This window comes from Carassius carassius, chromosome 38, assembly GCF_963082965.1.
Source record: "Carassius carassius chromosome 38, fCarCar2.1, whole genome shotgun sequence".
In the NCBI taxonomy this organism is placed as follows: domain Eukaryota; kingdom Metazoa; phylum Chordata; class Actinopteri; order Cypriniformes; family Cyprinidae; genus Carassius; species Carassius carassius.
Window position 1 is genome coordinate 2,505,324 of NC_081792.1, and position 60,948 is coordinate 2,566,271.

Below are 60,948 nucleotides of genomic sequence, written 5' to 3' on the forward strand. Positions count from 1 at the left end.
TCTGGTATCAAATCAAACTCCTATTAATTTGTTAGGAAGAGATGCATTATGTAAATTAGGACTACAAATTTGGTGTTCTCCAGAAGGAATATATATTGATGCAATAGGAACAGAAACACAAATGATGGTTGCAGAGCCAAAAGCAAATGTTTATTGGATAGGACAGATAGAACAAGATGTGAGACAGACAGTCAATAAATGGGGAAAGTTTATTGAAGCACAGATACCTGAAGCACAGCTATCAAAGTCTGAATTTCATTGCACAATGATGTATGATCAAGAAAGGTATGAAAATATAGAACAGAAATGGCAAAAAGAAACAAAAGGACAGCGGATTGAGATAGTCTCCCAGTACATCATCATAGGTAAACAGGGAGCAGCTTTAAACATACCAGAAGATGAATTTGTCAAAAAATGTTTCAATGTAAATAACTCTGTCCCTCATATTGCAGTATATGTAGGAAAAAGTTGGGAAGCAAAAGATTTAGGACCAATGATGAAAAGGGCAGAACAAAGCAAATGGGAATCAACAGAAAACCCATTAATTTTTCATTCAGCTGACAAAAATTACATCAAAATGTTGTGTGCAACCAGTTTGATGGGAATTCCACAGGAAGTAGTTATCAGCCAAAAGAAAGAGACACAGATGACTGCAGCATCTGAGTTAATAAACACAACTGAGACTGAATTATTTAAGGAAATGGAGTGTCAGGTACCAACTGAACTATGGTCTCAGCATGACACAGATATTGGATTAATAAAATCAGCAAATCCAGTAAGAGTTCAACTTAAGCCAAATGCACGTCTACCTAGAAAAGCACAATATCCTTTACGGGCAGATGCTGAAGCAGGAATAAAAGACACAATTGAAGGCTTAGTGAAGGCAGGAGTATTGATAGAAACTACTAGTTACTGTAACACTCCAATTATGCCTGTAATCAAATCAGACAAAAACAGATGGCGACTTGTTCATGATTTACGAACAATAAATGAAATAACGGAAGATATGCCCAAACCCGCACACTTTACTGACAAATGTCCCTCCTGATGCCAAATACTTTACTGTAATTGATCTTTGCTCTGCCTACTTCAGTGTACCGCTTGCAGAAGAGAGTAGATATCTATTTGCATTTTCATTTTCAAATAAACAATATACATATTCTAGAATTCCCCAGGGATATAAACATTCACCACATATATTCAACAAGATTCTTAAGGCTGATTTAGAAGACCTCGTAATAGACGGTACACTATTACAATACATGGATGATTTAATTATCTGTTCTACCACACTAGAAAAATGTCACAAAGATTCAATTAAGGTGTTGACAAAATTAGCACAAGGAGGACACAAGGTGTCTAAAAACAAATTGCAATATTGCCAGCCTCAAGTGGAATACTTGGGAAGATTAATTGCATTTGGCACACGAGCTATAGCTCCAGCTCAGTTAGAAGGTATAAGTAAAACACCGTTACCTCAGACAGTAGGACAAATGATGACTTTTTTAGGAATGACTGGCTTTAGTGCAGACTGGATAGAAGACTATGCAGTAAAGACAGGGCCTTTGAGAGAAATGATGAAACAAGCAGGATTACAACATTTAAGCAATCCATTAAAATGGAACACAGATGCCTTACTAGCATTTGAAGCAATAAAAAAAGAATTACAACAGGCCCCTGCCCTGGGAATGGCAGAATATGATAAAATGTTTCATCTATATGTGGCAAATAGAGTTGATGGTTATGCATCAGCTGTATTGATGCAAGAGACCTGTAGTGGAAGGAAAAAACAGCCTATAGCGTACTACAGCACAAAGTTAGACAATGTAGCCCAGGGATATCCACCATGTTACCAACAAGGTTTAGCTGCAGTGTATTATGCTTATGAAAAAGCATCCACAATAACTATGGGGTACCCAGTGACTATATATACCCATCACAAAGTTGTGGAATTAATAGAAAAAGGGAAATTTGTTCTGACACAAGCTCGAATTCTAGCCTACTCCTCATTACTCACATATCCAGATGTTACCATTAAAAGATGCCAGACAGTTAATACAGCTGAATTAATTCCTTTGGCTTTTGAAGGAGAACCTCATGAGTGTGTGAAAGAGTCCTTGGCATTTACTAGATTACGACCAGATCTTGAATCAACACCTATTTCTGAAGCAGAAGTTACTTACTTCGTAGATGTTTCTAGCTTTAGGGATCATGAAAGGAAATCATACAGGATATTCAGTAGTGAAGAAAAACAAAAAAGAATATGAATCTGTAATATCACAACATTGTGTACAGCCATGCTCTGCTCAATTAGCAGAATTAAAAGCTCTCACAATTGCATGTCAGTTAGCAAAAGGACAAACTGCTAACATTTTTACAGATTCAGCGTATGCTCATGGTGTATGTCATCTATTTGGAGCAGTGTGGAAACAAAGAGGTTTCAAAAAGAGTGATGGGACTCCCATCCAACATAGTGAACAAATAGGGCAATTCATTTCTGCTATGATGCTACCAAAACGACTAGCAATAATCAAATGTCAAGCACACAAGAAGGGAAATGACTATGTCATTAAAGGAAACAATGCAGCAGATTTAGAAGCTAAAAAAGCTTCAGGATGTCAGGTAGCAGTATTAGCACCTGTTGTGCTTATCGAACCTCTTCCTCAATTGGATGACATTATTCGAATTCAACAACAAGCAGGTCCTTATGAACAATCAATGTGGCATCAAAGGGGAGCTAAAAAAGACTCACAGGACATCTGGCGTACACATGAAGGACACATTGTTGCACCTACTTCATTGTTGAATATTCTTATTACAGATGCACATGGTTTTGACCATTGTGCAAGGGGAGAAGTGGTAAGAAAAATTAAACAGCAAGGATATTGGTCTCCTTATTTATATGCAATGGTGGATGAATTTTTGTCCACATGTGAAGTATGTGCTAAATACAATGTAAGAAAAGGCATAGTGACACCAATAGGTCATATTCCAACACCTGAAGGCCCCTTTAAACATCTTGTATGCGATTAAGTGGATATGATAAAGCGTGTACAAGGCAAAAGATACATGCTGGTTATCATAGACAGGTTTAGCAGATGGGTGGAGGTAGTACCATCCGCAGATCTAGGAGCAGGAACGGTAATAAAATTTCTAACAAGAGAGGTAATTCCTAGATTTGGAATTCCATCAGAAATAAGTTCAGATAATGGGTCAGCATTCATACAAAAAACTGTGAAACAAGTATTGCAACAATTAAGAATAAAACAGAGACTAGGATGCGTTTATAGACCTCAATCACAAGGGTCAGTGGAGAGGGTTAATGGAGTTATCAAGGCCAAAATAAACAAAATATTTGAAAGTACTAAACTTCATTCTAATGAGTTATCGCATGCAAACTAACAGGAACACGCATTTAACACCGCATGAAATGCTTACGGGTCGACCCATGCCTGTGCCATATTGTAGAGGTCCCTTTAAAGGACCACCTCTAGAACAATTACAAATGGAACTTCGTTCTTATATGAAGAAATTAACTGCCATACATAAAGCTATCTATTTACAGGAAAAAATAAAAGAGCCCAGAGAGGAATCGGAGACTGCCTGTCCAGTTGTTCCAGGGGATCAAGTTTATCTGAGGGTATTCCGGAGAAAATGGAATGAGCCCAGGAGAGAAGGACCCTACACAGTGGTGAGAGCTACTCCAACAGCAGTCCAAGTGGAAGGAAGCACAACCTGGTATCATCTAAACCACTGTACTAGAGTTCCCACAGGAAAGGCAGAAAGAAAGGAAAACAGTCAACCAGACAATGCAGGAGAGAGCAATGAGGAAAAATCAGAGACACATGATGAAGTGCAAACTGACGAGAGCTCCCCAAAAGGTACACAAGGAGCTTCTTTCCTCCTGTCAGACAAACTGGAGAGGACAGAGAATAAGTCTGACAACATGTCTGAAGTCCATCCTATGCCTAATGCATCTCATAATGCAGACTCAAACTCTACCGATAGAAAGCAACCTGACTTCCCTTCCATTGACTTTACAACCTTTGAACAAAAGTGACAATGTAATCAACTTTTATAATCTTGTGATATTCCATTAGTGATGTAATGTATGTATTTTATGCCTTTTATACATAACTGTGATAACCACAGGCAAATGCTGAACCAATTGCACGCTCACGCTTATAACATTGTGTACTATTACAGAAGGAAATAGGGAGACTGGATCTTTTACTCCCTCCTCGTCAAAAAAGGAGAGAGATGTTTGGTCCAGTAATCCCTCAGAGTGGAATTTCATAATCTAGTCACTGGTGATAATACAATGTGACTTATTTAGTCACTAGGTAGTGTAACTAATATGACTGGATTATGAAGTAGCATTCTGGATAAGAAAAATGTGAGACTTATTAAGTCTCAAAGGGGAGAATATGTGGAAGATTTTTATTAGAAAGATTTTAATTAAACAAGTATATAATCAATGTGAATCTAGCCATTTTTGTTGCTAGTTATTACTCCATTATAATCTTATAGGTAATAGAAAGCTACGTGCTGGAATGTACAAAACTGAGGAAGTTTTGTCCCATAATACTGTATATTAATGAATAGAGAAAATGCATAGAGAAAATGTTGGATTTTGGTTAATTTCACCACAAGTGGTGCATGTTCACCAAAATGTCACAAATTTTAAGGCAATAAAATAGAAAGTTGCCTACGTGCTGGAATGTACAAAACTGATGACAAACATATGGTCAGACATACATACAGGGCCTTTGTTTAGAATAAATCAAGCAGGGGGCCTCTCCTCTCTAGGGAGGTATTAAAATTGTAATCATAAGGAAAAGTTTGACTATGTGGAACCGCCCCATTTAATGTATATAAGGAGATACCAAATAACATTCGGGAGATCTCCTTGCATGGACTCTTGGCTTTATTTTCTGTAAAATAAAATCTTTTCTTCTGAGAGAAAAATCCCTGACTGAGTGTGATTCTTCGGAGAACTGGCAGACGACACCACACAGTTTATTTCCCCTTTAATCGCCGAGCTTGTCGGAGTGCTTGTGTGATGAATGGCAATACCGAAGCATGTTACGCGACTCCCCATAGACATCGGAACCTCAATCTATCAGGGTCCTGTAGCTCTACTGCTGTCCAAAAAGTCACTTCTGGTGCAGGAAGATGTGCATGCTTTTTGAGGAGAGAAGCAAAAAAGATCAAGCTTTCCCATCACGGGAGTCGACCCCTGGCTGCATGGGAGAAATCCAGGAATCCTAACTGCTAGACCATATGGGAACTGGCCAGCTTTAACTGGGCACAAGCTTGTGGGCCACTTTCATTAAATCTGGCCAGTGTGGTTTACAGAAATAAATGGTGATGAATTCAAGGGTCATGTTTGTTGACTCACCCCGGGGGTTCAGTTTTTTTGGGCAGATTCCTGTGATTGCTGAATTGATACCTTGAACTGGTAATTAAGCTCTTGTCCAGGTGAAAATACTTGTGTCATGCATCTGAAAACACACATTGCAACCGTTATCTAGATGAAAATCTGCCTATCATCGGTCTGTCAAGGTACAAAATTGACATATTGTGAGGTTAATAATGAAAGTGAGACCAATTTTTTATCCGCAAAGTTGCTGATTATTCGCTCATTCAGTTTAATGCAGATTACAATTTATTCTCAATGTCCAGGTGGCAATTAGTGATAAGGCTTCAAAATGGCAAGCCCGTGACATCAAAACAACATGGCATTACACCCTTCAAAGTAATGAAGCAGTTAAAGAGTAGTGATGAAATTGTTCATTCGAAAATCAACTGGCTGCCAGCCTGCAGTTTATTTCCCCGATAATCGCCGAGCTTGTCGGAGTGCTTGTGAGACGAATGGCAATACCGAAGCATGTCCGTGTCTTCACTAGACATCGGAAAGGGTGTGCAGAATATGTCTTTTTTGTAAAAAAAGAAGAATGCCTGAAGATTTGCCTTTTCTTCTGGATTTTGGAGAAGAGAAAAAAAAACACAACAACAAAATAAGCCGGTGAAAAACAAGCACAGAGCAAGCCAGCCAGGAGTCCAACCTAGAATCTTCTGATCCGTAGTCAGACGCGTTATCCATTGCGCCACTGGCCCACCAATAGTAAAGACCCCTGATTGCTACAGAGTTGTTGGTTTTAGATGTGACAGTGGCAAGCATTGCTGTCTGCTTATTCTCACCTTGTTTTCAGGAGGTAAGCCCACCAGCCCACCTTCCCACCAGCCCACCACCCCCTCCCTGATGGTCTAGTGGTTAGAATTCGGCGCTCTCACCGCCGCGGCTCGGGTTCGATTCCCGGTCAGGGAAAGCTCTTTTGGCTTCCAATTGTGGACTGCGAATTCTAGCTCTGCTAACAGCTGCGAGAAAGCCAGCTCCAAACCAAAAAAATGGTGAGCACTTGAAAAAAGACCTCCTTCGAGCCGGAGTCGAACCAGCAACCTAAGGATTGCCAAAACTCCAACCTACAGTCCTCCGCTTTACCAGCTGAGCTATCAAAGGGGCAAAGTGTGAGACAGAACCTTGACATATCACGGTTTTGTAGCTCTACTGCTGGCCAAAAAGTCACTTCTGGTGCAGGAAGATGTGCTGGATTTTTGAGGAGGGAATCAAAAAGGAGCATGCGTTCCCATACCGGGAGTCAAACCTGGGCCGCCTGGGTGAAAACCAGGAATCCTAAGCGCTAGACCATATGGGATTTGGAAACCTTAAACTGGCCATTGGCTTCTGGTGCACTTTCCATACATGTGGTCAGTGTGGGCGCAGGATCTTGTAGTGGCCTGTTGCTTTAGGTCTGCGACTGTAACAATGTGATAATAATTTGGCAAAACAAGAATTATCCAAAAGGACGGTTTTCTGAATTATATAGTGTTGTATGCATTCAAGGGATCTGTTTTTTTTAACTCACCCCGGGAGTTCAGTTTATTTGGGCAGATTCCTGTGATTGCTGAATTGATACCTCGAACTGGTAATTAAGCTCTTTTCCAGGTGAAAATACTTGTGTCATCCATTTGAAAACACACACGGCAACTGTTATCTAGAGGAAAAACTGCCTATTGTCACTCTGTCAAGGTACAAAAATGACATTGTGAGGGTAACAATGAAAGTGAGACCAATTTTTTATCGGCAAAGTTGCTGATTATTCGCTCCTTCAGTTTAACTCAGTTTACAATTTATTCTAAATGTCCAGGGGGCAATTAGTGATAAGGCTTCAAAATGGCAAGCCCATGACATCAAAACCACATGGCATTATACCCTTCAAAGTAATGAAGCAGTTACAGAGTAGCGATGAAATTGTTCATTCGAAAATCAACTGGCTGCCAGCCTGCAGTTTATTTCCCCTATAATCGCCGAGCTTGTCGGAGTGCTTGTGAGACGAATGGCAATACCGAAGCATGTCTGTGACTTCCCTAGAAATCGTAAAGGGTGTGCAGAATATTTGGAAAAAAAGAAGAATGCCTGAAGATTTGCCTTTTCTTCTGGATTTTGGAGAAGAGAAAAAAACACAACAACAAAATAAGCCGGAGAAAAACAAGCACAGAGCGAGCCAGCCAGGAGTTGAACCTAGAATCTTCTGATCCGTAGTCAGACGCGTTATCCATTGCGCCACTGGCCCACCAATAGTAAAGACCCCTGATTGCTACAGAGTTGTTGGTTTTAGATGTGAAAGTGGCAAGCATTGCTGTCTGCTTATTCTCACCTTGTTTTCAGGAGGTAAGCCCACCAGCCCATCAGCCCACCAGCCCACCAGCCCCTCCCTGGTGGTCTAGGAGTTAGGATTCGGTGCTCTCACTGCCGCCGCCCGGGTTCGATTCCCGGTCAGGGAAAGCTCTTTTGGCTTCCAATTGTGGACTGCGAATTCAAGCTCTGCTAACAGCTGCGAGAAAGCCAGCTCCAAACCAAAAAAATGGTGAGCACTTGAAAAAAAGACCTCCTTCGAGCCGAAGTCAAACCAGCAACCTAAGGATTGCCAACACTCCAACCTACAGTCCTCCGCTCTACCAGCTGAGCTATCAAAGGGGCAAAGTGTTAGACAGAACCTCGACATATCACGGTCTTTTAGCTTTACTGCTGGCCAAAAAGTCACTTCTGGTTCAGGAAGATGTGCTGGATTTTTGAGGAGGGAATCAAAATGGAGCATGCGTTCCCATACCGGGAGTCAAACCTGGGCCGCCTGGGTGAAAACCAGGAATCCTAAGCGCTAGACCATATGGGATTTGGAAACCTTAAACTGGCCATTGGCTTCTGGCGCACTTTCCATACATGTGGTCAGTGTGGGCGCAGGATCTTGTAGTGGCCTGTTGCTTTAGGTCTGCGACTGTAACAATGTGATAATAATTTGGCAAAACAAGAATTATACAAAAGGACGGTTTTCTGAATTATATAGTGTTGTATGCATTCAAGGGATCTGTTTTTTTTACTCACCCCGGGGGTTCAGTTTTTTTGGGCAGATTCCTGTGATTGCTGAATTGATACCTTGAACTGGTAATTAAGCTCTTGTCCAGGTGAAAATACTTGTGTCATGCATCTGAAAACACACATTGCAACCGTTATCTAGATGAAAATCTGCCTATCATCGGTCTGTCAAGGTACAAAATTGACATATTGTGAGGTTAATAATGAAAGTGAGACCAATTTTTTATCCGCAAAGTTGCTGATTATTCGCTCATTCAGTTTAATGCAGATTACAATTTATTCTCAATGTCCAGGTGGCAATTAGTGATAAGGCTTCAAAATGGCAAGCCCGTGACATCAAAACAACATGGCATTACACCCTTCAAAGTAATGAAGCAGTTAAAGAGTAGCGATGAAATTGTTCATTCGAAAATCAACTGGCTGCCAGCCTGCAGTTTATTTCCCCGATAATCGCCGAGCTTGTCGGAGTGCTTGTGAGACGAATGGCAATACCGAAGCATGTCCGTGTCTTCCCTAGACATCGGAAAGGGTGTGCAGAATATGTCTTTTTTGTAAAAAAAGAAGAATGCCTGAAGATTTGCCTTTTCTTATGGATTTTGGAGAAGAGAAAAAAAAAACACAACAACAAAATAAGCCGGTGAAAAACAAGCACAGAGCAAGCCAGCCAGGAGTCCAACCTAGAATCTTCTGATCCGTAGTCAGACGCGTTATCCATTGCGCCACTGGCCCACCAATAGTAAAGACCCCTGATTGCTACAGAGTTGTTGGTTTTAGATGTGACAGTGGCAAGCATTGCTGTCTGCTTATTCTCACCTTGTTTTCAGGAGGTAAGCCCACCAGCCCACCAGCCCACCTTCCCACCAGCCCACCACCCCCTCCCTGATGGTCTAGTGGTTAGAATTCGGCGCTCTCACCGCCGCGGCTCGGGTTCGATTCCCGGTCAGGGAAAGCTCTTTTGACTTCCAATTGTGGACTGCGAATTCTAGCTCTGCTAACAGCTGCGAGAAAGCCAGCTCCAAACCAAAAAAATGGTGAGCACTTGAAAAAAGACCTCCTTCGAGCCGGAGTCGAACCAGCAACCTAAGGATTGCCAAAACTCCAACCTACAGTCCTCCGCTCTACCAGCTGAGCTATCAAAGGGGCAAAGTGTGAGACAGAACCTTGACATATCACGGTTTTGTAGCTCTACTGCTGGCCAAAAAGTCACTTCTGGTGCAGGAAGATGTGCTGGATTTTTGAGGAGGGAATCAAAAAGGAGCATGCGTTCCCATACCGGGAGTCAAACCTGGGCCGCCTGGGTGAAAACCAGGAATCCTAAGCGCTAGACCATATGGGATTTGGAAACCTTAAACTGGCCATTGGCTTCTGGTGCACTTTCCATACATGTGGTCAGTGTGGGCGCAGGATCTTGTAGTGGCCTGTTGCTTTAGGTCTGCGACTGTAACAATGTGATAATAATTTGGCAAAACAAGAATTATCCAAAAGGACGGTTTTCTGAATTATATAGTGTTGTATGCATTCAAGGGATCTGTTTTTTTTTAACTCACCCCGGGAGTTCAGTTTATTTGGGCAGATTCCTGTGATTGCTGAATTGATACCTCGAACTGGTAATTAAGCTCTTTTCCAGGTGAAAATACTTGTGTCATCCATTTGAAAACACACACGGCAACTGTTATCTAGAGGAAAAACTGCCTATTGTCACTCTGTCAAGGTACAAAAATGACATTGTGAGGGTAACAATGAAAGTGAGACCAATTTTTTATCAGCAAAGTTGCTGATTATTCGCTCCTTCAGTTTAACTCAGTTTACAATATATTCTAAATGTCCAGGGGGCAATTAGTGATAAGGCTTCAAAATGGCAAGCCCATGACATCAAAACCACATGGCATTATACCCTTCAAAGTAATGAAGCAGTTACAGAGTAGCGATGAAATTGTTCATTCGAAAATCAACTGGCTGCCAGCCTGCAGTTTATTTCCCCTATAATCGCCGAGCTTGTCGGAGTGCTTGTGAGATGAATGGCAATACCGAAGCATGTCTGTGACTTCCCTAGACATCGTAAAGGGTGTGCAGAATATTTGGAAAAAAAGAAGAATGCCTGAAGATTTGCCTTTTCTTCTGGATTTTGGAGAAGAGAAAAAAACACAACAACAAAATAAGCCGGAGAAAAACAAGCACAGAGCGAGCCAGCCAGGAGTTGAACCTAGAATCTTCTGATCCGTAGTCAGACGCGTTATCCATTGCGCCACTGGCCCACCAATAGTAAAGACCCCTGATTGCTACAGAGTTGTTGGTTTTAGATGTGAAAGTGGCAAGCATTGCTGTCTGCTTATTCTCACCTTGTTTTCAGGAGGTAAGCCCACCAGCCCATCAGCCCACCAGCCCACCAGCCCCTCCCTGGTGGTCTAGGGGTTAGGATTCGGTGCTCTCACTGCCGCCGCCTGGGTTCGATTCCCGTTCAGGGAAAGCTCTTTTGGCTTCCAATTGTGGACTGCGAATTCAAGCTCTGCTAACAGCTGCGAGAAAGCCAGCTCCAAACCAAAAAAATGGTGAGCACTTGAAAAAAAGACCTCCTTCGAGCCGAAGTCAAACCAGCAACCTAAGGATTGCCAACACTCCAACCTACAGTCCTCCGCTCTACCAGCTGAGCTATCAAAGGGGCAAAGTGTTAGACAGAACCTCGACATATCATGGTCTTGTAGCTCTACTGCTGGCCAAAAAGTCACTTCTGGTTCAGGAAGATGTGCTGGATTTTTGAGGAGGGAATCAAAATGGAGCATGCGTTCCCATACCGGGAGTCAAACCTGGGCCGCCTGGGTGAAAACCAGGAATCCTAAGCGCTAGACCATATGGGATTTGGAAACCTTAAACTGGCCATTGGCTTCTGGCGCACTTTCCATACATGTGGTCAGTGTGGGCGCAGGATCTTGTAGTGGCCTGTTGCTTTAGGTCTGCGACTGTAACAATGTGATAATAATTTGGCAAAACAAGAATTATACAAAAGGACGGTTTTCTGAATTATATAGTGTTGTATGCATTCAAGGGATCTGTTTTTTTTACTCACCCCGGGGGTTCAGTTTTTTTGGGCAGATTCCTGTGATTGCTGAATTGATACCTTGAACTGGTAATTAAGCTCTTGTCCAGGTGAAAATACTTGTGTCATGCATCTGAAAACACACATTGCAACCGTTATCTAGATGAAAATCTGCCTATCATCGGTCTGTCAAGGTACAAAATTGACATATTGTGAGGTTAATAATGAAAGTGAGACCAATTTTTTATCCGCAAAGTTGCTGATTATTCGCTCAATCAGTTTAATGCAGATTACAATTTATTCTCAATGTCCAGGTGGCAATTAGTGATAAGGCTTCAAAATGGCAAGCCCATGACATCAAAACAACATGGCATTACACCCTTCAAAGTAATGAAGCAGTTAAAGAGTAGCGATGAAATTGTTCATTCGAAAATCAACTGGCTGCCAGCCTGCAGTTTATTTCCCCGATAATCGCCGAGCTTGTCGGAGTGCTTGTGAGACGAATGGCAATACCGAAGCATGTCCGTGTCTTCCCTAGACATCGGAAAGGGTGTGCAGAATATGTCTTTTTTGTAAAAAAAGAAGAATGCCTGAAGATTTGCCTTTTCTTCTGGATTTTGGAGAAGAGAAAAAAAAACACAACAACAAAATAAGCCGGTGAAAAACAAGCACAGAGCAAGCCAGCCAGGAGTCCAACCTAGAATCTTCTGATCCGTAGTCAGACGCGTTATCCATTGCGCCACTGGCCCACCAATAGTAAAGACCCCTGATTGCTACAGAGTTGTTGGTTTTAGATGTGACAGTGGCAAGCATTGCTGTCTGCTTATTCTCACCTTGTTTTCAGGAGGTAAGCCCACCAGCCCACCAGCCCACCACCCCCTCCCTGATGGTCTAGTGGTTAGAATTCGGCGCTCTCACCGCCGCAGCTCGGGTTCGATTCCCGGTCAGGGAAAGCTCTTTTGGCTTCCAATTGTGGACTGCGAATTCTAGCTCTGCTAACAGCTGCGAGAAAGCCAGCTCCAAACCAAAAAAATGGTGAGCACTTGAAAAAAGACCTCCTTCGAGCCGGAGTCGAACCAGCAACCTAAGGATTGCCAAAACTCCAACCTACAGTCCTCCGCTTTACCAGCTGAGCTATCAAAGGGGCAAAGTGTTAGACAGAACCTTGACATATCACGGTTTTGTAGCTCTACTGCTGGCCAAAAAGTCACTTCTGGTGCAGGAAGATGTGCTGGATTTTTGAGGAGGGAATCAAAAAGGAGCATGCGTTCCCATACCGGGAGTCAAACCTGGGCCGCCTGGGTGAAAACCAGGAATCCTAAGCGCTAGACCATATGGGATTTGGAAACCTTAAACTGGCCATTGGCTTCTGGTGCACTTTCCATACATGTGGTCAGTGTGGGCGCAGGATCTTGTAGTGGCCTGTTGCTTTAGGTCTGCGACTGTAACAATGTGATAATAGTTTGGCAAAACAAGAATTATCCAAAAGGACGGTTTTCTGAATTATATAGTGTTGTATGCATTCAAGGGATCTGTTTTTTTTAACTCACCCCGGGAGTTCAGTTTATTTGGGCAGATTCCTGTGATTGCTGAATTGATACCTCGAACTGGTAATTAAGCTCTTTTCCAGGTGAAAATACTTGTGTCATCCATTTGAAAACACACACGGCAACTGTTATCTAGAGGAAAAACTGCCTATTGTCACTCTGTCAAGGTACAAAAATGACATTGTGAGGGTAACAATGAAAGTGAGACCAATTTTTTATCGGCAAAGTTGCTGATTATTCGCTCCTTCAGTTTAACTCAGTTTACAATATATTCTAAATGTCCAGGGGGCAATTAGTGATAAGGCTTCAAAATGGCAAGCCCATGACATCAAAACCACATGGCATTATACCCTTCAAAGTAATGAAGCAGTTACAGAGTAGCGATGAAATTGTTCATTCGAAAATCAACTGGCTGCCAGCCTGCAGTTTATTTCCCCTATAATCGCCGAGCTTGTCGGAGTGCTTTTGAGACGAATGGCAATACCAAAGCATGTCTGTGACTTCCCTAGACATCGTAAAGGGTGTGCAGAATATTTGGAAAAAAAGAAGAATGCCTGAAGATTTGCCTTTTCTTCTGGATTTTGGAGAAGAGAAAAAAACACAACAACAAAATAAGCCGGAGAAAAACAAGCACAGAGCGAGCCAGGCAGGAGTTGAACCTAGAATCTTCTGATCCGTAGTCAGACGCGTTATCCATTGCGCCACTGGCCCACCAATAGTAAAGACCCCTGATTGCTACAGACTTGTTGGTTTTAGATGTGAAAGTGGCAAGCATTGCTGTCTGCTTATTCTCACCTTGTTTTCAGGAGGTAAGCCCACCAGCCCATCAGCCCACCAGCCCACCAGCCCCTCCCTGGTGGTCTAGGGGTTAGGATTCGGTGCTCTCACTGCCGCCGCCTGGGTTCGATTCCCGGTCAGGGAAAGCTCTTTTGGCTTCCAATTGTGGACTGCGAATTCAAGCTCTGCTAACAGCTGCGAGAAAGCCAGCTCCAAACCAAAAAAATGGTGAGCACTTGAAAAAAAGACCTCCTTCGAGCCGAAGTCAAACCAGCAACCTAAGGATTGCCAACACTCCAACCTACAGTCCTCCGCTCTACCAGCTGAGCTATCAAAGGGGCAAAGTGTTAGACAGAACCTCGACATATCACGGTCTTGTAGCTCTACTGCTGGCCAAAAAGTCACTTCTGGTTCAGGAAGATGTGCTGGATTTTTGAGGAGGGAATCAAAATGGAGCATGCGTTCCCATACCGGGAGTCAAACCTGGGCCGCCTGGGTGAAAACCAGGAATCCTAAGCGCTAGACCATATGGGATTTGGAAACCTTAAACTGGCCATTGGCTTCTGGCGCACTTTCCATACATGTGGTCAGTGTGGGCGCAGGATCTTGTAGTGGCCTGTTGCTTTAGGTCTGCGACTGTAACAATGTGATAATAATTTGGCAAAACAAGAATTATACAAAAGGACGGTTTTCTGAATTATATAGTGTTGTATGCATTCAAGGGATCTGTTTTTTTTTACTCACCCCGGGAGTTCAGTTTATTTGGGCAGATTCCTGTGATTGCTGAATTGATACCTTGAACTGGTAATTAAGCTCTTGTCCAGGTGAAAATACTTGTGACATGCATCTGAAAACACACATTGCAACCGTTATCTAGATGAAAATCTGCCTATCATCGGTCTGTCAAAGTACAAAATTGACATATTGTGAGGTTAATAATGAAAGTGAGACCAATTTTTAATCCGCAAAGTTGCTGATTATTCGCTCGTTCAGTTTAATGCAGATTACAATTTATTCTCAATGTCCAGGTGGCAATTAGTGGTAAGGCTTCAAAATGGCAAGCCTGTGACATCAAAACAACATGGCATTACACCCTTCAAAGTAATGAAGCAGTTACAGAGTAGCAATGAAATTGTTCATTCGAAAATCAACTGGCTGCCAGCCTGCAGTTTATTTCCCCTTAAATCGCCAAGCTTGTCGGAGTGCTTGTGAGACGAATGGCAATACAGAAGCATGTCCGTGTCTTCCCTAGACAGTGGCAAAAAAAGACCTCCTTCGAGCCAGAGTCGAACCAGCGACCTAAGGATTGCCAACACTCCCACCTACAGTCCTCCGCTCTACCAGCTGAGCTATCAAAGGGGCAAAGTGTTAGACAGAACCTCGACATATCACGGTCTTGTAGCTCTACTGCTGGCTAAAAAGTAACTTCTGGTGCAGGAAGATGTGCTGGATTTTTGAGGAGGGAATCAAAAAGGAGCATGCGTTCCCATACCGGGAGTCAAACCTGGGCCGCCTGGGTGAAAACCAGGAATCCTAAGCGCTAGACCATATGGGATTTGGAAACCTTAAACTGGCCATTGGCTTCTGGCGCACTTTCCATACATGTGGTCAGTGTGGGCGCGGGATCTTGTAGTGGCCTGTTGCTTTAGGTCTGCGACTGTAACAATGTGATAATAATTTGGCAAAACAAGAATTATCCAAAAGGACGGTTTTCTGAATTATATAGTGTTGTATGCATTCAAGGGATCTGTTTTTTTTACTCATCCCGGGAGTTCAGTTTATTTGGGCAGATTCCTGTGATTGCTGAATTGATAACTTGAACTGGTAATTAAGCTCTTGTCCAGGTGAAATACTTGTGTCATGTATCATCGGTCTGTCAAAGTACAAAATTGACATATTGTGAGGTTAATAATGAAAGTGAGACCAATTTTTAATCTGCAAAATTGCTGATTATTCGCTCATTCAGTTTAATGCAGATTACAATTTATTCTCAATGTCCAGGTGGCAATTAGTGATAAGGCTTCAAAATGGCAAGCCCGTGACATCAAAACAACATGGCATTACACCCTTCAAAGTAATGAAGCAGTTACAGAGTAGCGATGAAATTGTTCAGTTTATTTCCCCTTTAATCGCCGAGCTTGTCGGAGTGCTTGTGAGACAATACCGAAGCATGCCCATGTCTTCCCTAGACATCGGAAAGGGTGTGCAGAATATGTATTTTTTGGAAAAAAAGAAGAATGCCTGAAGATTTGCCTTTTCTTCTGGATTTTGGAGAAGAGAAAAAAAACACAACAAAATAAGCCGGAGAAAAAAAAGCACAGAGTGAGCCAGCCAGGAGTCAAACCTAAAATCTTCTGATCCGTAGTCAGACGCGTTATCCATTGCGCCACTGGCCCACCGATAGTAAAAACCCCTGATTGCTACAGAGTTGTTGGTTTTAGATGTGACAGTGGCAAGCATTGCTGTCTGCTTATTCTCACCTTGTTATCAGGAGGTAAGTGTCACGGAGTGAATTTGTAAGGGCGGAACTAAAAGGACGGAGATTGGTTCCGCCCGGACCATAATTCCTCAAACACCGGTTACTTCCGGGAACTCCGGGGAAGGAAATTAGGGTTTCATTGATCGCAGGTGGCTAGATGAACGGGGCCATCGCGGATTGGGCAGTGTGGAGAGAGGGAGGAGTATAAAGAGGGCCTCAGAAACTGCAGAGAGATGTTGTTTTTATTCCATCCGATACGGCGAGTGAGTTGGAGTGTTTGGGCAAGGGCAGCGGAAAGAAGGCGGAGGAATATTGTTGGCTGGGCGAAGACAGAGACAAGGGTTTGGCAGAAACAGAAACCGGGCTGAGTATATTGGGATGTCTATCTAACTGTGAAATGCTCTATGGACATGTGTAACGAAATCTGAGTGGTTGAGAACAGGAAGACTCACCGGAAATATCGCTGAAGGAGGCCCTTTTTGGACAGGTCGCGTGGCAGCAGGAGAAGTATCCAGGAGCTGGAAAGAAGAGGGAAAAGAGACCTCGTGTTAGTAACGGTGTGAGTACTCCAAACCATCGTACAGCAGCATAATTATCTGGAGTGAACTATCTGTGAGCCTTTTTGTGAGTTTTTGGCATAGTAAGTGAGCGGCCCCACCGTGGAGGAGGATTGTGGGTGAGCCGGGACCAGGAGTGAAAAAGACGTTGGGGTGTCGTGGCGGCGACGTTCAAATCTGAATATTCTTTGCATCAGTGTTCTCACGATTTCCAGGATGAGTCTTTGGTCAGACGGGGGGTTTGACCCTAAATTCACCAAGAGTGTGTGGAGTGCAGTGGGTGAGCCTTTGTCCTTTGCTGTGAGTGTATACACTTGAAAATTGCAGTGTTGTGCTCTATTTGTGTCGTCAAAAACCACCCATTCAGGCCCGACGAAATCCTGTGGAGGAAGTAAGTACTGAGGCGGGCGAAGAAAACAACATCTCTAATTAGATGCCGTCGATGACATCCTGACGCTTCTACCCCACGTAACGGAGGTGGGAAACAAATTCAAGTAAGAACAGTGTGGATATAGTGGGAAGTATTAATGGTGAGGAGTTTGCTGCTGGAGGAGGAAATCAGCTGTGTGTGTATTACCTGCTGTGGAGTTCTTCAAAGGTTCGCCCCTGTCTAGAAGACTCACCCTGTTGGTTGGCAGAAAGGAGAGGGAAGCGTCCGACCCACCCAGTGTAGCACACCCTGGTTGAAACAACTTACCTGTGTGTGACATCAGCGGAGGCCGTGTTCGGCCCAACGCAGCAGCAGCTTTCGACCCGCATCTCTATCAGCAGTTGGTAAACCGCAGAAAAGGAACGCCTGACGTCCATTTCCCCAAAAGGTGTGAGTAACATCCCTTTCTGCTTCCCTGTATATTCACCGTAAGCTCTTGCCTAAAGCTAAAGCCAGCATATTGTGTTGTACACTCGCCTGTATGCCCAGAGTGAAGTCCCAGTTACCTTTGATGTACTTACCTTATGCCCAAAGCTAAAGCCAGCATATTGTGTTGTACACCCGCCTGTATGCCCCAGTGAAGCCCTAGTTACCTTTGATGTACTTCCCTTATGCCCAAAGCTAAAGCCAGCATATTGTGTTGTACATTCGCCTGTATGCCCAGAGTGAAGTCCCAGCTACCTTTGATGTACTTACCTTATGCCCAAAGCTAAAGCCAGCATATCGTGTTGTACGTTCGCCTGTATGCCCAAGTGAAGCCTCAGTTGTCTTACCTACAGACTTACCTGTGCCCCGAGCGAAGAGCCAGTGGCCCCTCTGTCCACCGTCCATGTCCAGTCCTGTCATACTGACTTGTATGTTCTTGTGCAGATCTAGCAGGTCCCTTTGAAGTGTCTACCTGCACGTCGACCCGTTACTCAGGATACAGAAACCGCAAACGCCTCCCGTACACTTACCAGTACGGTCTCAGTCGGGTCCCGACAGCCATTGTGCAGCTCCACCAGCATCCGGACGACTGGGAGTCCAACCCGCTGGGCCGCCTTGGAGTTCGCCACGGGAAGCAGCAGGTATCCACCGTGCATGCAAACTCTAAATACTTACCACTTGTATCTGATACGTCCAGGAAAAGGAGAGGGCCCCGGGCAGCTGTCCTGCAAGCTAGAATAAAGGGGCACTTGTGAATAAGCTGATTGTCGTCACATAGCCAGAAGGAAAGAGGAGTGAAGGACTTACCGAGATCTCCCGTTACGGAGTCTAAGAGACTCGAGACTGATACTCCCCCCAATTGGAGAGTTGGATTTTAGCCTCCCTCCCCCCTCCCTTCCCTATACCTTTTTTAGTAATTTAATAAAGCTGTTTTAATAGTTACTGTCTCTCGTGTGTCTGGTCATTGGGGTGTTCTTGGGACCTTCTCGAGGTGGAAACTAGGGAGGGGCGTGACTCACGACATCTGTGGTCCGCTCCAACCTGTGACATATGCCCTGATAATTGCCGAGCTTATCCGAGAGCTTGTGTGATGAATGGCAATACCGAAGCATGTTACATGACTCCCCATAGACATCGGAACCTCAACCTATCAGGGTTCTGTAGCTCTACTGCTGTCCAAAAAGTCACTTCTGGTGAAGGAAGATGTGCTGGCTTTTTGAGGAGGGAAGCAAAAAAGTTCAAGCTTTCCCATACCGTGAGTCGACCCCTGGCCGCATGGGAGAAAACCAGGAATCCTAACTGCTAGACCATATGGGAACTGGCCAGCTTTAACTGGGCACAAGCTTGTGGGTGTGGTGTCGTCTGCCAGTTCTCTGAAGAATCACACTCAGTCAGGGATTTTTCTCTCAGAAGAAAATACTTTATTTCACAGAAAATAAAGCCGAGAGTCCTTGCAAGGAGATCTCCCGAATGTTATTTGGTATCACCCTTATATACACTAAATGGGGCGGTTCCACATAGTCAAACTTTTCCTTATGATTACAATTTTAATACCTCCCTAGAGAGGAGAGGCCCCCTGCTTGATTTATTCTAAACAAAGGCCCTGTATGTATGTCTGACCATATGTTTCTCCTCAGTTTTGTACATTCCAGCACGTAGCTTTCTATTACCTATAAGATTATAATGGAGTAAGAACTAGCAACTAAAATGGCTAGATTCACATTGATTATATACTTGTTTAATTAAAATCTTACTAATAAAAATCTTCCCCATATTATCCCCTTTGAGACTTAATAAGTCTCACATTTTTCTTATCCAGAGTGCTACTTCATAATCCAGTCATATTAGTTACACTACCTAGTGACTAAATAAGTCACATTGTATTATCACCAGTGACTAGATTATGAAATTCCACTCTAAGGGATTACTGGACCAAACATCTCTCTCCTTTTTTGACGAGGAAGGAGTAAAAGATCCAGTCTCCCTATTTCCTTCTGTAATAGTACACGATGTTATAAGCGTGAGTGTGCAATTGGTTCAGCATTTGCCTGTGGTTATCACAGTTATGTATAAAAGGCATAAAATACATTACATCAATAATTGAATTCCACAAGATTATAAAAGTTGATCATCAGCTCAGATACCTTATGTATCGTAGAGAGCCTCCCTGGGCCGAAGTTAAACTGGCACTTATATCCAGGGTTTGGTTCTCCTTTAGACATCTTCATCATTCTCGTTAGAGTCAATAGAACTATCGTCAAAAGTATGCTCATTTAAGTTCAGTTTGTTTAGCCATCCTTCATAATATTCCTCCAGACTCCTTTCAGTGATCCTTTGTTGATCATTCGGGACTTTTATCACTTCCATTTGCTTAACAGTAGCATTGACTATTAATGATCTTAATAAAGGTAATACACAGCAAAATAATAATCCTCCTATTAATATCGCAACTCCTAAAAAACATCCCTAGTTTAATAAACCACGCTCCCCATGCTCCAAATTTCACATCAATCCAATCCCAAATGTGTTGGTCTCTTCCGGCATTTGCTGTAACTTCATTTCTTAATTTTTTAATTTTTGTCATAACTTCACTGAAAGCTCCTCCAGGGGCAGTGTTATTTGGGATAAATGTACAACATTGATCTCCAAACATAACACAAACTCCTCACTTGTCTGCCAAGAGCCAATTAAGAGCCTGTCTGTTTTGCCATGTCATTCTACTTGTTGCATGCACTTGGTCGCCTAATAAGGTTAACGCCTCTTCAGTATAATTAATGAATCTTTGTTGATTATAATAAATATAATTAATCCACTCTGTATTTTTGTTTGGTGTGATCCACACCAGGATTAACTCAAAACCTCCTTTTATTTCATTTCTTGCCTTAAATTTATTAGGAATTCCTCTTGGCTGTCCAATTGAGTCTAAATATACATTGGGATCTGCCTCATATCCTCTTTTAGTTCTATTGTCTTCCTTGTTCGTGCTCTGTTCTGTTCCCCATTGTGCCATGCTAACTTCTTGAAGTAATCGTACTCTTACACATATACCTTTCCATCCAACTGGTAAAGAAGGCAATAATATTTCACTTCCGCAGATCCAAAAGAAATCTGCTATTACTAATGATTGGTCTTCATAAATCTCTATTGGGGGTAAGGCTATAGTTTGATTTTCACATTTTTCAGGTGCTATCTTACTTCCTTTTGTTGTTCCGAATGCTAAAAGTTCTGGAGCTCTAGCAGGAACTCCTGATTTCCAAGAATTTTTTTTATCTATATACCAAATAATAGCGCATCTTCCCTTGAATTTACCCACATCTTGGGTTCCTTTTGGTTTATGGAAACACTCATATTCTTGTTTATAATCTATGCTATACCATTTTGGAATCTCTACTTTTTGTTTTTCAATTTTTATATTTTGACCGATATCTGAATACTGACACCAGGATCCCCAGAGTGGTCTGAAGAAATATCTTTTAATTTAGGATTTCCTAAAAATCCTAGGCATTCAGCAATACAATATGGCCTGGTAAAATCTGTTAAATGACAAAAGTTTCTCCCAAATTGGGCACAGTTTCGGTAATCATATGGATTTGGTATGGCTATTACTTTGTTTAATGGAGATTTGGAGCACAGCAAGCAATTTTCTTTTCCTGTTTCTTTAGCTGTAAAGGCTGCCCATTTATACCATTCATTATTTTGGGCTGTATCCCATAATGCATCAATTTGACTAATGTCTTCATCACCTTGTACCTCATAATCAATGTCTCTACGAATTTTGATTATCATTGGTTCTGTTGAGTTGATTACATTGTCACTTTTGTTCAAAGGTTGAAAAGTCAATGGAAGGGAAGTCAGGTTGCTTTCTATCGGTAGAGTTTGAGTCTGCATTATGAGATGCATTAGGCATAGGATGGTCTTCAGACATGTTGTCAGACTTATTCTCTGTCCTCTCCAGTTTGTCTGACAGGAGGAAAGAAGCTCCTTGTGTATCTTTTGGGGAGCTCTCGTCAGTTTGCACTTCATCATGTGTCTCTGATTTTTCCTCATTGCTCTCTCCCGCATTGTCTGGTTGACTGTTTTCCTTTCTTTCTGCCTTTCCTGTGGGAACTCTAGTACAGTGGTTTAGATGATACCAGGTTGTGCTTCCTTCCACTTGGACTGCTGTTGGAGTAGCTCTCACCACTGTGTAGGGTCCTTCTCTCCTGGGCTCATTCCATTTTCTCCGGAATACCCTCAGATAAACTTGGTCCCCTGGAACAACTGGACAGGCAGTCTCCGATTCCTCTCTGGGCTCTTTTCTTTTTTCCTGTAAATAGATAGCTTTATGTATGGCAGTTAATTTCTTCATATAAGAACGAAGTTCCATTTGTAACTGTTCTAGAGGCGGTCCTTTATAGGGACCTCTACAATATGGCACAGGCATGGGTCGACCCGTAAGCATTTCATGCGGTGTTAAATGCGTGTTCCTGTTAGTTTGCATGCGATAACTCATTAGTGCGAGCGGTAATGCATCAATCCAATTAAGTTTAGTACTTTCACATATTTTGTTTATTTTGGCCTTGATAACTCCATTAACCCTCTCCACTGACCCTTGTGATTGAGGTCTATAAACGCATCCTAGTCTCAGTTTTATTCTTAATTGTTGCAATACTTGTTTCACAGTTTTTTGTATGAATGCTGACCCATTATCTGAACTTATTTCTGATGGAATTCCAAATCTAGGAATTACCTCTCTTGTTAGAAATTTTATTACCGTTCCTGCTCCTAGATCTGCGGATGGTACTGCCTCCACCCATCTGCTAAACCTGTCTATGATAACAAGCATGTATCTTTTGCCTTGTACACGCTTTATCATATCCACATAATCGCATACAAGATGTTTAAAGGGGCCTTCAGGTGTTGGAATATGACCTATTGGTGTCACTATGCCTTTTCTTACATTGTATTTAGCACATACTTCACATGTGGACAAAAATTCATCCACCATTACATATAAATAAGGAGACCAATATCCTTGCTGTTTAATTTTTCTTACCACTTCTCCCCTTGCACAATGGTCAAAACCATGTGCATCTGTAATAAGAATATTCAACAGTGAAGTAGGTGCAACAATGTGTCCTTCATGTGTACGCCAGATGTCCTGTGAGTCTTTTTTAGCTCCCCTTTGATGCCACATTGATTGTTCATAGGGGCCTGCTTGTTGTTAAATTTGAATAATGTCATCCAGTTGAGGATGAGGTTCGATAAGTACAACAGGTGCTAATACTGCTACCTGACACCCTGAAGCTTTTTTAGCTTCTACATCTGCTGCATTGTTTCCTTTAATGACATAGTCATTTCCCTTTTTGTGTGCTTGACATTTGATTATTGCTAGTCGTTTTGGTAGCATCATAGCATAAATCAATTGCCCTATTTGTTCACTATGTTGGATGGGAGTCCCATCACTCTTTTTGAAACCTCTTTGTTTCCACACTACTCCGAATAGATGACATACACCATGAGCATACGCTGAATCTGTAAAAATGTTAGCAGTTTGTCCTTTTGCTAACTGACATGCAGTTGTGAGAGCTTTTAATTCTGCTAATTGAGCAGAGCATGGCTGTACACAATGTTGTGATATTACAGATTCATATTCTTTTTTGTTTTTCTTCACTACTGAATATCCTGTATGATTTCCTTCGTGATCCCTAAAGCTAGAACCACCTACGAAGTAAGTAACTTCTGCTTCAGAAATAGGTGTTGATTCAAGATCTGGTCGTAATCTAGTAAATGCCAAGGACTAATTCACACACTCATGAGGTTCTCCTTCAAAAGCCAAAGGAATTAATTCAGCTGGATTAACTGTCTGGCATCTTTTAATGGTAACATCTGGATATGTGAGTAATGAGGAGTAGGTTAGAATTTGAGCTTGTGTCAGAACAAATTTCCTTTGTTCTATTAATTCCACAACTTTGTGATGGGTATATATAGTCACTGGGTACCCCATAGTTATTGTGGATGCTTTTTCATAAGCATAATACACTGCAGCTAAACCCTGTTGGTAACATGGTGGGTATCCCTGGGCTACATTGTCTAACTTTGTGCTGTAGTACGCTATAGGCTGTTTTTTCCTTCCACTACAGGTCTCTTGCATCAATACAGCTGATGCATAACCATCAACTCTGTTTGCCACATATAGATGAAACATTTTATCATATTCTGCCATTCCCAGGGCAGGGGCCTGTTGTAATTCTTTTTTTATTGCTTCAAATGCTAGTAAGCATCTGTGTTCCATTTTAATGGATTGCTTAAATGTTGTAATCCTGCTTGTTTCATCATTTCTCTCAAAGGCCCTGTCTTTACTGCATAGTCTTATATCCAGTCTGCACTAAAGCCAGTCATTCCTAAAAAAGTCATCATTTGTCCTACTGTCTGAGGTAACGGTGTTTTACTTATACCTTCTAACTGAGCTGGAGCTATAGCTCGTGTGCCAAATGCAATTAATCTTCCCAAGTATTCCACTTGAGGCTGGCAATATTGCAATTTGTTTTTTAGACACATTGTGTCCTCCTTGTGCTAATTTTGTCAACACCTTAATTGAATCTTTGTGACATTGTTCTAGTGTGGTAGAACAGATAATAAAATCATCCATGTATTGTAATAGTGTACCGTCTATTACGAGGTCTTCTAAATCAGCCTTAAGAATCTTGTTGAATATATGTGGTGAATGTTTATATCCCTGAGGAATTCTAGAATATGTATATTGTTTATTTGCAAATGAAAATGCAAATAGATATCTACTCTCTTCTGCAAGCGGTACACTGAAGTAGGCAGAGCAAAGATCCATTACAGTAAAGTATTTGGCATCAGGAGGGACATTTGTCAGTAAAGTGTGCGGGTTTGGTACCTCAGCTGACATATCTTCCGTTATTTCATTTATTGTTCGTAAATCATGAACAAGTCGCCATCTGTTTTTGTCTGATTTGATTACAGGCATAATTGGAGTGTTACAGTAACTAGTAGTTTCTATCAATACTCCTGCCTTCACTAAGCCTTCAATTGTGTCTTTTATTCTTGCTTCAGCATCTGCCCGTAAAGGATATTGTGCTTTTCTAGGTAGACGTGCATTTGGTTTAAGTTGAACTCTTACTGGATTTGCTGATTTTATTAATCCAATATCTGTGTCATGCTGAGACCATAGTTCAGTTGGTACCTGACACTCCATTTCCTTAAACAATTCAGTCTCAGTTGTGTTTATTAACTCAGATGCTGTAGTCATCTGTGTCTCTTTCTTTTGGCTGATGACTACTTCCTGTAGAATTCCCAACAAACTGGTTGCACACAAAATTTTGATGTAATTTTTGTCAGCTGAATGAAAAATTAATGGGTTTTCTGCTGATTCCCATTTACTTTGTTCTGCCCTTTTCATTATTGATCCTAAATCTTTTGCTTCCCAACTTTTTCCTACATATACTGCAATATGCGGGACAGAGTTATTTACATTGAACCATTTTTTGACAAATTTACCTTCTGGTATGTTTAAAGCTGCTCCCTGTTTACCTATGATGATATACTGGGAGACTATCTCAATCCGCTGTCCTTTTGTTTCTTTTTGCCATTTCTGTTCTATATTTTCATACCTTTCTTGATCATCATTGTGCAATGAAATTCAGACTTTGATAGCTGTGCTTCAGGTATCTGTGCTTCAATAAACTTTCCCCATTTATTGACTGTCTGTCTCACATCTTGTTCTATCTGTCCTTTCCAATAAACATTTGCTTTTGGCTCTGCAACCATCATTTGTGTTTCTGTTCCTATTGCATCAATATATATATTTCTTCTGGAGAACACCAAATTTGTAGTTCTAATTTACATAATGCATCTCTTCCTAACAAATTAATAGGAGTTTGATTTGATAACAGAATGGGCATTGTTATACTTTGATCTTTTGTTTGTAGACACACTGGAGCTGTTATGGGTATCAATTGCATTTTTCCCGAGAATCCTATTGTCTTTGCAAATTTTCCGATGTGGGGAGATGTGAAGCATATTTCAAATTAATGCAAGTTAGATTTGCGCCCGTATCAATCATCATCGGAGTATCTTTTCCCTCTATTTTAATCTGCATAATAGGCTCTTGATCAGCTTTCGTTGATAAAATTGGAAGTTGACTCTCCCCTTTAGGATTCTCTGGGCACCCCTAATAGCCTGGATTGGGACCTCCCCAAGGGCTTACCGGACCCCGCACTGGACCCTGATTAGGCTGTTGCCAGCTCACCTCCCTTCCACCTTGAGGTTGCTGTGACCATTGACGAGTTGGACAGTCAGCTTTATTGTGCCCGGGCTGTCCACAGCCCCAGCACAGACTTGGAGGCCTGCTTCTGCCTCTGCCTCTTTGACCTTGCTGTATGGGGTTTTTTCTCCATCCCATCTGTACTGGCTGTTGAGTATAAACATTTATTATGGGCACAGAGTTCAAGTGTTCATTTGGAGGGACTGCTGTGAGTGGGCTTGACTGAGGAGTTGGTTGTTGAGCAATTACTGGAGGCATTATAGTCATTTGTTCGGCTGCTGCATTGGTTACTGAAGCTTGAATATTTTTTTTTATTTTTCTTTGTGAATTCTTCAAGCTGTAATTGAGTTAGTTTACGTTGTAACTCTTTCTCTTGACTTTTGAGTTTTTGTTCATTTTTTCTGTGTTGTTCCACTGCATGAGACACATGGTCGCAAAACTCTGTGTGTTTAAAGTTAAACCGACCACATCCTCCAGCTTGCTTTTTACTGCTGGCGGCATAGCATCAATCACAGCTTGCCTAAACAATGTTGCCATTAATGGGTCTCCCTCGGGATCCCCCTCAGTTTCTTGTTTCCACCTTTTCAACTGTTTCTGTACATATGTGGTTGGATTCTCTGCATCCCCGATTTCTTCTCCCTTCAGTGATTTAGCATTCAGTCTGATCGGATACTCCGCACGCAATGCCTGCCATACTGCTGGGCGGAATGCATCAAAAACAATCCCATCCATATTATGAGAGTTCACTGCTCTGTTTAGAGTCGTTGTAAGGAGAATTTCATCCATCTTTGTCCCTCCAATAATTCTAGCCAGTAGAGCTTTGACATCACCTACTGACAATAGCTTTCCTGTTGTTTCGTCCTCAAACATTCAAATAAATTTGCCCGCGCCCTCATGAATGTCAGGAAGGCGAGTGACAAGCCCCTCAAGGTCCTGTGAAGCCCAGGGGACATACTGTCCCTGCTCACCCTTGATTAAAATTGGGAGCTGTGTGGCCAGTGGTCTAAGTGTCCCTTTTTCTCTGCCCTGTTCCCATTTACCGTTATCAAATAACTCCTCTGCCTGATTCTCATCCTCACTACCATAGAATAACTTACTCTTTCCTCTCTCCAACTTATTTACCTCTTGTATCTTTTTCCCTGATTCTCTAATTTTCTCTTCCATTTCTTCTTCCATAGCTTGTACGTGTGCTACAATATCGCTATCTTTCGTCCTCTTTTTTCTAATCCTTCCTCAAACCAGGTTTTATCTACCTGATTAGCTTTCATTTTTTCTAATCCTGTACGTGCTTGCCTGTAACAATCAAGATGCAAACTTTTTGTTTCTCTTTTCATATTGATGCTTTTAGTTTTATAGTTTTTTATCAGAGTTTCCATTTCCTCACACAATGCCACATCAAATGTCCCTTCCTTTGGCCATTTTGTCATCATATTTTTTGTTCTCTTCTGCCATTTTTGTGAGATTTTGTTTATTTGCTCTTTACACAGTGGATATTTTAATCCAATTATTTCCACTGGTGTGGCTCCAATATCTTTATTTATATTATTACCCTCAAAAATCAACTTTTTAGTTTTATATAGTAACTTGGTTACAATCTCTTCTTTTCCCTTTCACTTAATTTAACTATTTTTCCTTAACCAATGTCAGCCTACTTTTTATTCTTTATTGTGTGTCATACCTCTTTGAATTTTTATTTTGTCTCATGCATTTACACTTTTTTATATTATTTGACTGTCTATTTTATTTGCTCTATTTTATTATCACTTTTTAGATAACAATTTCTAACCATAATTCTTTATTTTTTACTTCCCTTTCCTTTTTTGTCCACCCCTGTAATACTACTTTAATGTAGACACTTCATCCCTTGCTCCCACTCCCACTGTACTGGGCTCAAAGAATTTTCTCCCCTTTCACACAAGCATCCAAATGCAAAAACCTATTATATATCTTGATTCAAACTTTATTGATACTATTTTCCTAAACTCATTCACTCTTTCTACACTCTTTATTGAGCCAGAGTGCTTATTCTTGGATACTTTCTCTCTTTATCTAAGGGATAATCAGTCATTAATTGTCCTTTTATTATCAAGGCTCATCATACATTCATCCCTCTCAAGTGGATCTGGGTTGAGTCCAATTCTGCCAGGTTACACCGAAGTGACGGTCCAGGAACGGTGCTCAACCCTTACCCACCCAATACGGAATTTATTTGTTCATACATTCATCATCGTTCACACATTCATTCGTCCGGACACAGTTACATCCACACAACAAAACACCGCTCTTCCTAGAGCATCCTTAAGGGCCCACCCGTTCAGACCTTTGAGACTTTTCACTTTATACTTTCTCAAAGCGGTATCCGTGGGGCTTTTCCTCACGAATCCTTAACTAATCTGCTTCTCCGTTTATCACTGTCCTTCCTAGGCCCAGCTCTCCAATAAACACAGACCATTGCATACAATGTCTTTCTGCTTACACCATCTTTGTTTTAAATCAAGGTGACCTTCCAAGGCTTTCCTATTAATAAACCAAATATGTGCATGCAGTTATTTCTTCTGGAGTAAAACCTCTTTTTCAATTTAGATATCCTAATATTTTTCTAAATTTGGAAGAGCAGATTTTAAGTGTCCTTACCACTCAGAACTGACCTCAACCAACACAAACTAATTTTATAAGCAAAAATGCTTACCTTATTTTATGGTGGCCACCCAGTTGTGTTGATCATCGGTCAGCTCAAAAGCGGCTGTCCAATCTGCTGCTCTTTTCCAGTCCCATCTGGGGTGCCAAATATGTTGTGTCGTCTGCCAGTTCTCTGAAGAATCACACTCAGTCAGGGATTTTTCTCTCAGAAGAAAAGACTTTATTTCACAGAAAATAAAGCCGAGAGTCCTTGCAAGGAGATCTCCCGAATGTTATTTGGTATCACCCTTATATACACTAAATGGGGCGGTTCGACATAGTCAAACTTTTCCTTATGATTACAATTTTAATACCTCCCTAGAGAGGAGAGGCCCCCTGCTTGATTTATTCTAAACAAAGGCCCTGTATGTATGTCTGACCATATGTTTCTCCTCAGTTTTGTACATTCCAGCACGTAGCTTTCTATTACCTATAAGATTATAATGGAGTAATAACTAGCAACTAAAATGGCTAGATTCACATTGATTATATACTTGTTTAATTAAAATCTTACTAATAAAAATCTTCCACATGGGCCACTTTCCATAATCTGGCCAGTGTGGTTTACAGAAATAAATAGTGTTGCATGCATTCAAGGGACATGAAAAACTGCCTATTGTCGGTCTGTCAAGGTACAAAATTGACATATTGTGAGGTTAATAATGAAAGTGAGACCAATTTTTAATCCGCAAAGTTGCTGATGTAGTTTCGTCTACCGGTTCTCAGAAGAATCACACTCAGTCAGTGGGTTTCTCTCAGAAGAAAAGACTTTATTTTATGGAAAACAACGCCGAGAGTCATTGCAAGGAAATCTCTCGAATGTTATTTGGTATCTCCTTATGTACATTATATGGGGTGGTTCCACAATAGTCAAACTTTTCCTTATGATTACAATTTTAAAACCTCCCTAGAGAGGAGAGGCCCCCTGCTTGATTTATTCTAAAGAAAGGCCCTGTATGTGTGTCTGACCATATGTTTGTCATCAGTTTTGTACATTCCAGCACGTAGGCAACTTTCTATTTTATTGCCTAAAATTTGTGACATTTTGGTGAACATGCACCACTTGTGGTAAAATTAACCAAAATCCAACATTTTCTCTATGCATATTTCTACAGTATTATGGGACAAAACTTACAAAAATGGATTCCTCGGAGCTTGCAGAGTACAGCTGATGAGACTTCAACCACGAAATCGCTAAAATTTATCTGTCCACGGAACCATTAGAAAGGGCGTGCTGAATAAATGGCTAATGGGAGGTATTTTTTTTTTAAAATGTCCATTTACAATTTTTTCAGTGGGACCTCCTAAGTGCTCCCGTGGACATACATTTTTATGCATATTTTACATTATTATGTGACAAATCTTACATAAATGGACTCTACTGAGCGTGCTGTGTACAGTAGAGGTGTTTACATTAACAATATTGCACTCATTTGAAATAAATCAAGTTAAATAGACTTGCTATTTGATAATCTGCAAGTGGACACATATGCTTTTAAAATAAATTGAGGGTAGGCATGCACCATATGTGGTGAAATTAACCAAAATCCTACATTATTATAGGATAGATCTAACATTAATGGACTCTGCTGAGATGTCTGAGTACACTGCAGGCGTTTTGATCAACAATATTGCATATTTTTTATTAAATCAAATTTAATAGAATTGCTATTTGTTAAACCTCAGGTGGACACATATCCCACTTGCCATTTATTCATATTGGAAGGACACCAATTTTGGGGCACCGTATCTCCGCCTCCCGGGAGTTCAGGGACTTGGGGCCGGTGGTGTCGGATAGAGTTCCTCAATGTCTATTATTGACAAGAGGTTGGTGTTTTTCCCCTCTTTTTGAGTGAGTTATGGCCGGTCTTTTTGCATTTGCAGGGCCGTATCTCTGGCCCCCGGTGGTCTATCGACTTGGGGGAGGTGGCTTCAGAGAGGGCCCTTCGAGTGCTATCAAGTCACCCAGTTTCAATTTGCTAGGTCTCTTCCTTCCATTTGACTATCAAAAATGTGGGGGGCCATAACTCCGCCCCCTGGAGTTTTATGGATGGGGGGCCAGCGGTGTTCGGTGGGCCTTCTGTCGGTCTTACTCTGACCCGAGTTTGGTGCAGTTTGGCCCCGTTTTGGCGTAGGTACAGCACCACTTGTGGTGAAATTAACTAAAATCCAACATTTTTCTATGCATATTTCTACAGTATTATGGGATGAAACGTACATAAATGGATTCCTCTGAGTGCCCTGAGTACAGTACAAGTGTTTTCTCTAGGGCCCATCCTAAAAATTTTCTTCCGACTTCCACCCACCTCGAGCTGCCTTCTCTAGCCGGGGAGGGTGCACCCTGGCCAGCATGGATGAGTAGGTTCGAACCTATCAGAAGCTATCAGGGTTCTGTAGCTCTACTGCTGTCCAAAAGTCACTTCTGGTGCAGGAAGATGTGCTGGCTTTTTGAGGAGAGAAGCAAAAAAGATCAAGCTTTCCCATACCAGGAGTCGAACCCAGGCTGCCTGAGTGAAAACCAGGAATCCTAACCACTAGACCATATAAGATTTGGACACCTTAAAGTGGCCATTGGCGCACTTTCCATACATGTGGTCAGATTGGGCGCAGGATTTTGTAGTGGCCTGTTGCTTTAGGTCTGCAACTGTAACAATGTGATAATAATTTGGCAAAACAAGAATTATCCAAAAGGACGGTTTTCTGAATTATATAGTTTTGTATGCATTCAAGGGATCTGTTTTTTTTACTCACCCCGGTGGTTCAGTTTTTTTGGGCAGATTCCTGTGATTGCTGAATTGATACCTTGAACTGGTAATTAAGCTCTTGTCCAGGTGAAAATACTTGTGTCATGCATCTGAAAACGCACATTGCAACCGTTATCTAGATGAAAATCTGCCTATCATCGGTCTGTCAAGGTACAAAATTGACATATTGTGAGGTTAATAATGAAAGTGAGACCAATTTTTTATCCGCAAAGTTGCTGATTATTCGCTCGTTCAGTTTAATGCAGATTACAATTTATTCTCAATGTCCAGGTGGCAATTAGTGATAAGGCTTCAAAATGGCAAGCCCGTGACATCAAAACAACATGGCATTACACCCTTCAAAGTAATGAAGCAGTTACAGAGTAGCGATGAAATTGTTCATTCGAAAATTAACTGGCTGCTAGCCTGCAGTTGAGGAAGATTTTTATTAGTAAGATTTTAATTAAACAAGTATATAATCAATGTGAATCTAGCCATTTTTGTTGCTAGTTATTACTCCATTATAATCTTATAGGTAATAGAAAGCTACGTGCTGGAATGTACAAAACTGAGGAGAAACATATGGTCAGACTATGTGGAACCGCCCCATTTAATGTATATAAGGAGATACCAAATAACATTCGGGAGATTCGGGAAGCAAAAACGATCAAGCTTTCCCATCACGGGAGTCGACCCCTGGCTGCATGGGAGAAATCCAGGAATCCTAACTGCTAGACCATATGGGAACTGGCCAGCTTTAACTGGGCACAAGCTTGTAGGCCACTTTCATTAAATCTGGCCAGTGTGGTTTACAGAAATAAATGGTGATGAATTCAAGGGTCATGTTTGTTGACTCACCCCGGGGGTTCAGTTTTTTGGCCAGAGTCCTGTGATTGCTGAATTGATACCTTGAACTGGTAAGTAAGCTCTTGTCCAGGTGAAAATACTTGTGTCATGCATCTGAAAACACACATTGCAACCGTTATCTGGATGAAAAACTGTCTATCGTCGGTCTGTCAAGGTCCAAAATTGACATACGAATGGCAAAAAAAAAAAAAAACGGGTGAAAACCAGGAATCCTAACCGCTAGACCATATGAGATTTGGACACTTTAAACTGGCCATTGGCGCACTTTCCATACATGTGGTCAGTGTGGGCGCAGGATCTTGTAGTGGCCTGTTGCTTTAGGTCTGCGACTGTAACAATGTGATAATCATTTGGCAAAACAAGAATTATCCAAAAGGACGGTTTTCTGAATTATATAGTGTTGTATGCATTCAAGGGATCTGTTTTTTTTACTCACCCCGGGGGTTTAGTTTTTTTGGGCAGATTCCTGTGATTGCTGAATTGATACCTTGAACTGGTAATTAAGCTCTTGTCCAGGTGAAAATACTTGTGTCATGCATCTGAAAACACACATTGCAACCGTTATCTAGATGAAAATCTGCCTATCATCGGTCTGTCAAGGTACAAAATTGACATATTGTGAGGTTAATAATGAAAGTGAGACCAATTTTTTATCCGCAAAGTTGCTGATTATTCGCTCGTTCAGTTTAATGCAGATTACAATTTATTCTCAATGTCCAGGTGGCAATTAGTGATAAGGCTTCAAAATGGCAAGCCCGTGACATCAAAACAACATGGCATTACACCCTTCAAAGTAATGAAGCAGTTACAGAGTAGCGATGAAATTGTTCATTCGAAAATCAACTGGCTGCCAGACTGCAGTTGTGGAAGATTTTTATTAGTAAGATTTTAATTAAACAAGTATATAATCAATGTGAATCTAGCCATTTTTGTTGCTAGTTATTACTCCATTATGATCTTATAGGTAATAGAAAGCTACGTGCTGGAATGTAAAAAACTGAGGAGAAAAATATGGTCAGACATACATACAGGGCCTTTGTTTAGAATAAATCAAGCAGGGAGCCTCTCCTCTCTAGGGAGGTATTAAAATTGTAATCATAAGGAAAAGTTTGACTATGTGGAACCGCCCCATTTAATGTATATAAGGAGATACCAAACAACATTCGGGAGATTCGGGAAGCAAAAAAGATCAAGCTTTCCCATCACGGGAGTGGACCCCTGGCTGCATGGGAGAAATCCAGGAATCCTAACTGCTAGACATATGGGAATTGGCCAGCTTTAACTGGGCATTTAATCAGCAGCCTGCAGTTTATTTCCCCGATAATCGCCGAGCTTGTCGGAGTGCTTGTGAGACGAATGGCAATACCGAAGCATGTCCGTGTCTTCCCTAGACATTGGAAAGGGTGTGCAGAATATATCTTTTTTGAAAAAAAAGAAGAATGTCTGAAGATTTGCCTTTTCTTCTGGATTTTGGAGAAGAGAAAAAAAAACACAACAACAAAATAAGCCGGAGAAAAACAAGCACAGAGCAAGCCAGCCAGGAGTCAAACCTAGAATCTTCTGATGCGTAGTCAGACGCGTTATCCATTGCGCCACTGGCCCACCAATAGTAAAGACCCCTGATTGCTACAGAGTTGTTGGTTTTAGATGTGACAGTGGCAAGCATTGGTGTCTGCTTATTCTCACCTTGTTTTCAGGAGGTAAGCCCTCCAGCCCACCAGCCCACCAGCCCACCAGCCCACCAGCCCATCAGCCCCTCCCTGGTGGTCTAGTGGTTAGGATTCGGCGCTCTCACCGCCGCGGCCTGGGTTCGATTCCCGGTCAGGGAAAGCTCTTTTGGCTTCCAATTGTGGACTGCGAATTCTAGCTCTGCTAACAGCTGCGAGAAAGCCAGCTCCAAACCAAAAAAATGGTGAGCACTTGAAAAAAAGACCTCCTTCGAGCCGGAGTCGAACCAGCGAACTAAGGATTGCCAACACTCCAACCTACAGTCCTCCGCTCTACCAGCTGAGCTATCAAAGGGGCAAAGTGTTAGACAGAACCTCGACATATCACGGTCTTGTAGCTCTACTGCTGGCCAAAAAGTCACTTCTGGTGCAGGAAGATGTGCTGGATTTTTGAGGAGGGAATCAAAAAGGAGCATGCGTTCCCATACCGGGAGTCAAACCTGGGCCGCCTGGGTGAAAACCAGGAATCCTAAGCGCTAGACCATATGGGATTTGGAAACCTTAAACTGGCCATTGGCTTCTGGCGCACTTTCCATACATGTGGTCAGTGTGGGCGCAGGATCTTGTAGTGGCCTGTTGCTTTAGGTCTGCGACTGTAACAATGTGATAATCATTTGGCAAAACAAGAATTATCCAAAAGGACGGTTTTCTGAATTATATAGTGTTGTATGCATTCAAGGGATCTGTTTTTTTACTCACCCCGGGGGTTCAGTTTTTTTGGGCAGATTCCTGTGATTGCTGAATTGATACCTTGAACTGGTAAGTAAGCTCTTGTCCAGGTGAAAATACTTGTGTCATGCATCTGAAAACACACATTGCAACCGTTATCTGGATGAAAAACTGTCTATCGTCGGTCTGTCAAGGTCCAAAATTGACATACGAATGGCAAAAAAAAAAAAAAACGGGTGAAAACCAGGAATCCTAACCGCTAGACCATATGAGATTTGGACACTTTAAACTGGCCATTGGCGCACTTTCCATACATGTGGTCAGTGTGGGCGCAGGATCTTGTAGTGGCCTGTTGCTTTAGGTCTGCGACTGTAACAATGTGATAATAATTTGGCAAAACAAGAATTATCCAAAAGGACGGTTTTCTGAATTATATAGTGTTGTATGCATTCAAGGGATCTGTTTTTTTTACTCACCCCGGGGGTTTAGTTTTTTTGGGCAGATTCCTGTGATTGCTGAATTGATACCTTGAACTGGTAATTAAGCTCTTGTCCAGGTGAAAATACTTGTGTCATGCATCTGAAAACACACATTGCAACCGTTATCTAGATGAAAATCTGCCTATCATCGGTCTGTCAAGGTACAAAATTGACATATTGTGAGGTTAATAATGAAAGTGAGACCAATTTTTTATCCGCAAAGTTGCTGATTATTCGCTCGTTCAGTTTAATGCAGATTACAATTTATTCTCAATGTCCAGGTGGCAATTAGTGATAAGGCTTCAAAATGGCAAGCCCGTGACATCAAAACAACATGGCATTACACCCTTCAAAGTAATGAAGCAGTTACAGAGTAGCGATGAAATTGTTCATTCGAAAATCAACTGGCTGCCAGACTGCAGTTGTGGAAGATTTTTATTAGTAAGATTTTAATTAAACAAGTATATAATCAATGTGAATCTAGCCATTTTTGTTGCTAGTTATTACTCCATTATAATCTTATAGGTAATAGAAAGCTACGTGCTGGAATGTAAAAAACTGAGGAGAAAAATATGGTCAGACATACATACAGGGCCTTTGTTTAGAATAAATCAAGCAGGGAGCCTCTCCTCTCTAGGGAGGTATTAAAATTGTAATCATAAGGAAAAGTTTGACTATGTGGAACCGCCCCATTTAATGTATATAAGGAGATACCAAACAACATTCGGGAGATTCGGGAAGCAAAAAAGATCAAGCTTTCCCATCACGGGAGTGGACCCCTGGCTGCATGGGAGAAATCCAGGAATCCTAACTGCTAGACATATGGGAATTGGCCAGCTTTAACTGGGCATTTAATCAGCAGCCTGCAGTTTATTTCCCCCGATAATCGCCGAGCTTGTCGGAGTGCTTGTGAGACGAATGGCAATACCGAAGCATGTCCGTGTCTTCCCTAGACATTGGAAAGGGTGTGCAGAATATATCTTTTTTGAAAAAAAAGAAGAATGTCTGAAGATTTGCCTTTTCTTCTGGATTTTGGAGAAGAGAAAAAAAAACACAACAACAAAATAAGCCGGAGAAAAACAAGCACAGAGCAAGCCAGCCAGGAGTCAAACCTAGAATCTTCTGATGCGTAGTCAGACGCGTTATCCATTGCGCCACTGGCCCACCAATAGTAAAGACCCCTGATTGCTACAGAGTTGTTGGTTTTAGATGTGACAGTGGCAAGCATTGGTGTCTGCTTATTCTCACCTTGTTTTCAGGAGGTAAGCCCTCCAGCCCACCAGCCCACCAGCCCACCAGCCCACCAGCCCACCAGCCCATCAGCCCCTCCCTGGTGGTCTAGTGGTTAGGATTCGGCGCTCTCACCGCCGCGGCCTGGGTTCGATTCCCGGTCAGGGAAAGCTCTTTTGGCTTCCAATTGTGGACTGCGAATTCTAGCTCTGCTAACAGCTGCGAGAAAGCCAGCTCCAAACCAAAAAAATGGTGAGCACTTGAAAAAAAGACCTCCTTCGAGCCGGAGTCGAACCAGCGAACTAAGGATTGCCAACACTCCAACCTACAGTCCTCCGCTCTACCAGCTGAGCTATCAAAGGGGCAAAGTGTTAGACAGAACCTCGACATATCACGGTCTTGTAGCTCTACTGCTGGCCAAAAAGTCACTTCTGGTGCAGGAAGATGTGCTGGATTTTTGAGGAGAGAATCAAAAAGGAGCATGCATTCCCATACCGGGAGTCAAACCTGGGCCGCCTGGGTGAAAACCAGGAATCCTAAGCGCTAGACCATATGGGATTTGGAAACCTTAAACTGGCCATTGGCTTCTGGCGCACTTTCCATACATGTGGTCAGTGTGGGCGCAGGATCTTGTAGTGGCCTGTTGCTTTAGGTCTGCGACTGTAACAATGTGATAATCATTTGGCAAAACAAGAATTATCCAAAAGGACGGTTTTCTGAATTATATAGTGTTGTATGCATTCAAGGGATCTGTTTTTTACTCACCCCGGGGGTTCAGTTTTTTTGGGCAGATTCCTGTGATTGCTGAATTGATACCTTGAACTGGTAATTAAGCTCTTGTCCAGGTGAAAATACTTGTGTCATGCATCTGAAAACACACATTGCAACCGTTATCTAGATGAAAATCTGCCTATCATCGGTCTGTCAAAGTACAAAATTGACATATTGTGAGGTTAATAATGAAAGTGAGACCAATTTTTTATCCGCAAAGTTGCTGATTATTCGCTCGTTCAGTTTAATGCAGATTACAATTTATTCTCAATGTCCAGGTGGCAAAAGTGATAAGGCTTCAAAATGGCAAGCCCGTGACATCAAAACAACATGGCATTACACCCTTCAAAGTAATGAAGCAGTTACAGAGTAGCGATGAAATTGTTCATTCGAAAATCAACTGGCTGCCAGCCTGCAGTTTATTTCCCCTTTAATCGCCAAACTTGTCGGAGTGCTTGTGAGACGAATGACAATACCGAAGCATGTCCATGTCTTCCCTAGACATCGGAAAGGGTGTGCAGAATATGTCTTTTTTGGAAAAAAAGAAGAATGCCTGAAGATTTGCCTTTTCTTCTGGATTTTGGAGAAGAAGAAAAAAACACAACAACAAAATAAGCTGGAGAAAAACAAGCACAGAGCGAGCAAGCCAGGAGTCGAACCTAGAATCTTCTGATCCGTAGTCAGACGCATTATTCATTGCGCCACTGGCCCACCGCTAGTAAAGACCCCTGATTGCTACAGAGTTGTTGGTTTTAGATGTGACAGTGGCAAGCATTGCTGTCTGCTTATTCTCACCTTGTTATCAGGAGGTAAGCCCACCAGCCCACCAGTCCACCAGCCCCTCCCTGGTGGTCTAGTGTTTAGGATTCGGCCCTCTCACCGCCGCGCCCCGGGTTCGATTCCCGGTCAGTGAAAGCTCTTTTGGCTTCCAATTGTGGACTGCGAATTAAAGCTCTGCTAACAGCTGCGAGAAAGCCAGCTCCAAACCAAAAAAAATGGTGAGCACTTGAAAAAAAGACCTCCTTCGAGCTGGCGACCTAAGGATTGCCAACACTCCAACCTACAGTACTCCACTCTACCAGCTGAGCTATCGAAGGGGCAAAGTGTTAGACAGAACCTCGACATCTGGTGCAGGAAGATGTGCTGGATTTTTGAGGAGGGAAGCAAAAAGGAGCATGCGTTCCCATACCGGGAGTCGAACTCGGGCCACCTGGGTGAAAACCAGGAATCCTAACCGCTAGACCATACGGGATTTGGACACCTTAAACTGGCCATTGGCGCACTTTCCATACATGTGGTCAGTGTGGGCGCAGGATCTTGTAGTGGCCTGTTGCTTTAGGTCTGCGACTGTAACAATGTGATAATAATTTGGCAAAACAAGAATTATCCAAAAGGACGGTTTTCTGAATTATATAGTGTTGTATGCATTCAAGGGATCTGTTTTTTTTACTCACCCCGGGGGTTCAGTTTTTTTGGGCAGATTCCTGTGATTGCTGAATTGATACCTTGAACTGGTAATTAAGCTCTTGTCCAGGTGAAAATACTTGTGTCATGCATCTGAAAACACACATTGCAACCGTTATCTAGATGAAAATCTGCCTATCATCGGTCTGTCAAGGTACAAAATTGACATATTGTGAGGTTAATAATGAAAGTGAGACCAATCTTTTATCCACAAAGTTGCTGATTATTCGCTCGTTCAGTTTAATGCAGATTACAATTTATTCTCAATGTCCAGGTGGCAATTAGTGATAAGGCTTCAAAATGGCAAGCCCGTGACATCAAAACAACATGGCATTACACCCTTCAAAGTAATGAAGCAGTTACAGAGTAGCGATGAAATTGTTCATTCGAAAATCAACTGGCTGCCAGCCTGCAGTTTATTTCCCCTTTAATTGCCGAGCTTGTCGGAGTGCTTGTGTGATGAATGGCAATACCGAAGCATGTCCGTGTCTTCCCTAGACATCGGAAAGGGTGTGCAGAATATGTCTTTTTTGGAAAAAAAGAAGAATGTCTGAAGATTTGCCTTTTTTTCTGGATTTTGGAGAAGAGAAAAAAAACACAACAACAAAATAAGCCGGAGAAAAACAAGCACTGAGCGAGCCAGCCAGGAGTCGAACCTAGAATCTTCTGATCCGTAGTCAGACGTGTTATCCATTGCGCCACTGGCCCACCAATAGTAAAGACCCCTGATTGCTACAGAGTTGTTGGTTTTAGATGTGACCGTGGCAAGCATTGCTGTCTGCTTATTCTCACCTTGTTTTCAGGAGGTAAGCCTACCAGCCCACCAGCCCCTCCCTGGTGGTCTAGTGGTTAGGATTCGTTGCTCTCACCGCCGCGGCCTTGGTTCGATTCCCGGTCAGGGAAAGCTCTTTTGGCTTCCAATTGTGGACTGCGAATTCAAGCTCTGCTAACAGCTGCGAGGAAGCCAGCTCCAAACCAAAAAAAGGGTGAGCACTTGAAAAAAAGACCTCCTTTGAGCCGGAGTCGAACCAGCGACCTAAGGATTGCCAACACTCCAACGTACAGTCCTCCGCTCTACCAACTGAGCTATCGAAGGGGCAAAGTGTTAGACAGAACCTCGACATATCACGGTCTTGTAGCTCTACTGCTGGCCAAAAAGTCACTTCTGGTGCAGGAAGATGTGCTGGATTTTTGAGGAGGGAATCAAAAAGGAGGATCTTGTAGTGGCCAGTTGCTTTAGGTCTGCGACTGTAACAATGTGATAATAATTTGGCAAAACAAGAATTATCCAAAAGGACAGTTTTCTGAATTATATAGTGTTGTATGCATTAAAGGGATCTGTTTTTTTTTTACTCACCCCGGGAGTTCAGTTTATTTGGGCAGATTCCTGTGATTGCTGAATTGATACCTAGAACTCGTAATTAAGCTCTTTTCCAGGTGAAAATACTTGTGTCATCCATTTGAAAACACACACGGCAACCGTTATCTAGAGGAAAAACTGCCTATTGTCACTCTGTCAAGGTACAAAAATGATATTGTGAGGGTAAAAATGAAAGTGAGACCAATTTTTAATCGGCAAAGTTCCTGATTTTTCGCTCCTTCAGTTTAACTCAGTTTACAACTTATTCTAAATTTCCAAGTGGCAATTAGTGATAAGGCTTCAAAATGGCAAGCCCATGACATCAAAACCACATGGCATTATACCCTTCAAAGTAATGAAGCAGTTACAGAGTAGCGATGAAATTGTTCATTCGAAAATCAACTGGCTGCCAGCCTGCAGTTTATTTCCCCTATAATCGCCGAGCTTGTCGGAGTGCTTGTGAGACGAATGGCAATACCGAAGCATGTCCGTGTCTTCCCTAGACATGGGAAAGGGTGTGCAGAATATGTCTTTTTTGGAAAAAAAGAAGAATGCCTGAAGATTTGCCTTTTCTTCTGGATTTTGGAGAAGAGAAAAAAAACACAACAACAAAATAAGCCAGAGAAAAACAAGCACAGAGCGAGCCAGCCAGGAGTCAAACCTAGAATCTTCTGATCCGTAGTCAGACGCGTTATCCATTGCGCCAAGGCCGGCGCCCATTAGTGGAGGTAAAGATCCTAAAAGACGCACAGGGACGCGAGTTTGCGGCCCACTCCGAACAGTGATGGAATTCCTGGAATGTGTCTGCTTTGACGCTGCTGATGCACACGTACGTAATCATCATTCTCCCCCATAATTTAATCGAACGTAAATTCGTCCCCCCCACTTTAATTTGGGAACTGTCCAAAGTAAACACTCTCACGTTATGTATGTTTCATTCATACCGGACGCCGGAGGGCGCTCTCTCGCATAAAGTCCAAAACAGACTCGTAAAAGTACCAGCTCGTGACCACTATGTGACGCACGCTACAGGAAATACCTTATATGGACAAAAGCATCAAGCTGTCACTGGATAAAAAAAGTCGAAATGATTTGACAGACAAAACGAAAATATTCATTGCAACAAATACATGATTTGTGTTTTTGTGCATTTTCACAACAAAATACATGAATAACGCAGCGCTAACTAACTCATTTTTTACAGTATATTATTTTTTACAGTATAACATTATATTATTATATTTTCTGAAAGTCCATGTTTTTGTGTGTGTGTGTTTTATTATGTAATACTGGAATACTTAAAAAATTGCAACTTCAAATACAGTGAGAAATAGGCACAAAAACATTGCTAGTGCCAAAATTAAGATTAACAACCCTTTTTATTTGCAAATATAAAGTCAATAAAAAAATTATAACAGCAGTGCAAATATATATGCATGTACAAATATTGTGAGAATACAAAAAGGCACAATAACAATAGTGTGAGGGCAAATATTAACAATCCTTTTAATCTCCATATATATTTTAAAGCCAATAAAACATTTAGAACAGTAGTGCAATTTTGACACATCAATTAAAAATAATAAACAGTAAACCAAAAATGTTTACCACAGTAGTAAAATGTTTACATATCAGTTTAAAAAATATAATAAATATCAAACCAAAACAAACACAATAACAATAGTGTGAGGGCAAATATTAACAACCCCGTTTAATCTCCATATACATTTTAAAGCCAATAAAACATTTAGAACAGTAGTGCAATTTTGACACATCAATTAAAAATAATAAACAGTAAACCAAAAATGTTTACCACAGTAGTAAACTTTTTACATATCAGTGTAAAAATATAATAAATATCAAACCAAAACAAACATTTGCAGTGCAATTTTGACATCAGACTAAGAAAATAATAAATAGTAAACCAAGACAAACATTTACCACAGTAGTGCAATTTTGACATATTAGCCAAAAAAAAGTAAATCAAAACAAAAATGGACCACAGTAGTGCAATTATGACATATTCGCCCCTAAAAAAAATTGTAAATCAAATATACCAAAAACAAAATAATGATAATAATAAAAACATAAACATACCATATATATATAATGGTATGAAATATTGTTTCAACAGAGGCATGCAGCAGAGGAAACACACAGTAATTACACATTTTAGAGACAGCTGTCATTGTTGGAGACTTTTAAATTGCACTATAAAGCAAACATTAACCAAATAAAAATATAATGTGCTGAAATAGCAGTTTTAAGAAACTGGAGGGTTGCCATTCCCCTTTTTTTTCTTCTATAACCTCGTTCCTGCAGCACAGCCCTCCATTCACCATATGATTGAGTCTCAGACTCTTTGCAGAACCAGTTGCCAAAGTACTGAAGATGTGATGGTAGCTTTCTCTCTTTGTTACACTTTCTGCAAAGAATGACATCTGTCTTCTTCACATATTTTCTTGTGACAGTTCCAGTGCGCTCCCTCTCCAGTTTTCTCTTTCTATATTGCTGAGTGGAGTAAGGAACATCTTGACCGGATGTCTGTGTCTGAGCTGATGGTGGCAGAGCTGAAGGTAAAGGGAAGTTGAAGAACATCACCTGTGAGGTACCTGGCACTGTAGAGGATGGCGCGCAAGTGCCTTTCACTGTAGGAAGCTGCACAGATGGTAAAATGAAAGGGAGAGAGATGGGTAGTGCTGGTGCAATGACAGGAAGGCCTTGATGTGATGTTGGAGCCTGGGAGATGGCCTGGGGTTGCAACCTCCCCTTAAGTTTTGCCTTCCCAGCAGTGTTTGGTGGCAGGATAAAAAGGTGAGACTCAGCCAAATTGCCTGGATAGAGAGTTGGTCCTTTCTACATAGCCGCAGGAAGCGTCTCGGGGCCTGCCATGGGTGCGTCTGGGGCTTGGATACCCTGCTTCAAAATCTCTTGTTCCTGTGACTTGCCACGCCTGCTGAACCTGGGAAACATAAAACACCCAATATTAATAAACATTTAAGCAATACAAAAGATCAACTACTATTTGTCATGACTATGACGCAGCAGCATGACACAGCTGAGATCACACAGCAGTCGTCTAATGTATTACTGCTTTTGTGAAATGGCTACTTTATTGAGACTAACATTGTATTATGAATTATTGATTCTTGCAGTCTGCTGAAGACAGCTGATCCATGTCATAAATCTTATCTTTCATAATGAAGAAGAAAACAGAAGTTGAACTCTTGTTGATTTGTTTCTAGACCTGCAAAGCAGCCATGGTTACATTAAGGCTGATGATACAAGAAATTTTGAGAAGTGTTTCTTGGGTATGTTCCCCACTGAGAATGGGTAACAAATTTCAATCTGGATACTTCAGATCAATCTTGCGCTCTGTGTCTTACCTGGTTGCCTGTTGATGGCAATATTAACCAAAGTTGCCCAGCAGCATTGATCAAAAAAAGTTGCCGTGTAACATCAGCCCTTAGCTGCTTTAAGTTTAGGCTTAGCGGTGACAATGCTTATTTACTCACCATTGTGTGACTGTTGCAGCGTTCACTTCTGGGAGCTGGATGGTGGTCTCACTCATCACCTTAGCATTAGTGAGGATGCACTCTCGGATGTGCTTGTAAGCACGTGCTTCAACAGTGAAGCGGGACACCCTTACTCCGTCACAGCTCACTGCGTTTGGGTAGAGAGCACAGAGCCTTGTGAAAATGGCCTCCACCACTCGGTTGCAGTCAGGCGACTGTGCAGGACTATGAGCCCCAACGAGACACCTGCAAATTACAACAGGATACATATTATTAATGTAAGATTGTTTTCATTGTGTGATCTTATTTTTATTTTCCCTTTCCTATTCTGTCTGTTTTGCTTTGTGTTGTCTAAATGTTCATTGATAATATCTGCCCATAGTTATGTTGTCTTTCTTTGTTTTGTTTTTAGATTGATGTTGAAATGTCATATCAATAAATCAGGTCTCTACTGGATTACTGTGTTGTGGAATTATTACAGGGTGTTGTTAGTCAGCCTGTCAGATTTTTTTCACAATAATGACTGCATATTATCCCGCTTATTACATGGCTACTTACTAAAGTACAGTAAAAGACAAATTATTTGACACAACATATTGATACAAAATGATTTTACCGATTTAAGAAATGATTGCTTTGTTTCTGCTAAATTAATTATTCCAATGTACGGTTGTAACTGTGTCCATAGCAATGTAACATACTTAGCAACCTACTATATATAGTCAGAATTAAATGTAAATCACAGCTAATAATTTATGTTATAACCAAGATAAGCTAGTCATGAAGGTGTCAGGTTACTAAACAAAAAAAGTTGTAGGTGATATTTCAGCCAGTTTCAGATATATATATATATATATATATATATATATTACAAAACAATTTGTAAACCCTGTTTACTAAATATAACATTCCTTTTGGTGCTCTCCACACCTGGGGCCACAATCTTCTTAGTGGCCCTGAATCGTCCCTGTTTTAGGTTGGTTTGGTGACGTGGTGGGTAAATGGTCTTTTTCCTGTCATACTCCCCCAATGCCTGCCATAGGGAGATGATCTTGATGCACTCTTCTCCCGACAAAGCCAGACGGTGGTCTCTGAGGCCAACCAAGAACTCTGCCAAGTCCTGCACGGCTCCATACCCCTCAATATTATCAGGTCCAACCGAATCCTAAAATGAAAGATAATTTAGGAACTTTTGATAGCATCAATGAAAACAAATATTCACATGAAAGCACATCCAATGTAACCAAGATTATGTTTACATACATGTAAATGTAAATAAAAAATAAACTGGGCCCTTACATCATGTGAAGTGTTCTCTTCCGATGTTGGACGATCCGTTTCTGCAGATAATCGGTCCACTGGGACAACATCAAAAAGGTAAATATTGATTTGAAATTTGTATTTATGCCTTTCAATGTGATAAATACAAATTTATAGTTAGTGTGATAACAAATACCGAAATCTTTATGAATACTTTGGTAAAACTCACAGCTATGTGCTCCAGGAAAGAGTCCTAGATTTGATTGAGTGTGCAGTGAGCTGCTGACAGGAGATGACACTGGTGATGGAGGGACCACAAACAGTGATGACGTGGGGCTGGTTGCTGGAGGAGTTGCAGATGATGCTGCAGATGCTGCAGACACTGATGCTTGTGAAGAGGCAGCAGGTGTCCGTTCAGTGTCAAAGGTGGGGACAGTGATGTCCTGAAACTCCTCAAGTTCAGCATAACCTTCATCCACCTCTATACCAACCTCAGTGGTCTCTGACTCTTCAATGGCCAACTTGTAGTCCTGCAGAACTTTACCAGTTTGCTGGTAAAGCTATTCCACTCCAATAAGCTCACCTTTAAAATAGAAAAACATTGACAATTAGATAACATACCATAATATTATATTATAACTTAGTGGTTCAGTGGTTTATACTTAAATTAAAGTGTCACTAAAAACAAAAAAAAATTGTTATATACAAGTGTACTTTCTTGGCCCAACATAAGGAATGATTTTCATGCCCATAAGCTCCTCTGCAAGAGTGTTGACAGCATGACGCAGAAGATGGTTTTAGGAATGTGGTTGCTGCTGATTAGTTGTTGCTGCCACAGCCCGGTCCTCATTCCACCTTGCAAGCCCATCCAAAAGATATGCCTGAAAGTAGGTGTCACTTGCCAGCTTGCCTATAAATAATAATAAAAAAATAATAATAAATTCACAGAACAGAAATTTCATATAAATACACAAATAGCTGTTCTTGCAATTCTCATAATTATTTCAGTATAAATCATATCTTAATTTAATAATTCAGTTTTATTTATTAACCTGGGATGAATCTGTTAAGGTGCAGGTGAAATGACTCAAGTGAAGTGGAACCTCTGGCACAGCGGTATGTTGGCAGGCGGTGCCCTCCCTTCTGTACAGTACCCGTCTGCATGTAGAGCTGCACACCGGCAGGATCCTGGATGCAGGCCACATGCTTCCGCTGGGACTTTAAAATCTCTCTCATGCGGGCTGAGTTTATTAGTGGGACTCCCAGAGTGTCACGACCAGCATCTCCATCAAAGGCCTGAACATGGCTCTCAATCAGCACCAGGGTCTCTTTGGTCCCGCGAGTGGTTCTCCTGCAATGTAGCGCTAGCTCGCTACGACTGATAAAGCGCAGCACATCAGCCTCGGATGATGGTTTCCCATCAGCTTCCAGCTCTGCTTGCTTAGCCGTCTTCAGGGCAGCCAGGTCGACCTGGTCCCACATGAAAATACAATGGCTGAGGCCACTCATAAATGTGGCATATAACTGGTGAGAGTCGGTGGTGCAGCCGACAGCAAACCTTCGCATGAAGTGCCAGACATCTAACCGGATGGTCATTTGCCCCCACTCTTCAAACATCCTCCTCAAAAGAGTGTTGCCACAGCAGTCTCGGTCGACATACAGCACTTCGGGAAGAGCCACCCCAGCCACTCTGTATCGCTTGATAAGGCCTTCTATCATTGGCCCCAGACCAAAACCTTCGCTCGCTGTGAGCACGGACATGATCACCTGTCCATGCTCATTGCCAACATTAGTTGCCCAAGTAGCAGTGCCATAGCTGCGTCCTGCTAGTTTTCTGGCCACTTTTTTGGTAGAATCCATTTTTAAGATTCGACCATATTGTGATGTTATAGTGGCCTTGACCTCATCCAGCCTTTGCAGGACATCCTGGGCATACACCTGCATCAGCCATCGGTGCTTGGGTATAGAAGGCATTGAAGGAGCAGGTTCAAATGTCACAGGCAGGATTAGGCTCGACGTGACAGCACTGGCAATCCCCTTGCAATCTGTCAGATACTGGACTGTCTTTTGCAACCAGACATCAACATGACGCTCCTGTAGCTTGCGCTGGATCTGGCTGCTGCTGTTTCCCAGCCCACGCTGACGCATCAAAGTTACTACCTCAAAGTCACATGCAAGTTTTGAAGTAAGAATGCAAGGGAACAGCACCCTGTGGCCAATGTCGAGCTGGGAAACGAGATCATGGCTCCAGCTGATGACCTTCCTTTTACATCTTAGGAAGGCAAGGTACTCAGATGCCACAAAGTACATCTCACCCATGGCAACCACCTGCCTGATCTTTTGATGCAAGCCAGCTGAGGTCAGAAGTTCTTTTTGACAGTCTGGATGCGGACAAGTCAGCTTCACTTGCCACAGTTTTCGTGGCATCCAGAGCAGCAGGCGATGGCCAAAGTAATTCTCCAAGGAAGGAGAATTACTGGTCTTCAGTGGCACCGGTGGAGGATACCACCAAAGTTTGTTCACCCTACTAAATACCAGCTCAGGATGCCCCTGTGCTGTCCACCTGAACAGGGCCTTGGAGATCCACCTCTGGTCCACTTCAGGCAGGCTGTGTGTCCATCCAGCAGGAAGACAGACTCGTCTTGCTGAAAAAATAAAATAAAATAGAAAAACAGAAAATAAACACATAAATAAACAAATTCACATTGCTTCACTTTACTTTATTATCCCTGGAAAGGAAACGTTGAATACTTTAAATAAGTATGAACGTACATGCCACATATGACTCCTCAAACTTAGCTGCCTCTGCCAGCAGTGTGCTGTCATCTATCTCAAGGGACACAGTCGGACAGGTGAGGGTGGCTGAGGGCCCTGTGGCTGTCTCAAGGGACACAGTCGGACAGGTGAGAGTGGCTGAGGGTCCTGTGGCTGTCTCAAGGGACACAGTCGGACAGGTGAGGGTGGCTGAGGGCCCTGTGGCTGTCTCAAGGGACACAGTCGGACAGGTGAGGGTGGCTGAGGGTCCTGTGGCTGTCTCAAGGGACACAGTCGGACAGGTGAGGGTGGCTGAGGGCCGCGCACGTGCCTGGGCCAAAGCTGCAAAAAAACACAGGACAAACAGATCAACATGACTACTGAACAGCAATAAATGCTAAACAAACCAAAAAAGTGTTATACAAATAAATGTTTGCTTACAAGGTGCGACTTTGAGGGGGGAAACCAGTCTTTTTACAGCCTTGTTCAAGTTTTTTTGGTTAGGCAACTTCCTAATCAAGAGGGAGCGGAGAGAGGCAGTAGAAGTATGGGTGGTGGTAGCGTGCTGGGTGCGGGTGGTGAACTCTGTGGGGGCAGAGTGCTGGGAGTCAGCAGCATGCTGGGGAGCTTTCCCAGCATATTGCTCTTCCTTCATGGCAATGGCAATTCTGCCAGAAGGAAAGAGCTCAATATACTCCCTTAAACTCCCCTTGTTGTGGGCATGTTCTTGGGAGTCTTTGCTGCCTCCTGTGGGGTCCCTCTTCATAGCTGCCACCAGATAAGCAGCATACCCCAGGGCATTTTCAGCCACCCACCTAAATGTTTGCCCACGAAATACACCAAACTGGATTTCAAAGAAACCCAACAGGTGCTTTCTGTTAGACAGATCTCTGTGGTGCTCACTTAAACTTTTCCTGGCTTTGTCCAGCACTTTCTCCGGGGGCAGGGGTCTTGTGTATGGCTTTCCTTTGTTGGCTTCCTTCACCTTTGACGCTTCCACTGTATCCGTCAGATTCAGGCTTCCATCAGCCCGTCTCCTGAAGCGAAGTTCCATCTAAATTAAAAAAAGTGAACTATATTTACTTATGATCACCTTTTAATGTTGATTTTATATTATGCTTTGTTTGTGTATATATTTTCCTACATGCTAAAAATGTTGGCTAACATATCAGAATTATCCCAGAGTAAGAGGTAATTTTTCAGATAATTATTATACATTAAAATATAACTTTTGTCCCACCTGAGACAGGGAAGGGAAGGTTCAGTCTATTCTATGTGATCTCCTTTTCAAAGACAAATTTTTCACAAATTTGTCTGCTCTATTACAAGTAAAGATCATACATTCAAAATTCTAGAATCAAAATATACTTAAAGTACTAAAAGTAGAAGCATAATGCATACTATATTATTGCATTATAACAAGTAATGCATTAATGTGTAAGAATCGTTTTAATGTTGCAGCTGGTAAAACTGTAACTTAATATACTTTATATTCTGCTTGGTCGACTAATCTACAAAAATATGAAATACTTTTTTTTATTATAATATTTTACATTGATTAGCTGAATTATTAGCTTGTCTGAACTACAGGTTATTCATTCAAAACAACTTTATATATTTGACACTTTATGTTTATGTTATTGACATAATTGACACTTTTTTGACGAGTGGCGCCGATACAGGATGGCTCTCTCCGTGACGTGCTCTGCAGTTGTTTTTGTGTTTTTGTTAGTTTGTCCTGTCTTTAGTTATATTCCTGCAATCAGTTTCACCAGGGACAAATTGCTGGATATTCGGCAACACACATCTCCCGATATTTCACCGGTTTTCGACTATTCTGATGTTTTGCTAGACATTCTTGTCGGCGGAGCAGCTGCGCTGATCACACGCTTCAAGCGGATCGCAACGCAGAATCAACGGGGAAATCGCGCGGCGGCGGGACATGCTTTTACATCAATGAACGGTGGTGTACAGATGTAACTGTGTTAAAGAAGATGTGCTGCTCAAATCTCGAAACGCTCTTCATTAACTGCAAGCCGTTCTATTCGCCGCGGGAGTTTCATTCGTTCATTCTGGTTAGTGTTTACATCCCTCCTCAAGCGCATGTGAGCTCAGCTTTACAGAAACTCGCTGAGCAGATCACAGAGACAGAACAACAACACCCAGACTCTGTTTTAATCATTCTTGGGGACTTTAATAAAGCCAATCTCTCCCGTGAACTGCCAAAATACAGACAGCATGTTACCTGTCCCACCAGAGACAGTAATATACTGGATCACTGTTACACCACAATAAAGGATGCATTTCACTCTATTCCACGAGCAGCTTTGGGACGTTCTGATCACCTTCTGGTTCATCTTATAACGACCTACAGGCAGAAACTAAAATCAGCTAAACCTGTATTAAGGACTGTAAAAAGATGGACTAATGAAGCAGAGCAGGATTTACAATCTTGTTTTGACCTCACTGATTGGAGTGTTTTTGAAGCTGCTGCCACCGATCTGGACGAACTCACAGAGACCGTAACATCATATATCAGTTTCTGTGAGGATATTTGTATTCCTACCAAGACTCAACTAAATTACAACAATGACAAACCGTGGTTCACTGCAAAACTCAGACAGCTCCGTCAGGCCAAAGAAGATGCTTACAGGAAGGGGGACAATGTCTTGTATAAACAGGCTAAATACACACTGGAAAAGGAGATCAGAGTGGCAAAGGGGAATTATTCTGAAAAAATAAGGGCTCAGTTCATTTCGAACGACTCCGCATCAGTGTGGAAAAGCCTAAAGAAGATCACCAATTACAAGACACCACCCCCCAGCACTGTGGAGAATCAACGACTGGCAGACGATCTGAACGAGGTTTACTGCAGGTTTGAAAGAACACCCATCACCTGCCCTGAACACCTCTCCACACAACCGTTCACACCAATAACAACTCCTGCAACCAACCCTGAATGCCTCTCCACTCAACCGTTCACACCATTAAAAGCTCCTGCAAACCATCCTGAACACCTCTCCAATCAAGCACTCTCACCATTCACACCTCCTGCATCCCCCCTCTCCCCCACACCTGCAATACAGATCAGAGAGGATGCGGTGCGCCAGGTCTTCAGGAAGCAGAAAAGGAAAAAAGCACCAGGCCCAGATTGTGTTACACCAGCCTGTCTGAAATCATGTGCTGACCAGCTGGCCCCCATCTTCACAAAGATCTTCAACAGATCTATGGAGCTGTGCGAAGTCCCTTCATGCTTCAAACGCTCCACCATCATCCCCATCCCAAAGAAACCCAAAATTACAGGACTAAATGACTACAGGCCTGTGGCTTTAACATCCGTAGTCATGAAGTCATTTGAAAAACTGGTGCTGGCCCATCTGAAGGACATCACTGGACCCTTGCTAGATCCTCTTCAGTTTGCCTACAGAGCAAACAGGTCTGTGGACGATGCAGTAAACATCGGACTGCATTATGTTCTGCAACACCTAGACAGACCGGGGACCTATGTGAGGATCCTGTTTGTGGACTTCAGCTCGGCTTTTAACACAATCATGCCAAACCTCCTCCTGCCCAAACTAACTCAGCTCTCCGTGCTCACCTCCGTCTGTCAGTGGATCAACAGCTTCCTGACAGACAGGCAGCAGCTAGTGAGGCTGGGAAAATACACATCCAGCACCCGTACAATCAGCACCGGAGCTCCCCAGGGCTGTGTTCTCTCCCCACTGCTCTTCTCCCTGTACACTAATAGTTGCACATCTAAGGACCCCTCTGTCAAGCTCCTGAAGTTTGCAGATGACACCCCACTCATCGGCCTCATTCAGGACAGTGACGAGTCTGCTTACAGACAGGAGGTTAAAGAGCTGGCTGTCTGGTGCACTCTCAACAACCTGGAGCTTAACACGCTCAAAACAGTGGAGATGATCGTGGACTTCAGGAGAAACCCCCCTGCACTCCCCCCACTCACCATCATGAACAGCACTGTGACTGCAGTGGAGTCATTCAGGTTCCTGGGCACCACTATCTCTCAGGACCTGAAGTGGGACATTCACATTGACTCCATTGTGAAAAAGGCCCAGCAAAGGTTGTACTTCCTTCGCCAGCTGAGGAAGTTTAACCTGCCACAGGATCTGCTGAAACAGTTCTACTCCACCATCATCGAATCCATCCTCTGCACTTCAGTAACTGTCTGGTTCAGCTCAGCTTCTAAATCTGACCTCAGAAGACAACAGAGGGTAGTCCGGACTGCTGAGCGAATCATCGGTTCAACTCTCCCATCTATTCAAGAACTGTCCTTATCCAGAGTGAGCAAAAGGGCTGTTAAAATCACTCTGGACCCCTCACATCCAGCACACTCCCTCTTTGAACTGTTGCCATCTGGTCGACGCTACAGAGCACTGAGCGCCAGAACGACCAGACACAGGAACAGTTTCTTCCCTCAGGCAATCCATCTTATGAACAGCTGATAATAACTGTGGGACACACTACACTATTTATATTTATATACACATACACTTATTTATCTAAACACACATACTTAGCGTACAGTTAAAATTTTTCCACATAATATACATGTACATACATAAATGCTCATTTTAATATACCTGCCATACATTGTCCATTTGTATATTGTCAATCCTTACCCACCTATATGTATTTTTTTGTATTTTTTAATCCTTATTGTGTTTTGTGTTCTGTCGCTGTTATGTTGCACTGCGGAGCTCTGTCACGAAAACAAATTCCTCGTATGTGTGAACATACCTGGCAATAAAGCTCATTCTGATTCTGATTCTGATTCTGATGTTAACATAAAAACACAACTCACTTTACAATATGCGGGCACTAGTATGCATTAAATAAATACAATTAAATGCATTAATTCATGCTTAATTCATGCACAGATAATCATGACTTAATATATAACTCATTAAGGACCAAACCATTTATTAATTATTACTGCATTGGCAACAAATGAACATTTTATATGATTCATAGGTAAAGAAATCAATAAATTGTTGTTATTAGTTAAATGTGTCATAATGTATCCATTCCTTAATAACATATTATATTAACTATCAGTGTAAAAATATATCAACAATGAATCATTAGATAATAATTTGTAAAGATATCATTATGTTATTACTTTAACTTTACTTGTTGAGGTACATGGCTAATTAAAAAAAATCCATAACCACAATAACATATTAACAATAGGTTAATAGCTCTTTACCTCAACATGTAAAGTCATAACATGATTCCTTTGAAAATCATTAGCTCATGATTAATTAAAGCTGACAACTGGAAGTTGAAGTAAATAGCTTTGGCCACTGTAGTAATTAAAATATACATTTACGTCATTAGTTAATATACAATATACAAAGTAAATTTAACTAATAAAATTGTATTTATTAATTAATCTATGAAACATATAGAATGTTTATTAGTTGCTGATGTAGTAATCATTAATTAATGGTTTAAGTTAGTCCTTCATTCGTTTCAATAACTCATGATTATCTGTGCATTCGTTAAGTATAAATTAATGCATATTTGTGCACCAGTATTGTAAGTGTTACTTTTTTATTGATAAAAGATTCACTTACATTGCAAATGTTGGTTAGAAATTAATCGATGACCGTTATCTTCTTCTTCAGCCGTGATCCGCAAGTCTCCGGGGGTTCTTGACGTTATCAATTGTTGTTGATAACTTGTTGTTACTACGAAGAATCACGGATGAGGAACGAGCGCTGACTGGTCAATTTCTTGTTGTTACTGGGCGGAATCACGGTTGCGATACGAGCGCTGATTGGCTAATTGCTTGTTGTTACTGGGGGGAATCACGGTTGCGATACGAGTGCTGATTGGCTAATTCGCGGTTACGATACGAGCGCTGATTGGCTACTTCGCGGTTGCTATACGAGCGCCGATTGGCTAAAACATAAATTTCATGGTTGCAGCCGGGAACGTGATTGGCTGTCATAACAAAGAATAACCACGACCTACAGGTGACATGGAGCGCCACTGGCCCACCAATAGTAGAGACTCCCGATTGCTACAGAGTTGTTGGTTTTAGATGTGACAGTGGCAAGCATTGCTGTCTGCTTATTCTCACCTTGTTTTCAGGAGGTAAGCCCACCAGCCCACCAGCCCCCCAGCCCCTCCCTGGTGGTCTAGTGGTTAGGATTCGGCGCTCTCACCGCCGCGGCCCGGGTTCGATTCCCGGTCAGGGAAAGCTCTTTTGGCTTCCAATTGTGGACTGTGAATTCAAGCTCTGCTAACAGCTGCGAGAAAGCCAGCTATAAAACAAAAAAATGGTGAGCACTTGAAAAAAAGACCTCCTTCGAGCCAGAGTCGAACCAGCGACGTAAGGATTGCCAACACTCCAACCAACCTACAGTCCTCCGCTCTACCAGCTGAGCTATCGAAGGGGCAAAGTGTTAGACAGAATATCGACATATCACGGTCTTGTAGCTCTACTGCTGGACAAAAAGTCACTTCTGGTGCAGGAAGATGTGCTGGATTTTTGAGGAGGGAATTAAAAAGGAGCATGCGTTCTCATACCGGGAGTCAAACCTGGGCCGCCTGGGTGAAAACCAGGAATCCTAAGCGCTAGACCATATGGGATTTGGAAACCTTAAACTGGCCATTGGCTTCTGGCACACTTTCCATACATGTGGTCAGTGTGGGCGCAGGATCTTGTAGTGGCCTGTTGCTTTAGGTCTGCGACTGTAACAATGTGATAATAATTTGGCAAAACAAGAATTATCCAAAAGGACGGTTTTCTGAATTATATAGTGTTGTATGCATTCAAGGGATCTGTTTTTTTTACTCACCCCGGGAGTTACTGGCCCACCGGTAATAAAGAACCCTGATTGCTACAGAGTTGTTGGTTTTAGATGAGACAGTGGCAAGCATTGCTTTATGCTTATTCTCACCTTGTTATCAGGAGGTAAGCCCACCAGCCCACCAGTGCACCAGCCCCTCCCTGGTGGTCTTGTGGTTAGGATTCGGCGCTCTCACCCCCGTGGCCCGGGTTCGATTCCCGGTCAGTGAAAGCTCTTTTGGCTTCCAATTGTGGACTGCGAATTCAAGCTCTGCTAACAGCTGCGAGAAAGCCAGCTCCAAACCAAAAAAATGGTGAGCACTTGAAAAAAAGACCTCCTTCGAGCCGGCGACCTAAGGATTGCCAACACTCCAACCTACAGTCCTCCACTCTACCAGCTGAGCTATCGAAGGGGCAAAGTATTAGACAGAACCTCGACATATGGTGCAGGAAGATGTGCTGGATTTTTGAGGAGGGAAGCAAAAAGGAGCATGCGTTCCCATACCGTAGTCGAACCCAGGCCGCCTGGGTGAAAACCAGGAATCCTAACCGCTAGACCACATGGGATTTGGACACCTTAAACTGGCCATTGGCGCACTTTCCATACATGTGGTCAGTGTGGGCGCAGGATCTTGTAGTGGCCTGTTGCTTTAGGTCTGCGACTGTAACAATGTGATAATGATTTGGCAAAACAAGAATTATCCAAAAGGACGGTTTTCTGATTTATATAGTGTTGTACTAGTTAATTATAGACCAATCTCGAATCTCCCTTTTCTGTCCAAGATACTAGAAAAGGTGGTATCCACACAATTATATTCCTTCTTAGAGAAAAATGGTATATGTGAGGATTTCCAGTCAGGATTTAGACCGTATCATAGTACTGAGACTGCTCTCCTTAGAGTTACAAATGATCTGCTCTTATCATCTGATCGTGGGTGTATCTCTCTATTAGTTTTATTGGCTCTTAGTGCTGCGTTTGACACAATTGACCACAACATTCTTTTGCATAGACTTGAACACTTTGTTGGCATCAGTTGAAGTGCAATAGCATGGTTTAAATTGTACTTATATGACCGCCATCAGTTCGTAGCAGTGAATGAAGATGTATCCTATCGATAACAAGTGCAGTATGGAGTACCTCAAGGCTCAATACTAGGGCCGCTACTTTTCACGCTTTATATGTTACCCTTGGGAGATATCATCAGGAAACATGGTGTTAGCTTTCACTGTTATGCTGATGATACTCAGCTCTATATTTCTTCGCAGCCCGGTGAAACACACCAAATTGAAAAACTAATGGATTGCTAGTCGATATAAAAAACTGGATGACGAGTAATTTCTTACTGCTAAATTCTGAAAAAACAGAGGTGTTAATTATAGGACCTAAAAACTCTGCTTGTAATAACCTAGAACACTGTCTAAGACTTGATGGTTGCTCTGTCAATTCTTCGACATCAGTTAGGAACCTAGGTATGCTATTTGATCGCAAACTTTCCTTAGAAAGCCACGTTTCTAGCATTTGTAAAACTGCATTTTTCCATCTCAAAAATATATCTAAATTACGGCCTATGCTCTCAATGTCAAATGCAGAAATGTTAATCCATGCATTTATGACCTCAAGGTTAGATTATTGTAATGCTTTATTGGGTGGTTGTTCTGCACGCTTAGTAAACAAACTACAGCTAGTCCAAAATGCAGCAGCAAGAGTTCTTACTAGAACCAGGAAGTATGACCATATTAGCCCGGTCCTGTCAACACTGCACTGGCTCCCTATCAAGCATCGCATAGATTTTAAAATATTGCTTATTACTTATAAAGCCCTGAATGGTTTAGCACCTCAGTATTTGAATGAGCTCCTTTTACATAATAATCCTCTACGTCCGCTATGTTCTCAAAACTCAGGCAATTTGATAATACCTAGAATATCAAAATCAACTGCAGGCGGCAGATCCTTTTCCTATTTGGCGCCCAAACTCTGGAAAAACCTACCTAACATTGTTCGGGAGGCAGACACACTCTTGCAGTTTAAATCTAGATTAAAGACCCATCTCTTTAACCTGGCATACACATAACATACTAATATGCTTTTATTATCCAAATCCGTTAAAGGATTTTTAGGCTGCATTAATTAGGTAAACTGGAACCGGAAATACTTCCCATAACACCCTATGTACTTGCTACATCATTAGAAGAATGGCATCTACGCTAATATTTATCTGTTTCTCTCTAGTTCCGAGGTCACCGTGGCCACCAGATCCAGTCTGTGTCCAGATCAGAGGGTCACTGCAGTCACCCGGATCCAGTACGTATCCAGACCAGATGCTGGATCAGCACCTAGAAAGGACCTCTACATCCCTGAAAGACAGCGGAGACCAGGACAACTAGAGCCCCAGATACAGATCCCCTGTAAAGACCTTGTCTCAGAGGAGCACCAGGACAAGACCACAGGAAACAGATGATTCTTCTGCACAATCTGACTTTGCTGCAGCCTGGAATTGAACTACTGGTTTCGTCTGGTCAGAGGAGAACTGGCCCCCCAACTGAGCCTGGTTTCTCCCAAGGTTTTTTTCTCCATTCTGTCACCGATGGAGTTTCGGTTCCTTGCCGCTGTCGCCTCTGGCTTGCTTAGTTGGGGACACTTCATCTACAGCGATATCGTTGACTTGATTGCAAATAAATGCACAGACACTATTTCACTGAACAGAGATGACATAACTGAATCCAATGATGAACTGCCTTTAACTATCATTTTGGCATTATTGACACTGTTTTCCTAATGAATGTTGTTCAGTTGCTTTGACGCAATGTATTTTGTTTAAAGCGCTATATAAATAAAGGTGACATTGACATTGACATTGTATGCATTCAAGGGATCTGTTTTTTTTACTCACCCCGGGGGTTCAGTTTTTTTGGGCAGATTCCTGTGATTGCTGAATTGATACCTTGAACTGGTAATTAAGCTCTTGTCCAGGTGAAAATACTTGTGTCATCCATTTGAAAACACACACGGCAACCGTTATCTAGAAGAAAATTGCCTATTGTCACTCTGTCAAGATACAAAAATGACATTGTGTGGGTAACAATGAAAGTGAGACCAATTTTTAATCTGCAAAGTTGCTGATTATTCGCTCCTTCAGTTTAACTCAGTTTACAACTTATTCTAAATGTCCAGGTGACAATTAGTGATAAGGCTTCAAAATGGCAAGCCCATGACATCAAAACCACATGGCATTATACCCTTCAAAGTAATGAAGCAGTTACAGAGTAGCGATGAAATTGTTCATTCGAAAATCAACTGGCTGCCAACCTGCAGTTTATTTCCCCTATAATCGCCGAGCTTGTCGGAGTGCTTGTGAGACGAATGGCAATACCGAAGCATGTCCGTGTCTTCCCTAGACATCGGAAAGGGTGTGCAGAATATGTCTTTTTTGGAAAAAAAGAAGAATGCCTGAAGATTTGCCTTTTCTTCTCGATTTTGGAGAAGAGAAAAAAACACAACAACAAAATAAGCCGGAGAAAAACAAGCACAAAGCGAGCCAGCCAGGAGTCGAACCTAGAATCTTCTGATCCGTAGTCAGACGCGTTATCCATTGCGCCACTGGCCCACCAATACTAAAGACCCCTGATGGCTACAGAGTTGTTGGTTTTAGATGTGAAATTGGCAAGCATTGCTGTCTGCTTATTCTCACCTTGTTTTCAGGAGGTAAGCCCACCAGCCAACCAGCCCATCAGCCCACCAGCCCACCAGCCCCTCCCTGGTGGTCTAGTGGTTAGGATTCGGCACTCTCACCGCCGCGGCCAGGGTTCGATTCCCGGTCAGGGAAAGCTCTTTTGGCTTCCAATTGTGGACTGCGAATTCTAGCTCTGCTAACAGCTGTGAGAAAGCCAGCTCCAAACCAAAAAAATGGTGAGCACTTGAAAAAAAAGACCTCCTTCGAGCCGGAGTCAAACCAGCGACCTAAGAATTGCCAACACTCCAACCTACAGTCCTCCGCTCTACCAGCTGAGCTGTCAAAGGAGCAAAGTGTGAGACAGAACCTCGACATATCACGGTCTTGTAGCTCTACTGCTGGCCAAAAAGTCACTTCTGGTGCAGGAAGATGTGCTGGATTTTTGAGGAGGGAATCACAAAGGAGCATGTGTTCCCATACCGGGAGTCAAACCTGGGCCGCCTGGGTGAAAACCAGGAATCCTAAGCGCTAGACCATATGGGATTTGGAAACCTTAAACTGGCCATTGGCTTCTGGCGCACCTTCCATACATGTGGTCAGTGTGGGCGCAGGATCTTGTAGTGGCCTGTTGCTTTAGGTCTGCGACTGTAACAATGTGATAATAATTTGACAAAACAAGAATTATCCAAAGGAACGGTTTTCTGATTTATATAGTGTTGTATACATTCAAGGGATCTGTTTTTTTACTCACCCCGGGGGTTCAGTTTTTTTGGGCAGATTCCAGTGAACCTAGAATCTTCTGATCCGTAGTCAGACGCGTTATCCATTGCGCCACTGGCCCACCAATAGTAAAGACCCCTGATTGCTGCAGAGTTGTTGGTTTTAGATGTGACAGTGGCAAGCATTGCTGTCTGCTTATTCTCACCTTGTTTTCAGGAGGTAAGCCCACCAACACACCAGCCCACCAGCCCACCAGCCCACAAGCCCCTCAGCCCACCAGCCCACAAGCCCCTCAGCCCACCAGCCCACAAGCCCCTCAGCCCACCAGCCCACAAGCCCCTCAGCCCAACAGCCCACAAGCCCCTCAGCCCAACAGCCCACAAGCCCCTCAAGCCCCTCAGCCCCTCCCTGGTGGTCTAGTGGTTAGGATTCGGCGCTCTCACCGCCGCGGCCCGGGTTCGATTCCCGGTCAGGGAAAGCTCTTTTGGCTTCCAATTGTGGACTGCGAATTCTAGCTCTGCTAACAGCTGCGAGAAAGCCAGCTCCAAACCAAAAAAATGGTGAGCACTTGAAAAAAAAAGACCTCCTTCGAGCCGGAGTCGAACCAGCGACCTAAGGATTGTCAACACTCCAACCTACAGTCCTCCGCTCTACCATCTGAGCTATCAAAAGGGCAAAGTGTTAGACAGAACCTCGACATATCACGGTCTTGTAGCTCTACTGCTGGCCAAAAAGTCACTTCTGGTGCAGGAAGATGTGCTGGATCTTTGAGGAGGGAATCAAAAAGGAGCATGCATTCCCATACCGGGAGTCAAACCTAGGCCGCCTGGGTGAAAACCAGGAATCCTAAGCGCTAGACCATATGGGATTTGGAAACCTTAAACTGGCCATTGGCTTCTGGCGCACTTTCCATACATGTGGTCAGTGTGGGCGCAGGATCTTGTAGTGGCCTGTTGCTTTAGGTCTGCGACTGTAACAATGTGATAATAATTTGGCAAAACAAGAATTATCCAAAAGGACGGTTTTCTGAATTATATAGTGTTGTATGCATTCAAAGGATCTGTTTTTTTTTTACTCACCCCGGGAGTTCAGTTTATTTGGGCAGATTCCTGTGATTGCTGAACTGATACCTCGAACTGGTAATTAAGCTCTTTTCCAGGTGAAAATACTTGTGTCATCCATTTGAAAACACACACGGCAACCGCTATCTAGAGGAAAAACTGCCTATTGTCACTCTGTCAAGATACAAAAATGACATTGTGAGGGTAACAATGAAAGTGAGACCAATTTGTAATCGGCAAAGTTGCTGATTATTCGCTCCTTCAGTTTAACTCTGTTTACAACTTATTCTAAATGTCCAGGTGACAATTAGTGATAAGGCTTCAAAATGGCAAGCCCATGACATCAAAACCACATGGCATTATACGCTTCAAAGTAATGAAGCAGTTACAGAGTAGCGATGAAATTGTTCATTCGAAAATCAACTGGCTGCCAGCCTGCAGTTTATTTCCCCTATAATCGCCTAGCTTGTCGGAGTGCTTGTGAGACGAATGGCAATACCGAAGCATGTCCGTGTCTTCCCTAGACATCGAAAAGGGTGTGCAGAATATGTCTTTTTTGGAAAAAAAGAAGAATGTCTGAAGATTTGCCTTTTCTTCTGGATTTTGGAGAAGAGAAAAAAAACACAACAACAAAATAAGCCGGAGAAAAACAAGCACAGAGCGAGCCAGCCAGGAGTCGAACCTAGAATCTTCTGATCCTTAGTCAGATGCGTTATCCATTGCGGCACTGGCCCACCAATAGTAAAGACACCTGATTGCTACAGAGTTGTTGGTTTTAGATGAGACAGTGGCAAGCATTGCTGTCTGCTTATTCTCACCTTGTTTTCAGGAGGTAAGCCCACCAACCCACCAGCCCCTCCCTGGTGGTCTAGTGGTTAGGATTCAGCGCTCTCACCGCCGCCGCCTGGGTTCGATTCCCGGTCAGGGAAAGCTCTTTTGGCTTCCAATTGTGGACTGCGAATTCTAGCTCTGCTAACAGCTGCGAGAAAGCCAGCTCCAAACCAAAAAAATGGTGAGCACTTGAAAAAAAGACCTCCTTCAAGCCGGAGTCGAACTAGCGACCTAAGGATTGCCAATACTCCAACCTACAGTCCTCCGCTCTACCAGCTGAGCTATCAAAGGGGCAAATTGTGAGACAGAACCTCGACATATCACGGTCTTGTAGCTCTACTGCTGGCGAAAAAGTCACTTCTGGTGCAGG

At 42.4% G+C, this 60,948-nt stretch overlaps 19 non-coding genes across 19 annotated transcripts; 10 read left to right on the forward strand and 9 right to left on the reverse strand.

The window, feature by feature from the left end:
- Positions 1 to 6,259: 6,259 nt before the first annotated feature.
- Positions 6,260 to 6,331, forward strand: trnae-cuc (transfer RNA glutamic acid (anticodon CUC)). The gene has a single exon. It is a non-coding gene; the product is annotated as a tRNA-Glu (tRNA).
- Positions 6,332 to 7,564: 1,233 nt separating this feature from the next.
- trnar-acg (transfer RNA arginine (anticodon ACG)) lies at positions 7,565 to 7,637 on the reverse strand. The gene has a single exon. It is a non-coding gene; the product is annotated as a tRNA-Arg (tRNA).
- A 1,676-nt stretch (positions 7,638 to 9,313) lies between these two features.
- Positions 9,314 to 9,385, forward strand: trnae-cuc (transfer RNA glutamic acid (anticodon CUC)). Its single transcript has one exon. It is a non-coding gene; the product is annotated as a tRNA-Glu (tRNA).
- Positions 9,386 to 9,489: 104 nt separating this feature from the next.
- trnay-gua (transfer RNA tyrosine (anticodon GUA)) lies at positions 9,490 to 9,577 on the reverse strand. The gene is given in 2 exon segments: positions 9,490 to 9,525; positions 9,541 to 9,577. It is a non-coding gene; the product is annotated as a tRNA-Tyr (tRNA).
- A 1,042-nt stretch (positions 9,578 to 10,619) lies between these two features.
- Positions 10,620 to 10,692, reverse strand: trnar-acg (transfer RNA arginine (anticodon ACG)). The gene has a single exon. It is a non-coding gene; the product is annotated as a tRNA-Arg (tRNA).
- A 1,659-nt stretch (positions 10,693 to 12,351) lies between these two features.
- On the forward strand, positions 12,352 to 12,423 carry trnae-cuc (transfer RNA glutamic acid (anticodon CUC)). Its single transcript has one exon. It is a non-coding gene; the product is annotated as a tRNA-Glu (tRNA).
- Positions 12,424 to 13,656: 1,233 nt separating this feature from the next.
- Positions 13,657 to 13,729, reverse strand: trnar-acg (transfer RNA arginine (anticodon ACG)). The gene has a single exon. It is a non-coding gene; the product is annotated as a tRNA-Arg (tRNA).
- A 139-nt stretch (positions 13,730 to 13,868) lies between these two features.
- On the forward strand, positions 13,869 to 13,940 carry trnae-cuc (transfer RNA glutamic acid (anticodon CUC)). Its single transcript has one exon. It is a non-coding gene; the product is annotated as a tRNA-Glu (tRNA).
- A 20,066-nt stretch (positions 13,941 to 34,006) lies between these two features.
- Positions 34,007 to 34,078, forward strand: trnae-cuc (transfer RNA glutamic acid (anticodon CUC)). Its single transcript has one exon. It is a non-coding gene; the product is annotated as a tRNA-Glu (tRNA).
- Positions 34,079 to 34,183: 105 nt separating this feature from the next.
- trnay-gua (transfer RNA tyrosine (anticodon GUA)) lies at positions 34,184 to 34,271 on the reverse strand. The gene is given in 2 exon segments: positions 34,184 to 34,219; positions 34,235 to 34,271. It is a non-coding gene; the product is annotated as a tRNA-Tyr (tRNA).
- A 2,180-nt stretch (positions 34,272 to 36,451) lies between these two features.
- Positions 36,452 to 36,523, forward strand: trnae-cuc (transfer RNA glutamic acid (anticodon CUC)). Its single transcript has one exon. It is a non-coding gene; the product is annotated as a tRNA-Glu (tRNA).
- Positions 36,524 to 36,628: 105 nt separating this feature from the next.
- Positions 36,629 to 36,716, reverse strand: trnay-gua (transfer RNA tyrosine (anticodon GUA)). Its single transcript is given in 2 exon segments — positions 36,629 to 36,664; positions 36,680 to 36,716. It is a non-coding gene; the product is annotated as a tRNA-Tyr (tRNA).
- Positions 36,717 to 38,305: 1,589 nt separating this feature from the next.
- On the reverse strand, positions 38,306 to 38,377 carry trnae-uuc (transfer RNA glutamic acid (anticodon UUC)). Its single transcript has one exon. It is a non-coding gene; the product is annotated as a tRNA-Glu (tRNA).
- An 847-nt stretch (positions 38,378 to 39,224) lies between these two features.
- On the reverse strand, positions 39,225 to 39,297 carry trnar-acg (transfer RNA arginine (anticodon ACG)). Its single transcript has one exon. It is a non-coding gene; the product is annotated as a tRNA-Arg (tRNA).
- A 14,334-nt stretch (positions 39,298 to 53,631) lies between these two features.
- Positions 53,632 to 53,703, forward strand: trnae-cuc (transfer RNA glutamic acid (anticodon CUC)). Its single transcript has one exon. It is a non-coding gene; the product is annotated as a tRNA-Glu (tRNA).
- A 4,124-nt stretch (positions 53,704 to 57,827) lies between these two features.
- On the reverse strand, positions 57,828 to 57,900 carry trnar-acg (transfer RNA arginine (anticodon ACG)). The gene has a single exon. It is a non-coding gene; the product is annotated as a tRNA-Arg (tRNA).
- A 147-nt stretch (positions 57,901 to 58,047) lies between these two features.
- trnae-cuc (transfer RNA glutamic acid (anticodon CUC)) lies at positions 58,048 to 58,119 on the forward strand. The gene has a single exon. It is a non-coding gene; the product is annotated as a tRNA-Glu (tRNA).
- Positions 58,120 to 59,091: 972 nt separating this feature from the next.
- trnae-cuc (transfer RNA glutamic acid (anticodon CUC)) lies at positions 59,092 to 59,163 on the forward strand. The gene has a single exon. It is a non-coding gene; the product is annotated as a tRNA-Glu (tRNA).
- A 1,441-nt stretch (positions 59,164 to 60,604) lies between these two features.
- trnae-cuc (transfer RNA glutamic acid (anticodon CUC)) lies at positions 60,605 to 60,676 on the forward strand. The gene has a single exon. It is a non-coding gene; the product is annotated as a tRNA-Glu (tRNA).
- The last annotated feature ends 272 nt before the right edge of the window (positions 60,677 to 60,948 follow it).